The following is a 61,105-nucleotide window of genomic DNA, read 5'->3' as shown; positions in this document are numbered from 1 at the left end:
ATTCTGATTTGGTTGAGGAGCTGAATTCTGATATTCGTTCATTTTATCGATAATATTAATAATATTTGTTCATTTGATTGATAATATTAAGTTCGTTTAATAATTTTTGATTATTAACATCAACCCAACATGCAAAAAGAGTTCTCACAGCCAATCACCAGGACATCAAATCACGATAAAAGGTCTCATTGAGTAAAAATAAACAATCCTACTTGCCAAAATGTGAGGCCTACAAAAAATTTTTTTTAACTCTCTCATTTGAAACAGAAAATAAAAGAAATTCTATTTTTCCCTTGATCACACTGATGAGCACTCAATTTCACAAAATTTGCTACAAAATATTGAATAGAAACGGTTTAAAAATTGTTTAATTTCCTGATGTAGAGACATGAATATAAAGAGACTGTGGACTTTCCGAAGAAGAATGATTTGCAACAACTGTTTGGTAAACTTTACCATAGTCATACATACCTGTAACAACATCATGCAAATAGGTCAAATAGGTATTTGTAAAATTTTGAAACGGCATTTGAAATTTGGGCTTCAAGAAAGAGCTAAAAAATATTTGAAAAGTGAAATAATATTTAATATTTCTTATTACATGCACTTGCTTTTTTTTCTCTCCAGAACTCGTTTTGTAGCTTGTATAACTGATGGTTTAATTTTAATTTAGATCAGTAACTTTGGTAGTGGAAATAAATAAATTTTACTTAAATTTTTTCTTCTTCATTTGACTAGGGTTTTTTCTGGCAAATAAGCTAAATCACTAGAAATTGCTAGTCAGTTGAAAGCCAGCGAGCTCCATGCAATTTATCTTTATTGTAAGACATTTTTCATACCCATAATTTAGAGTTAAAAATTCCAAGTGTAGAATATAAATTAATAAAAAATTACATAAAAAAATATAAATATTTTTTCTTAATCAAAAAATAAAATAAAGAAGAGAATATTACTTTATTCATTCCAATGAGAGTAGATGGTAGAGAATCCATGTCAAGAACATCATCAATACCCAGATTTTCCACATTGGTTGTTTCAACATCAGCAGGGGACCACCGAGGAACAGAGTGTGGAAAGACCTTTTGAATTATTACAAATTATTAAAATTCCAATCTAACATACAATTTCTTTTTTATAAAAAAAACACATTAAATAATAGGTCAGTAGAAATCAAAATTGGTCAATTAACTAAAATAGACCCTCACCAATTTCATGATCTGCTAGTTTTTTAAATTAGTTAGAAGAATATGCTGATTGATAGAGTTAACTTCACAAGCTTCTCTAACTTTATTTTCAGCTACTTGTTAAAGATACATTGTGCTTCATACAATCAAAAGTATAAATAGAAATGAAATGCTTGAAGTTAACATTTTAATTCATAGTGATTGGCACTTAGTTCCTGAAAACTAAGAAAATGATCAGAACAAAAATTATTCAGAGGAAAACCTTTTTTTCTCACTGCATGCATATATATTTGTATACAATTATGTGTGTGTGCGTATATATAAATATATATATATATTATAGCAAGCTTGCAGTCTTCCGAATTCATTTGTTGTTTGTTTCGTTGAACGAACGTCTTATTTCGGAAACACTACAAGTATAATAAAATTGGATGGTGATTATTTTCAAGCTTCGGCTTAAAAATCATTTGGAAGTAGTAACCCGGAAGTCTTACGATGAATTTTAACCTCTAGCGCCATCTGGGCTAACCATTCATTGTAGCGTTGCTATTGCGAATAATATACAAATACTTTTTTAACTAGTTGAAATTGTACTGAAATTTTTTTTATCATTTTGTTAATCTTTTTAACTAATCAAACGTTTTACCCTTAAGAGTCTACTGTTAATTAATTTATAACAATACTATTATACATCATATAATTAAAAATACATATTAAGTACTAAAAGTTCAGTTCAGTGGACTTATGACTAAATCCTGTTTCTTAATACTTTTTCAAAAATATCTAATTATGATCGGATTATTATTATTATTTTTTTAATGGTGGGCACTTGGGGGTTATCCCATTGGCCGCAGAAATGCCAGAACTGCTACTCTCTTCTCGTTACCCAGTGGGCAGCTGTGGCGAAGCCACGGTGGTGGAGCAGCGTCGCCCACGTCACACAATCACAAACCCGTTTTTAGGGCGGGTCACATTCACACACAAAGGAGAAAGGACATAGAACATAGAGAGAAAGAGACATCCATGCCCTGAGCAGGATTCGAACCCGCGACCAGCGGCTCCGCAGTCAGGCACGCTAACCACTCGGCCACCAGGTCGGCAGAATCGAATTATTATTTAATTACTTTAAATTCGGATTCAATGGCCCATTTATATATAATAATTAATGAAGTGCTTTTTATCCTATGACCATTATTCTCTGCTTTTTTCCCTCTCCTCTGCTCATGTGTATGGTAATGTAATAAGAAATTTTTTGTTTTCTTCTATTTTTGGTTACGCACTTAAATTTTCAAAAAAATCTTTCAAACTTTCCCCGTCGCTTACTCTACGAACTATGTTTATGCAGTTTTGAGTTCCATATAGCTTAAAACTTAAATGTAAAATACAAGGCAGTCACTGGATCGAAATATAGAGCGTAGTAATACTAATAATTTTTTTTAAAAATTATAAAAACACAACTCTGCACTCAGCATTTATCAAAAGGTAATTTAATATATAGGGGAGAGTTGGATAAAACGGGATAGTCGGACAAAACGGGATACGTCGCCTAGGGACCAGACTATTGCAGCTATCTAGCGGACGACGACAGAAACTTGTTATTTGACTGTGATTATATCATTTTCAGTGCGTGCCATCTCGAGATCACTAGTTAATAGAAAGTAGTAGGTCTCAGAACTTTTTTACTCCATTTTCTACATTTACTTGCTTTGTTTTTCACATTGTACTGCCTATATATATGGGATTACAATTCCGGTGAGTATTACATTTGATAAAGCATTTATTAACTAGTATTCTCATGTCTAGTCAATCTAATTTTTCTTTCACGTTTAGGCAGCAGCCATGTTTGTTTTGAAAAGTGTCTGAGTTTGACAAAACGGGACACTTTTGAGTAAAACGGGATAGAATTTTTTTATGTCCTGTTTTATGCACCTATTTATTTGTTGGCCTAATACTTCTTCTATATTATTATTACTATATGGAAAGAAAGGTAAAAAAGGCTCGTACAAATACATTAACCCCTGAATTGGCAGCAGTGTAAAAGTTGGACAGATATGAGACAGTATTTAATGCTGAATAAGAAAAAACGTGTGAGCATGTATTGGCTCTAGAAGAGAGATTATTTGGTATAACCCTAACGGACATACGAATGCTAGCATTTGAGTTAGCTGAGAGAAACAATATTAAGCATACTTTTAACACAGAAATAAAATGGCTGGAAAGTGTTTGTTGTAATCATTTCTTGGCACACATAAAGAACTTAGCCTCCGAAATCTAGAACCTACGAGTATGGCCCGAGCAAAAGGGCTTAATCGCACTGCAGTTAAGCAGTTTTTTGAACTTTTGAATTCTCTGTTAAGTAAACGTAAGATTACTCCAAATCATATTTATAATGTTGATGAAACAGGAATTCTAACAGTGCCAAGCAGGCCTTCAAAAGTGTTGGAGTCTACGAGGCAAAAAGCAAGTGGGTAGCTTGTCTTCAGCCGAGTGAGGAGTTGTGGTTACTGTTGAAACATGCATCAATGCAGCTGGGGTATTCGTCCCTCCTATGTTTGTATTTCCTCGAGTGCAGGAAAACCAAAGACTCATGGATGATGCTTTCCCAGGATAGCTTGAAGTGTATCACAAGACCGACTGGATCACTAAAAAGACCTTTATTGTTTGGTTTTAAAAGTCCGTAGACAACCCTAGGCATAAGAAGTCAGTGGTGTTGCTACTTGATGGAACAACAGTCACACCACTGAGCACGTATTATGAACAAGAAGTTCGAAAGTGGCTGATCAACCATACAGGTAGGTGCGTTACAATTTACGAGGTTACAAAACTGCTCAACGCAACCTACTCACGTCAGCCGTCGCAGAACTGGTATAAATCCTTAGAATCCTGACGTCTTCCCAGATCACCTGTTTGCATTGTCTGTCACCATTGATCGAACAGCAGGAACCACCTGGCGTTTTTCACCAGACTGATGTGTGCAGTTTTAGGATTATTACTCTCTTGTTATCGACCTAAGCTACCCTTTTCCATCCTTCCAAAGTGTGTTCTACCTTACCTCAAGTAAAAGGACCGCTTCCAGAAAAAATGGCTGATAAGAGAAAGAAGAAAACTGTAATAATAACACCATCTCCATATAAAAGTGAATTATAAATAGAAGAAAAATAAAGGATGATTAAACTACAAGAATTTACCAAGAGAATCGAAGAAAGGACTGCTAAGAAATCCCTCTTAAGGGCACCAGGCATATCTCGACAGTGAAAATTATGGAATAAGCGTTCATGTTTTAAAACTCATAAAATCTTTAAAAACATATGTAGCATCGTAATTTTTGTGTACTTAATTATAAAGCAACAGTCTATATGAAAATGTTAGAAGCAAAAAAATCCCATAAATACAGTTTTTAGAAATTTAGCTTTATAGTTTTCTGTCAGTTAATTATGTTTTTTAGTTAGTTTTACACAAAAAATTAAACATTGTAAACCCCATCCCGTTTTGTCCAACCCAGGTTTGCTAAAACGGGACATGTAAGAGTTTGGAAAATGAATTTTTTTACTATTTCACATTCATTAAATTTAGTTTAAAATATGTTTTTTGTGTACTTCAATAAGTGATATAGCTGTAAAAAAAATAATGTGTGGTTCTCTTTAACAGATTTTCCGTAGTAAATAAAAACAATAATGGTATCCCGTTTCGTCCAACTTTCCCCTACTTGTCTGCTCTAAGAGTTAAGATAAATATTTTAAGTACAGACATTTTTTCTTTTGTTTTTCAGCAGCATGCAAATCTGTTTCAACCAGTTAAGATAATAGAAGTAAATTTTTCAAACATATAAAAAAAAAAAAATAGGCGAATATACAGAATCGAGTTACCTATAGAAATTGACTAAGTGAATAGTTTCATGGTTTTAGAGAACAAAATCCATAAAAGTTCTATAAGTTATTAAGTGCTATGTTAATGTTCCTAATATTCACTCTAAATAAGGTTTTTCGAAGCTCTGTCACCAAGGAAACTGAAAAGCCACAGTTCAAATGCCTTACACTTGAAGCAAAGCGATTATTTTAAACTATAAATATCATCTTGTCGTGAAGTAGTATCTGGGCTTTAGAAGGGATAAATAACTTTAGTTATTAAACTTTTTTTAAAAATTGCATAATTGGCGACATTTTTTTCACCAAGATGAAAATTATCAAATATACCGCCTTATTCTCAGTTTTTGTAAATTGTTATAAGCACAGGTAATGCAGCATTGGAGTAAGTTTTTAAATATTCAAGAAATTAGATCACAAACGCTTTTCATTTTCACAAAACTGTGGCTTTTTTCCACATTGACGTTTTAGGCCATTTTCAGAATAAGAATAGACAGCACTGGCTTTACATTGGCTTAACTTGTCCTAACAGTCATGAGTGAGTAACTATAGAGTTATAGTAACTATATGAGTGAGTGATTACTTTCCTACCCAAGTAGCACAATTCACAAAAACTTAGCTTTGAACATTGTACAATATCATAGCGAAACACTGTACTATATAAAAATGGACCCCTTCTATAACGTATACTCAATATCGTGAAACAATATTGTTCGATATTGTAAAAACGTTGGGCAACGTCGATCGATATCTCTCAGCATTTCGAATATCTCTAAATTTATATTTTGGAATTATAACAATTTGACGTCATTTTTTGTCTTTTAAATGATTAATTTTGATTTAAGAAGACAATAAAGTTTAAAATGAAAAGTTTTACAAACAGACTTTTAATGTGAAATCGTACACACTATGTCGATTTTCACCAATATTGACAATGTCGGTCGATATAGACTAAAGCTGTTACAATATCCCTGTGCTACTTGGGTAGTGCGTAATCCTGCCATAATTTGTTGGCTTTTTAATAGTTTGAAGAAAAAAAAAGTTCAGTATATCAGGGGTGATTGTGGGCCCAAATAAAAAATCCTGAAAATTTCTTGAATAAAATCATTCAAAAAATTAATATCTTAGGATTTCCGGAAACTTTCGAATCGCGGTTAGCGAAAAATCAGGATTTTTTCCGGAGCACAATCTCACCCCTGTATATATAACTTAATGGTTTGCTCCTGAACTCACTTTTAAATACCCAATGTAGGTGAAAATGAATTTGCCAGGAAAACTTTTTCTGGCAGTATAGCGTCCTCTTACGAGATAAAGTCCTTGATAATGCACAAGTAAAAAGTTATTAAAAATTTATTAAGTCATTAATAAATTTTTTAATAATAACTTAATTAAAAAATAAAGTTATTAGTTAATAAATAATGAAGTTAAATTATGTATACATATATGTATATAGAAAAAGAAAGAAGAAAAAATGAAATTTTAAAATATTTTATTTGCACTTGTGTAAAGTCTTGTAAACAACTAACAGATACCAGTGTTTTTAAACTGATGTCACAAGCATACCAATACAAATGTAATATACATGACAAAAAACAATAAAATATTGCCAGTATTTACGTAAAAAAGACATATAAGATCCCATTTTTATTTCACTCAAATATTGATAATTTTATGACAACATTTTCAGTCTCTAACATTAAGAGACTATGAGCACAAGTGCTGCTAGGAGTTTGACATACAAATTCGTTTTCAATTAATTGCAATCCCAAAAGAAAAACACAATTCTATATTCTCATTCTGAGGTAGTATATAAAAGGAATATTTTTAACAGCTTAACTTATAATTAGGTTTCTTTTGCTCCCTGAAGGAGGGTTGATAAGGAGGTAAAAAAAATAAATAAATATAAATATTCATATATAATGGTCTAAACACATACTAAATTTGTATGTTTCATACATGTAAACCAAATATGCAATCATCTGTACTAAATTTTTTTTTTCAGAAAACACAAAAGTCGATAATAAATTAATTTCAAATAATAATAAATAAATGTAATGATTTTAGTCCCTCCGGTCAATAATATATTTTTTTCGTCACTTTTTTCCTTGAAGCTCGAATATTATCGCAAATTTCAAAAGCACAGAATATCCAAAGATCATTTTTAATTTTATATACATACGAATTTAAGGTTTTTAGAAAGCAAGTAATTTGTGAGAAAACTGGAGCAATCTTAATTACCTGAAGAAATTTACTAAAATGCTCTTTTTCAACATGTAGATAAGCACCATTAAAAATATAGTTTATGATAAAAGTATGATTTATTTAGGAACTTTCATTTATCCCTGACTTCCCAACATCATTAATTTTAAAATTAATTACAATATTAATGATAAAATTATTATTAATCGAAAGTTCTATTGTAACTCTTCATATAACATTGCTTTAAAATTTTTTTTTTTCAATTTAGAATACTTCGTAGAATTTCGTACTAATCATGTTCATAAGTATTAATTAACATGACAATACGTCTTGTAAGGGAAAAAAATAATAAACTGTAACAGCAGATAATAGTACACTATTAATAATATAAATAACAGTAACATTTAGAAGAAAAAAAATTAAATAAAATCATGGCTAAAATATTTTGAATGTGCAAATTATATAAATGCTTCTCTTATTTAAAAAAAAAAAAAAAAAACTTCATTCTAAAGTTTTTAGATGACTAATGGAATCAATGAAATTTTGCAACCATTTTAACTATCAACTAGGCTCAAACAATAGAATAAGACTAGATAAAAAAAAGAAAATTTGTGTGAATCATACAATTAGAAAATCAGTCTTTAATAGAATAGATTAGTCTCAATTTTAAAAGGTTTACATTGAGCTTATGTTATTTCATAGGAACACATTAAATTAACATCTTTTCTTATCGATATATTTAAAAAAAATTTTTACATTTTGTAGCCATTCAGAATTGGTAACAAAAATAAACATTTAGATTGAGTATTTACACAAAAAAACTTGAGTTAAAACTTAAAATTAATTAAGAAACAAGGGATATGCAAATGCAAATATTTCTATACCATTATTAAAATTCCAAGTTTCAAAATATTTTTTCAGAAACAATTCCATACAACAAATAATTTTGGACCATTAAAATTTATTTTAACTTAAAATTATTAAAAGAGATAAAACAAACAACTGTACCACAATAAATGCAAATTTTTAAAATATAGAAAGGAAAATTAACATAAAATTGCTGTATAATATGAACTTTATTTATAAGTGGTATGGCTATTGCTTTTGTGCCAAGGTGAAAAATGCATTTAAAATGTAAGAATGTGGATAACAATAAAATTGTTAGCTACATTTATAATTGTTAAAGAAAACGAGTGGTATGGCGAAGGTTTTTGTACTATTATGAAAATGCAAAGATTTAAAATGTAAAAATGTGAATTATAATAAAATTTCTACTTAAATTTAAAATTATTTAAGAAAACATGTTGGAAAGCAAATGTTTTTGTACCATTATGAATATGTAGAGTTTTAAAATGTAAAAATGTGAATTGACATTTAAAATTACTCAAGAAAACAAGTGGATATGGCGAGAGTTTTTTGTACCATTATTATGAAAATGCAATGTTTGAAATGTAAAAATGTCAAAATTATGATATGCAATAGCACAACAGGTGCATACTTCAATGACTAACTACAACAGATGGTATAAAAATTTAAATGCAATAGGCACATATTAACAATGTTCAAAGTTTTTAATAAAAATGCTAGTTATAAAAGGTGCTAACAAATAACTTGTACATTGACTATAAAAATATATATAAAAAAAAAACAGATTGGTATAATAAAACTGCATTGTTAACAAATGCATTTTTCTTATTATATACAAATATTTCTTTGCAGTTTTTAAAATTGCTTTTTAATTTTTACGTAGTTATAAAAAATAAACAGTGAAATCATCACAAATTTTCCTGTACGCACAAACAACTTTTAAGCTTCCCTGTTTGGTCCACGTAAAATGGAATACAAATCACTCCAGTTTGAATGGAATGAAGAAAACTACTGTTTAAAACAACTATACAATCATCTCTGGTCATTGCAAAGCATATTTCCAAAGTACATGTTCAATTTTCTAACTATGTTTCAACTAATTTAACAGTGGAAAAATCTTAATTTCTTTAACCCTAGGTAACAATATATTTATAAAGTCACTTATTTTCAACATACAGTACAGAACCCGTTATCCGGAAAACCAAAAAACCGGAACAAAATTCGATAAATTTTTCCGCCATTTAAAAAAAAAAAAAAAAATTTCCTCATAAGATTTTAGGATTTTTTTCTTTCTTTTTTGAAAGATGTTTACCGACCATCACTTTAGAAATAATCATTACTGTATTACTTCATCGTTTTTTCTTTTTTTAAAGATTATTTCCTATTTTTTTTCTAGTTGAGTTTAACAATAAAAAAAATGGCTTTTTGTAGCGATTCAGAAAACCGGAAAAATCAGTTATCCGGAATAGCGATGGTCCCGATCGCTCCGGATAATCGGTTCCCTACTGTATTACCATAGAACTTCCAAAATTGTAAATGTTACATTTAATAAAAATGTGTTTCAATTAAGCTATTGCAATTTCTTTGACATAAATGTTATTATTTTTATATGTTATTATTTGATATATGTTATGAAGTTATGAGATATATGTTATTATTTCTATTTTATAATGTATGGTTCGAATGACTAGCTCATTAGTTTAATTATTTAGGATTTAATTGTTTCATTTACAAACAGAAATAAATGCAGAAAAGACAAAAAAGAAATTATTTTTTTAAGGTATTTGAAGAAATAATTAAACTTTTTCATTAAAAATAAAACCATAATATTAACAAAACGTGTTATGTTAGTCAAATCATTTTAGTAATGGAGAATGCAGATGCAATGACCAGAATAAATCACTGTACTTCATACATAACAACCAAAATTGTCTTTCGCCGGAGTACTTCAAAGCAAAAGCTTACATTTAAAGATTTGGAACATTCAATATTGACTCAATCTTCCCAATCAGTCAGTTTTATGACTAGCTATAAGTGACAAGTCCTTTCATTAGTTCAATTCTTCAGAATTATTCTCGTTTTCCACTCTCCTTAAACAAACAAAAAATGGGATTGGAACAACCATTTATTTCTTCCATTAATACAGAAATTGACTAAAGAAAAGAGTTTTTTCTAGAAAGGCACATTTTCATCCCCATCAACAATTTCACTTTTAAGAGGATTCTTTTGCTGTTCTGCCAATTTATGACTGCCAGGGAGAGATGAGGTAAGAGGGTGTGTGGCGGCTGCTATATGACTGACTATACATTCTTCGATTTGCTCCCAGCACGACCTCAGGCAATCCTAAAAAAATATAAAGGCACATTAGGATCTAAATATTTTCAAAAACAATAGCACGTATGTTTTAAAAAATTGATTTGGAAGAAGATAGAAATGTATGATTTGCTGCCTTCTGCTGAGGGAACCAAACATTTTTTCATCAAAATTCAAAAATTGTTACTGTATTCACCAGATCATGCTGATGATTGGGAAAACTAAAAAACACCATTTACTGAAGCATGATGCCAGACCATTCCAACTCAAATATTTACAACAGCATAAGGGGTAGAACTTAAGAAAAATTTAAATAATATTGCTGGTTCCTACACTTTTCCACTGGTTTGTTTATATGTCTAAGACTTTATTTCGAAAAAGTTTATAAGCAAAGATTCAATTTAAATGTAAAATTACAATACAGAGAATGTGTTTGTTCAAAATTATGATGAAATTCGCTTTGTGAACAACACAGACTACCATCCTTTTCAAACTGAATGCAGGCCTGGGGAACTGCTGATAATACATTTTATTGTGGTCGATCTGAGTCAAAATGAATGGTGGTCTGTGTGCTCAGGACCACCATTCTAGTGGTCCTGAGTGCAAAATTCTAGTGGTCCTGAGAGCACAGACCATCATTCATTTTGAGGGTTGTCTGTCACGTTTGTACTCAAAACTGCACTATACTCTTGCTGCATATAGTAGTTATTTTGAAAAACAATATTTTGTTGCTTTATTCAGTAATCAATGTCATTTGTACACGAACGTTATAACTTATTTTGAAAATTGGGGATAACTAAACCTAGTTTCCTAAGCAAAACGCAGCAAGTTTTATTTCCTCTTGTTTTATTTAATTGTTTTTTTTCCCTCTCTTTAAATGATCGTTAATATTTAGAACAACATGTTATTATGAGACTGGAAGGTTCATACGTACCACATCAATGCCTGTTATTTCATTGAGGCTTGACAACAGTTCTGTCGCTGAAGACCATTTTTGTTCTATTCGAGATGAAAGACCTTGGATAGCAGCTCCTAAACTAGCGGCAGCAATCATAGAGGGAGGATACATTGCAAATTTAACATCTAAAAAGAAAATTAGTTTTATAAGTATGATTTGAAATCAAATAATGATTTGAAATGTTAACACTTTTTTAAACAGTCAATGTTTTGATCATTAAAAAATATTACTTACGTAGTTGATCGTCACTGTACTATGAGTAAATTTAACTTAGAGATTTGATAACATTCTGACAATTAGGATAATTATTATATGGGATCTCATTAAGGACGATTTTTCATTTTTATTAGAATTACTGAAGAACGATTTAACAGAACATTTCAAAACTTAAATCATCACAAAAGCTTCAGAATGTAAAAATCTATTTTTTGGGGGAGGGAAGTAGAGAATTTATATTAATATGGGTTAAAAATTTTACACCCCCCTTCCCGTAAAAAATCAGATAAATATATATTAAAAAAAAGTAGAAACTAACTGGAATTATAATCATCCCGTACAAAAAATAGTAATTATTATTATTATTTTAACACCAACGTTGTCTTCCAAATTAAAGCGCAAACGAAGCCGAGATATTTCAATGAAAACGAACCCACTATACAACAACCATAACAATTGTGAACAACAATCAAAACATCACATGTTGTTTCCCACACTAATAAAAATCTTTTGTTTCCCGAAGAGCGGAGGTTCGACAATAAAACATCGCCAAAATCGGAGAAGACGTGAGAGAAATTCCTGCCATCTCACAAGCCCTCTTTCTTTTAATCGCCACGGCAATTAACTCAGCGATGCGTAGTCAAAAAATGATTCCGTGCATGACCAGAAATGTCGGCCGTAATTATTTATTCCGGCTTTTGTTGCAATTCACGGACTTTGGATGGGAAAAAACTCCGCTAATTCCTAAGGAAAATCTCTAGGACTCAGTTCAGCAGGACGGACAGAAGTAATCAGCGATTTTATGGATGCTTGATTTTGCGATCTCAGTAGATAGATGTATGTCCCTAGGAGTATACTTTAAATGCTCAGTTTAACTCCAGGCGAAATCTTTTGTATTCCGAGCATTTGTCTCTTTAACCCTTTGACACTGAGGAGTAGCAGACAATGGATGTGATAAATGTTATTGTTTAGGACAATTGACGAAATGATAAAAACCCAATTGCTACAAATTGTACAAAGTAAATTATTTTATTGTTCTGTACCGATTATGTGCGTTTTTTTAATTGTTTTGAATTTGAAGAATTGAAGTAAATTACAGAGTTAGTATCGATCAGTATTCACGGAGTGTAAGGATTAATTTAGCTATACGGAACCCAGCAATTATTACGAAACAAACACTTATTTTAAAAACGGTAATAACGGACTTACACCCCATTTCCCCGTTATCTTTAACAGTCGTAATGCTTCACAGCTTTTAAGATAATTAAAAAAATAAGGCCAGTTTAGTTACAGCTGGAAGTATGATTAGCTTCCAAAAAGCAATAGGTAGAAGCTTTTAGAACAGCGATTGTTGAGCTTAGTCATAGTCGAAAAGCTTGACTCAAACCTACTGCGTTGTTACACATGTTACGTCACATTATCTAACGATCTGGTTTTAAAATTACATAATAATCAGCTTCACGCAACGAACATTAAGTTATTTTTTTAAATGCAGCGTTTTCCAAAAGAAAAAAAAAATGTTCAGTACAATGTCAATTTTCGTATATCTATTTGAAAAGTTCACTTAACATAGTGTGTACTACTTTATGATCCAAGAATCAAGGACACAAAAAGCTCGTGTAAATCGAGTAGAACTTCTGACTTCATTAACGATGCCAATTAAGCGATTTAACCATTAAATAACCCATAACCGTGAAGATAATTTACAATCGCATTGACAGGTATATATGAACAAGTCCGACAAAGAGAAACTGAAAGATTAAAAGGTAAAACTTGGCGAAGTGCCCGGCTTGTTGAAGTGCCAAGGTCGTCCATTTCCCAGGACCCTAAAAGAGATCAGCAGGCCCACACACCTTACCTGTCAGGTATGCTTCGCGAGAAAAGGAAGAAAATAAGAATAAAAAAGGAGGGGACAGATAAAAAATAGTTTTTTTATTTCACGTAAGCGGGCGTTTTGAAATCGAGACATGAAGTACAAAATAAATAGATAAAGCGGAAACAAAGACATTATATAAATAAATTTCAAAAGGATGTGGGTGGACTACAAGGCAATAATTTAAGAATAATACATTCTACAAAATATCTTTGAAAACAAGTTTAAATAGAGTTTAATTTGCAATTTAAAAAAAAATCTTTGATCTTCCTCCGCTAAACTGCAGCTTTCGTATGCTCAGCAGAGTGCAGAGGTTATCGAAAGGTAAAAGAACAATTTTTGGATTAAATCCTTATTGTCTGTTAAGGCATACATTTTTAGTAAATGTATAATAAGCGGATATAAAACTTATATTAATAACTGTTCATAAAATAGTATCATATAAGAGGTAAAAGGATAATTTAAAAATTGTTGAGGATCAAATTCAGTTATCAAGTATTATCTATTTTGATTAACTTTTACTGCGTTAAGTGAGTACTAAGTAAGATTTTGGAAACACTTAAATTTTTGCGTTTAAGAAAATGTTATGATCATCTTAAGAATAAGAGTACTAATTTATTCTACTATTTTAGATAGCTTTCTAAGAAAAGAAAGAAAAAAAAAAAAGGTTTGGTAACATCTTTCTTAATGTTATAGAAATTCTGCATTCTCAATTACATGAAGAAGTCAATTAACAAGTTCCTATTGCTAAAAGTCAATTACCATATTCGTAGCTGTTTAGAAGAACATCAATTTATTCGGTTAAATTTTTAAATAAGGCAGTTTTCTATTGTCAAAAGTTAGGTCAGCAGCTTTCTTACGCTCATCGACATTCTAAGCATAATGTTCTCAATTTAATTAATAAAAATATTTTTAATTTAATCGAAAGATTCTGATCAATAAACATCAATTGCTCTTTTCTTATCACTAAACGTTAATTATTATCTTCGTAGCTTTTTCAATCGTTAGTTCTATTTTGCTTACTTTCATAGTTAAAAATTTTTTTTTTATAAACTTCTAAGGTTTATATTAAAAGTATGCTTTTACTTTTATAAATTCCTCATATATAATCAATCTCCATTTAAAAGAGAGAAAGGGCAGTAAAAGTAGGGAAAAAAAAAACGTTATAAAAACTAACTATTGAACTATGAAAAAAGATAGAAAAAGAAAGAAAGAAAATAACTTCACACACATGAATTATGAAACGAAAAATACTATAAAATTAAAATGAACTATGAAAAAAGATATAAAAAAGGAAGAAAGAAAATAATTTCACACACGCGTAAAAGATGAAACGAAAAATAATTATATTTAATTATATCGGCATACTACTGATCAATTCGAATGATTCTCAGAGCGAATTAAATGTAGAAACATCCGCCGACAATAATCAAACGTCCCTGAAAGAGCACAGGGGAGGAGCTTTTTAAACACAGACTAACAAAAAGTGCATTAAGAAATACCTCCTTGGAGAATATATTTAAGTACGGATGCAAAAAAATTGAATGGAAGAAAAAAGAAGAAAAACTTTTTGTTTTATTTTACTTTTGGCGTAGGCGTCCCTGTAATATCGAGTTTCCCGCCCGCCGGTAGGAATGCGGGATCCCATGTGATGAGAGGGTTATGAACTCTCATTGGCTAGAGGACAGACGGGATATCCTCTGCGTCCTACCGACCTACTGAGATGCAGTTACTATGGTAACGGAGCATCTTTCTCCCCTCTTTCAAGGCAAAGTTTTGAATAATCTATCTTCACGTTTTTTAAGTGATGTAGGGATAGATTTAGTAAATGTGATGATCTGAGACATTTTTAATTAATGTATTTAAATTAGTTTTTATACGCAAAAAGGATTTTTCGGGATTGAGCTTTTAGTAAAATTAGATAATTTTGTTTCAATATTAAGAATGTAACAAGCTCATGTTTTCTTAGATTTTACAACGTGTGACTCTGACTGACATTGCTTTTTTTAAAAGGGGAAAAAATTGAAAAACTTTTAAAATTCGAGGTAGCTGGGTTTTTCTTTTTTGATTATTATTTTTGATTTGTAGAGAACAGCAACTTTTTATTTCTGAAATTCAAGCATTTATTAAGTACTTTATGATTATTTCAAGCATGTATGGCAAGTTTAAGAACCGTAAACTGATTCAGGAATGAAGCGTAAAATTTTTTCTTATTTGATGCGCATTTTATTTTATTTTACTTTACAACCGGTGTTGAACAACCGACCCAATTTTGAATTTATGACTATCAAATCAATGTTAACTCCGTAGGCCAGTAATTTTGAACCTAACCCAGAAGAGGGAACCCATGGATCAAGCATTGGGACAAATTAGCCATCGTGGAAGACTTTTATATGGTACTAACAAGCATTAACTTTACACGGAGAGAAAAACCACGAAAATTCCCATGGTTAGCCCGACGGCAAGGCGATTCTAGCCCATGATCCGTCTACCACTGAGGATAATTTACGTATGCACGTATGAGGATAATTTACGTAAGTGTTAGTTGGAAGCAGAATTAACCAGCCAATCTATAACTGGGATTCTAACCGAGTTACCTCATTGGAAGGCGAGCGCTTTATCCCCTGACCCCCCGTGGTTCAGCCAGCGTGTATTGATATCAAGTACAGAAGCAACTTACTTTTAAAATACTTTTCAACTTTTTTTTTAAATTAAAAAAATAGACATTTAACTAAGCTTTTTTATTACGCCCTACGTTATCTCTAATTTAAATAAAAACAAATCAATAAAACGGGTGCAGCAGTTTTAAAAAAGTGTATCTTTCTTGTCTTATCTCTTAACTTCTTTTTTTTTCACAGGAAAATCGAAGTAAGTGGGCGTGCAATGAATGATATTATAACGTGACATCTTAATACAAGTGGTAACGTCAACGCATATGCATTAATTTTTCAACCATCATTCTGCTCGCTTTTATCCATAAGGCCGGAAACTCATAGCTCAGACAAGAGCGTCTAGAGGCGGGGATTCAACCCTGTCTGCGACACTGACAGCGATACCAGGGCTGGGCAACCCGCCGCACAGGTGGCCTGGAGAATGAAAATGTGGACAAAATATTTCATTCATTCGAAGCGAAGGTCATCCGCATAGCTGAGACAGTTTAATAGTTCAAAATAGGTAGTTACGTACTTAATTACGTGAGCGGTAGTAGATTTAGTTTTATTTATGATACGTTCATTCTATTCGCTTTTAAGTGCATAATTGATCCTTTCATGGCAATTTCAATATTAATTCAGAAAAGTGTTGCTACGGAAATAACTCAAATAGTCTATGCATAATATATACAAATCATTTTAATATTACTTACCCAAACGATCTACGCATTTAGGTTTTCAAGTTAAAAATGCAAGTCAAGTACAAATGCTATTATATCCGTCGTTGAACAGCTGACCCTATTTTGGGTTAAACAACTACTAATGTTCAACTCGGTAGCCTTGTAATTTTGAACCCAATCCAGAAGACAAGGAAACTCCTGGATCAGTAAGTACCCCCAGAGGTTCTGATTTGTTATGGGAACATGGAGGACTAAGCGACTCGACAAATTTAACGTGCATCAGTCACCATTTACTACACGTGGAGTCTTCGGCCGGCGGGGAACGAACCCACGAATTCTTGGACATGGGTCCAGCGCCCTACCAACCAGACTATCCCGGCCTAAGTATGAATGATATGTAAGGTTAGGTTTAACATGAACCTATTGACAACGGTGTTATATATTGAGTAATATCTGACCAACTTCTCCCAGTAATTGATTTCGCTTTTTTTTAAATTATTAAATATTACAATGCACTTTTTAATTATCTTAAATATAATTGAGAATTAAAAATGCAATAATGTGCTCTTGGATGTGATAACTGTTTGAAGGAATGCAGACGATAATTGTTTGATTAAGAAATATTAAGATTTAACGTAGTACATTATTATTATTTAGGATTTGCGGTACATTACGTACCTTCAAGCATTTCGCAATTTTAAATAGAAAAAAAAATAGTTGTAGTAAAAAATAATTAATTACTGAATAGAGGGTGTCCCACAATGGTTATTTAATAACTCACATAGCTTTCTTAGCGTGATACTTCTAATAATAATCCTTATCATTTCATCTCATTCTAGTTTAGTTCCGGTCATTATTTACCATTCAGTGGTCGCGGTCCAGTGAATATTTCTCAGCTTCCCTACACACGATAGTAAGTTTTCACTTTTATGAATGAAAACAAAAATTATGAGAGTAAGAAAAGAAAAAGTAGGGGCTATTAATTGCATAGAGCAGAAGATCCCAAATGGTGTTTCGCGAACAAGTTGATAGGGTTTCGAAAGTTTTTTTTTTTTTAATTTATCAAAGATGATTTTTGAGATATCATAGAGTACGTACGTGTGATTATGGGTCTCTGGAGTTGGAAAGGCTCCTCTCATATATGAGACCGAGGATCGTAGAAGAAGAATCGTCTGATGTGATCACGGCCTGTAGAGGGAAAAATGAATATGAATTCATTTTTTTCCCCTTTACGCTTTGTCAAAAGTTCTTCTAATCATTAGCTAAAATTAATTATTAACTTTATAATCTGCTTTAAAAACTACTACAAAAATAAGAAGATATCTTTATTTTATCAAAAATACGTAGTTAGCTTTTATTTACAACGCAGAATCTCAACACCATGAATCTCTACACCACACCAAATAAAAACACGAAGATATCTCTATTTTATCAAAAATTCCAAAAATATCTATTACAGGGTGCGTAGCCAAATCTTTGAATCAAAAAACTTTCAAGCACTTTACAAAAATTTTCAAGCACTCAAAAAATTCATATTGAATCAATGATATTATTGAAAAACAAAAACTTTTTATGAACAGTTTTAGCATTAAAAAAAAAAAACTCAAAAAGAAACGGACGTAAATCGAAACAATCAGTAGGTACTTTCCCACATCACCGAGTGAATTCAACTTGACTCTGAACTCAGAACAAAAGTACCCTTACCCCCTACATCAAAAAAGTGTTAGAAGTAAAATAAAATAAACAAGAATAAAATTATAAATTAAAAAGAAAAACATTTAATAAGGATCTGACTCGATCCGATTTGGAGCACTCGGGTTTCAGTTTCGAGTGTGCACGCATGCGCAAGTCATAACGTGGGTACGACATGAAGTCCGTGTGAATGATTACGTAGAAAACACCCCATTTTTCGTGAAATGCAGGGGATCCGCCAGATATCACTGAAGGAAAAAAAAATTATACGTGAAAAAAGGCACTTTTTAAAAACGCCAGCTGAAAAAAAGCACCTTTAAAAGCTTTTAAAAATGAAATCTCCCAAAAAGCACCTTTAAGTACTTTTTACAAACGCTACGCACCCTGTATTAAGCTTTTATTTCAACGCAGAATCTCCACACCATGAATCTCTATCTCTACACCACACCAAATGAAAACACGAAGATTTCTCTATTCTATCAAAAATTCCAAAAATACCTAGTAAGCTTTTATTTTCAACGCAAAATCTCTACTCCATGAATCTACACCACACCAAATAAAAACTCGAAGATATCTCTATTTTATCAAAAATACCTGGTAAGCTTTTATTTTCAACGCCGAATATTTATGAATTTCTACACCGCACCAAACAAAAACACATCTCCTATTACATATTTGGTCCCTCTACCTTCCACCCTAAAGAATTCCGAGTCCCCATTTTCAGTGCCCAAAAACTGCTCCCACTGAGAAAGCGATGGCGGCAAAAACGAGCTGTTGTCCTTGAGAAGTGCTCAAAATGCCTGAGAAGTGTACCTGAAGGTCAGCTAGACACACAGGAAAAGGGGTAATTGTTAAAGAGAGGATAGGCAGTTTTTTCATACATGTTTTCCACACAAGTTCCCATCATTCTTTGGTGCTTTAATGAAAGAGGTAACACATACATATTTGACCTTTACATTAGTAACAGGGGAGTGTAAAAACAATGGCCGACATTTTGCGTAAAAGAATTCATTTGGAGATTGATTGACTTCAACACGAAATGTAAGACATTTAAGATATACTTCTCGACAATAATTGCTGGCGGTTTTATTATTTTTTTTAAAGCAGTACATTCTGGAACGACGACCAAATATCTGCTTATTCCAGAAGCTTTATAGTATGTTATGGCCAGCCTACTGTCCAGTGGTTAGTTGCAGCATTTTTAACAGTGGCCACTTTTTCAAAGAAGTGACCATTTTAAACGACAGACCAAAAAAAAACTATTGAAATTTTCCAGGTTTTCGTAAAAAAGAAGGAAAAAAAAAACTTTTCCTAACTGTTCCCTGCTTTTAAAAGTCAAAATAAAATTCCCTGATGATTCCAGGTTTTCCCTGTACCTGTGGGAACCCTGAAATTTAGTTGTTAAAAACTTCTCCAAGTCGTAGAATATTAATACACAATAATACTTAATGTTACTTTAACTTACAATATAAACATAATTAAAACCGTTTTTAACTGAAACATCCCAAAGGACTAAACAAGGTTTATGTAACATCATTTGAGTAAATAAAATTATCAGGAGCTAGACGATTGCCAATTAGCGGATCACAATTATCCTTATCAGGACTCACAACATGCGCATAACCAGAAAAACTGCTAAAATGTATCAATTTGTAGGCATTCCAAAGTAACTCTTTACTGATACTCTTCAAACAGAGAACCTCTTGAACACACTGATAAGACTGTAAGTCGGGGATATAAATTTGCCAGATCTTGGATGTAAAAAGATAAATTCGAGGCATATGAAAAGGTTCTTTCGCCGCTTAATCAATATCGAACACTAATGAAATGATCGAGGTTCATTCTTTTTATCTAATTTACGACTTTAAAATGCCCACCCAGGATGGGGTCAGATGAAAAAGAGACACAAAGCGAACGCCAGAACTAATTTATTCGGTGCGTTCACACCACCAGCATTAAAAAACAAGCAGAGGAAGTCATAAATTGAACGTGACATAAGAATGCTGCGCTTTAAGAAAAAAAAACCTACTGCTTGTAAAATAAAAAATTCATTTTCTTGCAAAATGGAATAATATTGAATTTTAAGATTAAATCTGAGCTAAATGTAGAAGATACAGTACAGAACCCGTTATCCGGAAATCAGAAAACCGGAACAAAATTCGATACATTTTCTCGCCATTTTTTTAAAAAAAATTTTTTTCCTCGTGAGATTTTACGATTTTTCTTTCTTTTTTTAAAGATGTTTACCTTACCATCATTTTGGAAATAATCATTAATGTATTACTTCATCGTTTTTTCTTATTTTTAAGATTATTTCCAAATGTATTTTTTTTTAGTTAGGTTTAACAATAAAAAAACGGCTTTTTGTAGCGATTCAGAAAACCGAAAAAATCAGTTATCCGGAATAGCGATGGTCCCGACCGTTCCGGATAATCGGTTCCCTACTGATTTCATATCCAATTCAATTCAAGCGTCAAAAGACAACTCAGTTTCAAAACGTAAGGATTAGCATACATTTTCATTCGATAACTTTGCCTTGATATAATATACAAACATAACTATATTATCAGGTTAACCTCTGAGTGTTCAGAATCCAACATTTTATTTATTTATTTATTTTTAAATCTAGTAATATATTCACAAAAATCATTTTTGATTCTTAATTTTTTATTTACTTAATCCTTTTGCTCTTACTTTGACGACCTAGTGCATTAGTACATAAGTATCATTGCAAAATAAAAGTTTTCTAGGTACAACATAGTGAACAGGGAAATTTTTTTAAACTGCAAAGAAATTTTTCATAGTCAAAATCTACACCAGAAATAGAATAAATAGTATTTAGAGAAATAAAATTACTTCAGTTGGTTGAATTAAAAACTAACTTTTCAAAATAATTTTTAAAACCTAAAATATTCTTGTAAAAAGTTTTTGTTAAAAAGAGAAAAAAGAATCGAGAAAGTTAAAACAATTCAAAAACCTCATTTAAAAACTAATATTCTCCAATGTAATTTTTTAGCAACAGATTTTAAAGCATTTTAGAATTTTTAACGGAAAATATTCTTTATTAAGAGAACTTTCTATAAAGTTTCGGAAAAATTAAGACTATTTTTTTTTCAGGAAATGAGAATAAGTGCCAAATATAAAAAACATAAACCACATCACGTAAACTAATATCCTCTTCTGTGAAAATGAATCCTATAATAATTTTCTCTTCCGTGACAAACAATGAAAAAAAATTATATTTTTTTAAACCTAAAATATTCTTTATTTATTGAAATTTCGATAAAATTTGGGGGAAAATTAAAACATTTTCAGAAGCTTGAAAAAGTGCCGAACAAAATAAAAACACTTCACCAGTATACTCCGGTGTGACGAACAGCATTGTTCTCGAAATCGATTTTAAGACACTATAATTAACAAGGCATCATTGCATGATGCGAAAACAATAAAAATGGAGAAGAGGAAAGAGGGGCAGAGCATCCTGTAAAATTCACGTGACAAAGAGAGAATGTGATACAATGTATCAAAACAGTGAGAGAGAGAGAGTGCATGCGTGGGTTTTCTCGTCGCTGTGAGGCGTTGAACTTCATGGAATCGAAGGAGGGATCATCGTGCAATCTATGTTTGCAAAGCTGGACACAGACTCAGACTTTCCCAGTAAAGAAAGCTCTTTGGGATTTTTATTAGGGCACATGGGGGAGGCGAAAAACTGATCAATGAATATTATGTGAGCGTGACATCCGATGGTGAAGAGTCTCAGCTGTTTTTTTTTAATTTTTAAACCCGAGTTTTTGTATTTGTTTTCTTTTCCCAACTGATCATTGACCGAAATGTTTGATTTGACGGTGTGAATGTGTTGATGTTAGAACGGTTCTGAAAAACAAACGAGATTGATTTAATCCAATCAATTTCGACGAAACTATTATGGCTAGCAACCCACACCATTTCGGAAACTGAAGCGCATTTATTCCTTTTAAATTAGAAAGTTTTATTCATCTATTTTTATAAAAAATGAAAGATAAATTGTTTTATATTTTTATTTTATGTTTAAATCGTAAAAACCCTCCATAGAAGCTGTATGCCCATGTAGAATCATTTCTGATGTAAAAAAAATGAAAGAAACCATTAAAGTAATTTTAACTTTCAACACGAATTTAAAAATAATTATATAATACGTAGGATATATATATTATTTGGTAAAAAACAAAAAATATTATTTTAAAAACCAATCTCTTTATTGTGGTGTGTGAAAAATTTTGTAAGATATAGAATAAGATATTCCAAGACATTACTCTCTTATTTAAATACAAACCTGGAATAGAAAAGGGGGGATTACATTGCGGATCAAAATCTATGAATGAAATCAGTAGTGAATGAAAAAAAAATTCTCCCCCCCCCCTCCTAGCTCTCCCCTCGTGCGGGAGCAGCAGGTGGCACAGCTGAATCAGACATGGGTTTCGACCCTGAAAAAGTAAAATAGGGTGGTAGGGGACGATAGGTGACACCGTGAGAGTCGAAAAGAATTCATACGCAACTCATGTTTTCTAAGAATGCCACCCACCTTTTATTGCCACACAAGACAGTGTTTTATTCCATTTAAATTGAGTCTTCATTCATTCTCTTTTAACTAGTTCGATATAGTACCAAAAAATAAAAATAAAGTTTATACTGCGCATGCAAATTAATAAAAAGAGGAAAACTTTTTTAAATTTTATAAAATTCATGTAACTACTATATTATTTTGTACGAAGTTTCTCGTTAGTCCGGCAGATGGCAGCACCACATGTTAATTTCTCAGACGACTTCGTTTAGACCATTCTGAACTGAGAAATTAAGAGATAAAACGTTATACAGGCCAAGGTCAGAACGTGAGAGACAAAATTAAACTCGGGCTAACATCAATAAGATATGCTCATCCGGTTAAAAACAGATAAATGTCTATATTATAATTAACATTTGAGAACATTTTGATGTAGCTGTAAACAAGCTCGATCTTCCTAAGTTAATAATACTAAACTATCTCGATTAACTATTAATTTTTAAAATTGCTAAGATGTTTATCTAAACAACTTCTTCCGACTTACTTAACAAAACGAAATCAAATTAAGATATATATCAATACGGTTACTTTTCGAAAAGAAAAAAAAAAAAAAAAATAATGAAACTGATTTTTTTTTTTTTTAAATTTGAAGATAAGAAAGCAAATAAAATCGCTTGCAATTAAAAAAGGAAAAAACCCTTCTAAATAGATTAATGCCCTGAATAAAAAATAAAACAGTTGCTCTGAAAAACCATATGGCCTGCATAAATATAAGGAGAAAAAAAAAAAGAAATTTGCATTTAAAGTTTACGTTTCTGGTAACACCAGGCGCTATTTATCTGTCAACGGGTCGCATGCCAGAATTCGTTTGGCGATTTAAAGAAGGAAAGGAAGCATTTATTAAATGAAATAGAATGCAAAAGAAGCAGCCAACACGACGCCAGACGCATGGCATTTGTAAACAGATGGATATTATGGTTTCTGTCCAGGAAGTGAATTACTCGGAATTTCGAAAGAGTTACAGTTGCACTTTGCACAGCCGCCTTTGGGGTCACTATGCACTACACAGCAACTTCAGCTGTTTTGATACACGATGACTGTACATAGAAGGGAGTGGGATCCATCGTCGAGTACAATATAATCTTTATTTATGTATTAGTGGAAAAACTAGATGATATAACCCCCCCCCCTATTACATTGTAATACCGACCGTTAAATGACCGAATACCTGAGATGAAGTCACGGTTCCGGAAGTGGGATCATTATGCCGGATCTTTATTACTTAGAAATGAAAATTAAAAAACGGTTCCATTAGTTTGATTTAATGTGACAAAATAGTTGGTGAACGGAAATTTCTTATTTCCTACGTTAAATACGGAACGGAAAAAGGCCAATAAATAAACGATTTATTCGATAAAAGGTAGATAAGACATTTAGTATCGTCAGAAACATTCATGTATAATGAACATCATAATGAAACATCATAATAATGAAAAAAAAAAAGGATGAAACATTGACGACATTAATAAAAACTCTATTAATAATTAAGAAAAAAACTACGATTATACATACACATATTACAAAATGCTTTTAAGTTGATCTCTTATAAAATAGTAAACGTCTCATATGAAAAAAACCATTAGGCATAAAAAAAATTTATTTTCTTTTAAGATAATTTACAGAGACCGGTATTTACGGTCTAAGATGGACAACAAGGTATAATAAGCTGGTTTCTTTTAAAATAATTTAAAACTACAAGACTTTCAAATGGGTACTATGTGTCATATTAGATGTTATTTCTCTTAAGAGAATTAACCAGTTAAATGGTCTGCGACTTATGACCTTAATTATCAAAAGTAGGCATAGTATTTTTTTTTTCATTTACATAATCTGTATATTCATTTAACTTCATTTGAAAATTGCAGCACCTGTTATCGTTGAACTTAATTATTTAAAAACCGACAAACGAACAATGTTTTCATTGAAACTTGTCGCACAAATCATTTGAAATACAAACGCAAAAAAAATGGCGGCAATGTTCAAACGATTTTTTTTTTGTAGTTATCCAATGTTGAAATTCAATATTCAAAGGATTTGGTGGAAAAAGTATCTAGAACTAATATGTTTTCTGCAGCGAAAGGAAGAAAAACATATTATCATATAGACACACACAGCTTTGTAGCGAGCAGTATAAACAATGAATTCTTAACATCAAATGAAGCCGAACGACGCTGGTGCGATGAAATTTCAAACAAGATTTTTTTTAAGCACCAACTTTTTCACTCGAAATGATATTGCCTATGGAATGTAAGAAAGCCATAAAACATATTAGAAATTTCAATTTCGTACTCGTTTAAAAAAATTCTAACTTGAATTGGAATAAATAGGAATCAAATGCGCTTGTATTAAACCTTGACCCTAATTGCAGTAATTAACGCATAAATGATAAGAGTATATTTTAAGCTATTGCACTTAATTTTTCAACTACGTAATTGGAAAAATCATTACATAATACGCAAATAAATTATGCAATAATGCATTTTTTACTTTAATGGATTGTATTAGCATTAATACGCAATTTAATCTATTAAAAGCACTATTTATAAAACTGTGATAAGTGCAATTTAAAATAAAAAAAAAATGCATTTCAGTGTATGTTAGGTATATTTTCCAGGCGATGAAAAAAACGACCGATGAAATAATAATGCATAATAAAAAGCTTTTAATCACAAGAAAACGTTACAGCATTATTACACATATTTGCCAACTGACTTCTGAAACAACTGAGAACAGCACCTTAAACATTATTATGTTTGTAAACTTATCATTTGCTTGCGGAAGTAAATCACTTCCGGTGGAAATTTTTGCGCTTACTTCTACAGACAGCAGGGCAGTGACTTCTAAAGTAAATTTATATTTACCTATATTAGTCCGCAGGGGGCATTGTGTTAACAATGTGCGCTTATTACAAAGAAAGAAACAAATATTAAGGAAGTATGTGATTGGGAATGTAAGTGTAGGCGCAAAGTGTGTGGGCGGAACTTGGGAGCCAGACAGCCGGCGGCGTATTGGTGAGGGGAAGGGGACATTGAACTAAACAAGTGTGTATTTCTTTAACCCCAACCCCCCTTCTCTTCCAATATTGTCATTCTGGCATGATCTGGAATTGTCTGCAAACGTAAGGAGGTATTTCCCAAATGAAAACACTGCATAGAACTCTAGAAAACGGAAAATAAAATCGATTTGGTTTAATGAAGAGCTTAGAGGGTACAGATAATCACTTTTTGAAAAGTGTTAAAGACTTACAGATACTGTAAATTAAGACAACAAACACAGAAAGAACAAAAAATTAATATATTTTTTTTAAATGCACAGTTAATTTTCTCATTTAGTAAAAGGATTTGAGATTTCCATCAGAGGAGCTCTTACTATAAGGTTTCTTTAATATTTTTTTAAGTTTCTGGAATAGATTTACGAAGTACATCAAGTTAATTTTTAATAATTTCATAATTTCTTTTTTTTTTTTTTAAGGTTCACAGAATTGTAGCGGTTATTTAAAAATACAAGAGAATATATCGTGTTAAGTATTAAAATGTTCGTAATCCGAAAAGGATATTGGTAAAAACAAGTTACATGCGCCAAAAGAGTTAAAATTGAGAGTTGAGAAAATTTTATAATAGCATAAATTTTATTTTTTCATTCACTAACAGGAAAAATCTCTTTCAAACTTTTACTATTGTTTTACACACAACGACTACATTGTACTAAATTTTGGGGTGCACTGAACTATAATATCAGTCAAATGTATCATTCACTCACCACGACAAGGTGGTAACATCAGACGGAGGGTGAAACCCTGATAGGGTACCAGTTTTAACCACGATTAATTAATGTTAACCCTTGTCAAATTTGATTTCGCAATAATAAGGATCAACTCTGATCAAAAAATTATTGCAGCAAATTTTAGTCGGTACTATGATTCAAGGTACTGATGCTTTGGTACACTGCTGAGCTAATTTTCTCTGAGCGTAGCATACCATATCAATCATCGCAGTGCTGTATTAAAGAATTACTGTTTCCCTTTTCATTCAACGAATTTTTTAGTCAGTATTTTATGTAAAATCTCAACAAAAAAAAAAATGAATATTCACCTGAAATCATGCACCAGCAACTAAATTTTTTCAACTCTATTTCTCTAAAAATTCTTTCATTCATAAATCTCAAAGCACTTGAAAGAAAAGAAGAAAAAAAAATGACTCCCTTATCGGTTAGAAAGATGTCACTGCCATCAGACTTGAAGAGGTGATAGAAGAATATAAAAAAAAAAAAAAAAAAATTCNAAAAAAAAAAAAAAAAAAAAAAAACTTCTCCGTAGGAGCGGCATACCTTATTGTTTATCGTTCAACAAAGATCTCTATCACATCTTGGTATTTAAGAAGAACCTGTAGAAGTTCAGTCAACAAGCAGGCATTTATATTTTCTCTTGAAGAACTGTTTCCCCTTAAAACAACACTTTTTTTAAGACCACCTTGTAGGGTATCTATTGCGGATAATATTTCAAGAGGTAAAAAAAGATGGATGCGTGAATCTTTTTTCGCAGATTTACGCTTCAAAAGGTAAATGAAAGTGGACGTTTCAGATAGAGCCGCACTGATAACTAGATGAATAATCAGTGAGATTTATTTGATGAGATGAGCAGAAGAAAAAAAAAGGGGGAAAACTTCTGAGCTCCTTAAGACTTGAAAAGGTAATTATAATTGGGAAATGTTGCACATAATAAACATGACTTTAGTAATCTTTGTGAACTCCAGATAGTTTTAAGTGAATATAATTTGGGGATATTTCCGTATCGTCATTTGTTGCGCGCCTACTCAATCGTCAAAAAAATTTTAAACTAGCAATTAAAAAAAAAAAAAAAAATTCAGAGATTTACCCGAGGGTGGGTACGAGTTGTTAAAACCTTCGAGTTAGTGGTATTTTAGAGATTCTTAAATATTGTCATGCCCAGCAGTCTTATGGAACCCTCGCCCCCGTTTTGAAACCTTTCCAGCATATATTAATTAGTTCAGTTTGGTCTTCTGACACTTGTTGAGTTGATATTTAGACAATATTACATTGTCTTGTTACCTTTTTGGCGATATCTCACAGCTTTAAAAACCTTCGTTTGCCTCGTTCGAATGTTTCTATCAGAAAGGCGTTATCCCAAGTTTAACAATTATACAATCTAGTGTACCTTGGCATTGATAAGGTTACTTGTTTATAGCACCGATGCTGCTGCGTTTGAAACAAATCGCTCTTCAGAAATAAATAAAATAAATCAGGTCTTACATACCACAGCATATGATGTAAATCATTTTATTTATGCTTTTTTATTTTTGTTGTTAGTGGTTTTAGGTTACATTCTTGACGAAAAATGCCAGCACTAAGACCTAAGCCACTATATTCATACCTTGTTGCGATTATATACTATAAATAAGAACCTACTTCACATTGTTATTATCTATCAAATTAAGAGATAAATTTTTTTTTAATGGACAATAAAAACTAATTATTTTTTCTAAGAACTTGTTTCAAGTCTATGTTTAAATTAAATATACTTAATCACACCAGATATATTTGAGAGCAAAATGATAAATATGTGGTAAACAAATTGAATGCAATTAAAACAAAACGGTACTTGACACTGAATAGATACAGAAAGAAAATGAAAAAAAAAAAATCTCAATTTAAGACAAATAAATGACACTCAACTATTTCAACAAATCATTTCAAGCTTGAAGAGCAGCACTTCATCAATATTCCAGTAAGCAGGATATAAGAAGTAAGAAGGGAAGGTATATTCCAAAGAACAATAATTAGCAGAAAACTGCTAAAAAACAGCGGCATTCACAAATCCGTCTATGAAGTGAGCACATTAATGAAAGAAACCCGAAACCACACCCATTGAAAAAATAAGTCCAGCCAATCAGAAGCCCCCCTCGTGACAAAGGTGGAGTTGTGATTTCTTAAAAATTTCTCAAAAACCACGCCCACCCTCAATCGCCAGGAATGTGATCTGCGAGATCGTGAGAAACACGGAGGGAGGGCGAGTAAAGAAGAAAAAAAATCGCTTTCCTCTTCCTCCTACTCCTGTATGAAGATAATAAAAATAGCATAGAAATAAATGAGACACAGATGAGTGGGGGTCAGTAAGATGGGGGCCGGTAGGTCTTTCCTCATCCATAGCCGGATGTAAGGACGTTAGTAATTTGGAGTGCCAGACTAGGTTGGTGGTTGGTAACTGTCTAGTTATTTTCTACCGCTCTGAGGACCTGACTTAGCACAATCAATGGATGCCGACAAATTCTGGGGACCGGTTATGCGACTACGTTATTTGTTTGAAGGGATAGTTGCAATCATCATTAACAGCGCATTTTTTAAAGGATCCACTAGAAAACAAACAAACAATTTGATGCAGAATCATCCCAAGTTCATAGCTATGGATTACCCGCGTTATTTCATTAGTATATTTAAAGTGGAAATGGATCTTCTTGGATTTATAAATTTAACATGATTTTGTCTCAATCACTAAATGCAAATAAACCAATATACAAATATTAAAGCAAGTTACAGAAACGAAAATGAGCGTAAGCCATAGCAATTGCGAAAAATTAAATTCATCCATCTAAAATTGCATTTCAGTCTTTCGTTACCTACCAACTTAGGATATACTTCCTCGGAAAGAACTAAAGTTGGCAGGTCTGCAAGTTCACACTAGTTAATAAGTATATATAATGACTTTGAAACTGAATGCAGTAGAGCAAGATATTCGAAATGAACAACTGGTTTTCAAGGTTTAGCAGTTTTTGACATCAATAATTTTTCGCTATTGATCAAAAGTAATTTTTTAAAGCACCGTTTGAAATAATTTTAACATTTAGATGTATGCTTTGTACTGAACAATTTTTGAGAAAGATAAAAACGCATTAATCTCGTGCTATTATTCGTAATGGATATTCAAATTGACAAGTATCAAACGTTTTGTTTCATATTCGTTAAATAATTAATAATCCAACTGGAGTTTTACCCTAACGTAACGTTACATCTCCCAATTCCACACTAAATCTGAATTGTAAGTGAGAATCAGTTCCCAAATATTGGTTCGGAAGCTAAATTAAAACATCATACAATTCCACACTAAATCTGAACTGTAAGTGAGAATCAGTTCCCAAATATTGGTTCGGAAGCTAAATTAAAACATCACCCAATTCCACACTAAATCTGAACTGAAAGTGAGAATCAGTTCCCAAATATTGGTTCGGAAGCTAAATTAAAACATCACCCAATTCCACACTAAATCTGAACTGTAAGTGAGAATTAGTTCCCAAACATTGGTTCGGAAGCTAAATTAAAACATCGCCCAATTCCACACTAAATCTGAACTGTAAGTGAGAATCAGTTCCCAAATATTGGTTCGGCAGCTAAATTAAAACATCTCCCAATTCCACACTAAATCTGAATTGTAAGTGAGAATCAGTTCCCAAATATTGGTTCGGCAGCTAAATTAAAGTAGTATATCTTAGTCAGAGTACTCGGCCAATCTTAGACGTTGAGCATAGTTAAGAAGGCCACTGATCTCAACATTTTTGATTAAAAAAAATATGAAAACTCGCCCAAACTATTCAAATGTATAATAAACAAATATACGTTTTGCCGCGAAATATGCAAACGTTGCTCACTTTATAATACTTAAATTGAAGTATCATGATTCTTGTATCATATTTATTCTTTGGATCATTAATAACGATTATTTTAATACCACGTTCACCGTTCCACCCACACTAGCTCATAAATCAACGATAGGATTAAACAAAAAAATATCAAACCTGAAAATTATAAATGCTTACATTGAAACTTGCACAACCTTTTAAGTTACAGCAGTTAGGATAACAAAACCAAATAATTGATGCCAAGTTTCAAACGGTTTGAGATTTTATTCATGGGTGTAACCATTGAGCAATAAGGTATCCACGGAAATAAATCATTAAATATAAATTTACACACAAAATGACAAATAAAGATTCCTATTAGTAACAGTCCCATTTTCCCGTTCACTCACCAGACGTGTCTAGTTTTCAAATAATTCTACACCATTTTATTTATTGAATTAAAACTACTTTCACGTGATTCTATTCCAAGCAGTAAAATAAAATTAAAAGTTTCGACTAAATGTATTTATTCTTTTTTTCTCCATTCATCTTTTAAAAAAGTGTATAAATATTTGTGCATTATAAATGAATATTGTACTTGTGTGTAGCAATTTTTTCTGACACTTTACTTTTTTTAAAATCGGTTTTTAGAAAAATGCATTGGAATTAATGTAACGTTATGAGCCATGGCAAATTCAAAACAAAGCTAAAATTTTTGATTTGAACACGTTATAACATGTTACGGGTTTGCTATTTTCGGCGCATACATTGAGAATTTGATATTGCCGACTTACATAATCTATAAAAAGAGATAAAATGTGAGGAGGGAGGAAGGAAGAAAAAACATATTACTCACCGGTTGTACATATTCCTATAAATGTGTGCGCATGTCGTTTTATGACTTCTTCACGTTGTACCACTCGTAGTCTCCTGAGTATGTGGCTGACGAAGTCGAAAGGTGTTATTGCGGATAAGTCCCATTTCAGGGTATTGAGTACTAGCAATTCCCAATTCTGAAAGGAAAACAAAATAACACCTTTTTAAGATGATGATGAGAATAACACCTTTACGACCATTGCATTACAACTATGTATGAACATTATGTGAATAATAACTCTTCTTATCTCTCTAATAACGATTTCATTTTACATGCTCCTCATTTTAGATGGGGAAAAATTCTCCAGATCAGACTAAAAATTGCAATTGAACATTTGAAAAAAAAAAAAAAAAGGCAATTATTTATATATTTTTTAATATTAATTTTATATTGTAATTATTAATATATAATTAATAAGCGATATATATATGGGTTATTCATAATTCCCTCCGCCTGTAAACGTCATTTATCTTTGCTACAACTGGCTTCAGTGGTACATGTTACTGCCATCTACCGGCAACTGCTTAAATTAAAACTTGAATACTTTCGGAATAATTTCATTTGTTCTTTATTGCCATATTCGTCTTCGTTTTTTTACTATAACGATTCGAAACCCCGGAGGGAATTATGAATAACCCTGTATATATATATATATATATATATATATATATATATATAACTCAAAAAATCATGTTATGAGATAAGTGGGTTTAAAGTTTTCATTGCTAAGCAAAATGCATAAGAAATGCGTTCGTTTGCTTAAACGTTGATTACCTTCAAGTTGAATTATGAGTTGTGCTAGCATTGCTGCTGAAAATAATGTGTATTTTCATACTTGCACCTGTTCTTAGTCCAAAACGCGGGTTTTTTGAGTTGTACCACTATTGCAGTCCATGAGCGATATAATTATTAATTTATTAAATTTATATTATAATTATTATATTAATTTTTTAAAAAGCAATGAAAAAAAGGAGTTCATTTTTATGAGTGGAGAAAGGAAAAATAAGGGTAAAATTAGCAATACAGAAAAAAACATTAGCATTTCCTGAAACTAATCAACAAATAATTACACGCATTCAGAAAAATATTCAATTTTATCAGTTAGTCACATGAAAGATTTCCAGTATTACTTTTTTTATGCAACTTCATCACCAACAATTGCATTTTATATTACCGAATTGACATTGATAAAAAAAAAATCTATACACCCATGCCTGAAATACCATTTATCAACATGTAAATAGACACCATGGAAAACGCAAACAAATTTTTAAGTCCCTCAATCCGACACTTGTCAATCCAAAAAACTCCTTTTTTGGATTGAAGGGGGAGAAGAAAAACATGTTAAAAAACTCCTTACAATTCGAGAATGACGTACCGAACACAAAAGCGATTGGGTTAACATCGAAAACACTAAAAACTGAACCACGCCTAAAAATTCTTCTATTTTTCAGGACAGGTAACTAGCCTGTCGGAAAAAAAAGAAGAATTATGGCGAAGCAATGGAGAAGTACGAACAAAAACATCTAGAAATCTACAGCAGAAGAGCTAGAAAATTCAATAAATAAATAATAGGAAATATTGGTGAAAGTTCTGATAAATAGGGAACGAATTAGAGAAAGACAACCTACCCCCCAAGAATTTACCAGGGGAAAAAAATGAGGGGTCGGGGATAAGATCAGTTGTCGGCAAGGCACCCAAAAAGAACGTTTCGATGAGGGTGAATTGTTGTGTACCCATCAAGGATAATTTGGGAAAGATGGTAAAGGTAGATTACTTGTTGACGACTGTAATGGGAAAGGTTTGTTTTTCCGTTTTTAATTCATAAAAACAATCCTATGTAGCTGCTTTTGAAAATTTATTTGTTTTATTCCACAATTAACAGCAAATTTAACGTCCATTACAAATTTTTCGTTTAAAGATCTGCTTTTGTCAAATAGTGGAAAATCCACTCACAATTTTGTGAAAATAAGGTCCGGCCTTGTTTTAAAGAAGAATCACAAAGACTAGTGATCTATGCATTTTTTTTTTTTTTCATAAGAGGTCCTGATTAAGAGAATTTATGAAAAACTAATTCATAATTTTCTGAAAGTAAAATTAAAATGTAATGCAATTCTTTCTGCCAGGACCCTGCCCTGTTTTTATGAATGGGTAAATAAAGGTCCTGTTTTTTGCAAAAACTATGTCTTATAAGGATTTGTTTTACAATTTATGAATGCAATTGAGTTAATTTTAAAATGACAATTGATGGTGAAAGGTCTGTTTTTAAGACAAAATATTTCACAACGGTCACAATTTTTTTTTTTTCTGCAACGGCAATCTATTTACGAAAATTTGATAATATCAACATGATTCTTTATAAGAATCGAAGTTCTGGCAGAATTTAGTCAGAACAACACGGTGCATCCAAAATCTGCCGTATCCTAAATATAAATGTAGCATAAGAATTAATTTAAATAAAGAATAAAACCGCGACAAAACACGGTTCCAACTGGGTACTCTCAATAAAATGAGACAAAAATCGATGGAACCACAATATCGCGATAATTTACTGCAATCGTAGAAAGATGTTAAATTGCAGCCACGTTTCCGTATAAATAGATTCGTGTTATCGCTAAATGAAGTTCACGAAGTACGATAATATGGTTTAACTTAGTACCGTATAAAGTTCGCAGCAAATTTAAATGGTAACATGGTTCAACGGGTTCCACAATTTCTAATAACGTACACATGTGATAATATTGCAGAATAAAAGATAAAATTAAATATAACTTAATTGCAAAATACGTCATTAAGAACAAACATTTTAAAACAATTAATAAAATAAAATAGTTTAACTAGAAATTATCACCAGTGCTAAAATATTTTTTTTTAGAAAGATATTGAAGAATTTTTTTAGGAGGGTAGCGCGCACAACTTCAAGAAGAAAGAAAGCTTATTCAGAAAATGAACCTCAGCGGCTGAGAGCGCGCAGCGGCCGCATGGTCACCGTTCTTGCGATGTGAGAATATAGTTCCCAGGGGGAAGATGAAAGAAGTAAAAAAAATAATAAAAAAGGATCCCCAACATTTTAGCTCAATTTAGCTGCTTCCTATGGGAAAAACGCCCAGTCCGAGAAAGCGAAACTTTTTTTGCTTACTTTTTTTTCCTTTTTTTCGGCAGAAAGGAGCTACAGCAGACGATTTGGTTATGCTTTCTATGGATAAGAGAGGGGAGGGGGAATTTTTGAATATTTTTTTCAATGCACTCTTTCATGACCTCGTTTATTCTAATTCTACTAGCTGTCTGGTGTCAAGCTTTTTTTTCTTCGCTCAGCACCTGCCCAAGTATTGTAGTTAGAGTTATAAGATATCCCAGGTTTATAAATGCGATTTACATTTGTCAGATGGAGCACAAAAACCGAGACTGCATCTACACACATTTAAACAGCTACCTGTTATCTGCCACATTAAAAAAGTGGTTAACTAGTTGAAAAATGAAAATGATAGAGAACGTAATTAAAATTACAAAATTGTCAACATCATCCATTCTTTTTTAAATGAATTATGAAGAAAGTAAACTGCATAAATTTTTTGTTCCAATGGTCTGCTTAAAACAAAGTTTATTTTAATTTCGAAAATCTTTATTTCCTTAATTACGAAAGCAGTTATTAGCAAATAATATTTCTATATAGTTATAATATATAACTATATAGTTATAATATATAAATATAACTATACAGTTATAATGCTTCACGTACTGTACATGCAATCAAGTTCAGTTATTACAATAAGAATTTGCATATATTTTACTAGAGGGAAAAGCAATTAAATATAAATTAAAGTATTTTAATCAAAAAATAGTTATTATTAATTAATAATAAACATTTAAATATTACTGAGCAATAATGTTAAAGCTAACACAAAAAAAAACACCGTTTTACACAAGAATTAAAATATACAAAAATAAAACAAAAGAAATAAAGATAAATTTCGCATTTTGAGTTTCAATTACTATTGCTTACACGGATATACTTAATCAAATCAATTTAAAAAATATATTGAAATGCTTAACAAAAACGAGATAGATATAAGCGGCACAACATTTGAGACACCTAAATTTGACGCAAGTCTTGACAGGTCTAAAAAAGAAATAAGACCACCTACTGATAGTTACAGCGTCAACAAAATGCTGAAGTTGTGACATCTTGAATCGGACCTTGACCTTGACGCACGAATTAAGAGGTCAGTCGTAACTTTTAACAGGTTTATCCTGCTTTAAACAGTTACTATCAATTTCTCATACAGTGTTATGATATCATAAGCTATCCAACATTTTGAGAACAAAAAACACTTTTTGTACAACTTTCCTTCTCAGAAATCGGGGATAATGATCTTTCTCAGGGTTATCCCAAGATGATCATCCAGTCTTAAAAATTTGCATTCAGGAGATGGATCCAATTACGCTAAAAGTACCGGCACCCTGAGAAGCCAGTGCTTTTAAAATCCATTTTTACCAGAAAATGTAACGGAACAAAAAAACAATCAAATAGACCGTAATTTTTACTAGTAATTATTGCCATAAAATCACTGAATCAGTCCAATTAAATAAATATTACTGTAAAAAACATTGTATGGTATTTTACGGTAAAGATGGATTTTACGGATAATGAACCCTAAGTACCGGTACTTTATACCGTAATTTCTTACAGTATAGTTACACGGTAACGTAAGTGTCTATGTAGTAAAAGTATTCAACAGTTTTATAGAAGATATCTGGTACTTAAAGGAAGCTTAAAAATGTTGCGGTGAGAAAAAGTGAAAAAATTGTTTTAAAATCGTTGATGATATATGACGAAAAATTAAGACAAGTTCGAGTAAAAGCCAAGGTAAGCCTCTCAGGGACTTACTCTTTTAAAATACATTAATTTCAATTTTTAATGCATGGATATTACTTCAGAATCAACAAGCTATTTTACTTAGCAGAAAAGTTCTTATTTGATTAAGGGACCGATTTACGGCTAGATACTACAAATCTCATCTGCACTGTAATTTCTAACAATCTTACTCATCAGCATATACGTTTCGCAACTGCCATTTCACAATTTTGTTGCATAAAAAAATAATGATGAAAAAACTTTTATATAATTCGAGAAAACCGGACCCTGTCTTTTGCATAAAGATATTCTTTTGGAACAAAGAAATAAATTAAAAATAATGGAGTTTTTTTCTTATGATATACTCTCGAAGCTGCATATTACGTCAAGTACTTAAATAGATGCGATTCCAAACATTTTCAATCGATAAGATATAGAATGTAGAAAAAATATATTTGCGGCGTTGGTAGATTTTCGCCACAGAGACGACCGATAGAGAAATTAAGTTGACGGAAATATTAATAATTTGTTTGGACCACTGTTATCATTGTGAGAAAGCTTAGAATTTCCGATTCTCTGGACTTCATCGGCAGCTGATTATGAAGGGTACTTGATCCGAAATTGCTGACTACCATTTTTGTTTCTCTTTCGGTGGGATAAGTTCTCTGAAATTGCTACTGTGTCTTACGATTTCACGGTATCAAAGGTTAATTAAGACATAGGTGTTGATTCGATTCTCTTCAGAACTTTATTGCTGGCAAGTAATTTAATCCCTGTTCTGCTCAATTGTAACAAATAAATTGCGTATATCTAACTTTCATTTTCATTAACGTTGCTGATAGCGCGACGTATTAAGTTCGGTGGATAAGTTTAAATTTTTTTTTTTTAATAGGGATAAAAAGGCCTAGTACAATTTAAAGATATATTCTAGAAGGAGAATAATTTGTTTACTAGAAAAATAATACGGCTATGTTATATGTAATGCATATTCTTTTAATAAAATCAAGTGCTTAGGGTAAGGCATCTTCATTTTTTACTGCTCATAGTACTCAAATTGGGGAGAAATTTTTTTTAAAAAAAATTCTTATCTTTAGTGTTAGTTTAAATTAGTAACAGTTTAGCAATTTTTAAAACCTAAACGTTTTATTTGTTAATGTGAAATATATTTTATTTTTTAACGTTAAATATAAGATTTTGTGAGAAAAAAAATATCATTGAATCAGGATGGAAACTTGGAAAAGTTTCTTTAAAAGGTGGAAATTTTACCACAAATAATTGTAATACATTTTAGACTTATTTAAATCGAATTTAAATAACTCATTACTGTTATTGACCATTCAAAGACTGTTTATTTTTCAGGTAGGATGTCAAAATTTTCCAGGTTTTTGTTAAAAAAAAAAAAAAAAAAAAAAAAAAAAATCAATTTTTTAGAAGACAAAATAAAATTCCCCGTCAACTCCAGATATTCTCCGCATATGAATATAGTCCAACGAAATTTTAGGTAACACGAAAATGAAATTTGCATTTACTTTACCAAGAAAAAAAAAATTAAGGGTCAAATATTTAATACGATAGAGCGATACTATTAAATTAAATACGTAAATGTACTTCTTTAAAAGCAAACGTTATACAAGTTTAAGAAGAAGAAAAAAGTCTTATAGAAGAAAGTGTATTAGGGAGATAGACTATCTTCATAATCATAGCTAGGTAATAAAAGAAGAGCCGTCAAACATTCCGTGTACATATCTGTGAAACAAACACCTGTATTTATTACAAACAACGAGGGATACAAAACGTAAACAACCTTAAGAATGCGATGATTCGGTGAGTGTCGCGGAAAATGCAAGATTAGGGCGGGTGATAAATGCACATTTTTCTGGAGACGAGAGAGAGACCGGAGTGTTTCATAAAGTTACATCCCTCTCTCTCTGACTTACGCCGAGAAATCTCATTGCGTTGACCCTAGGATATAAATATAAATAAAGAAGTCGACTGCTCTTGTAGCGGCTTTTTAACGCGACCTTGAAGTAGTATGGGGGATCGTATAGTTATTGAATTAGGGATTTATATAAAGGTTATAATTCTTTTATATTATTGTACGTTTTATTTGTCTCACATTTAATATTAAATGAAGTGACTTTTTTATGAAGATAGGCAGAATAAATATATTAAATTGAACTTTACAATAAATAAAATTAAACGCAGAAGTAAAACTAAATTACAACTTATGGAATAAAATGTTTTTCATTAAAACAGTATATTTCAATTAATCGACAGTTAAAAGTTATATTGGAAGAAACCTTAACTATTAATTTATTTTCACAGAATAGAAAAAAATATAATTTTATCGCTATGTTATAAATTTTAAAGCCACCATGGCATAATGGTAACGGCACAAAGCTGCTATTGTGCAATACCGAGGATTTATCGCCATAAGCCAATCTAAGTTCTGCTGGAAGGATACCTGCTGAGAGCAAGGTCGCAACTAGAAACTTTTTCGTCCCTCAATGAAATAGATATACCACAAAAACAAATTGAAAGAAATGTTATATTCCACAAGAACAAATTGTTAAGATAAGGCGTTCTGCATTCTAATTCCTCATAAATCTATCACTCCTTATCTCCCCTTCTGCTGACCAGACGAGTGGTCCTCTCGCCGTTCAAACCCCCTTCCTCTAGCGTCCACCATGTAAAAGGGGGCAACCGCAAACGATTTGTAGCTTACAAATTATCAATTTGTAATTGTGGGCAATTGTCAGACCATGTTGCTGATCTAAGCGAAATTGTACATCTACATGACCCCTCGTTGTGGGAGAGCGTTACTTGCAATATTTAATTTAATATTTGTTCCTAAGAACAAAGTTAAGAATTATAAAAAATAAATTTTCAAAGAAAAGTACAAAGAGTTAAATAATTTTGCGTAAACATATAAAACTAAAACTCTATATGCAATAACACCTAATAACTCTAGCTAATATAAAAGTTAAAAAATTTTTATAAATAGGTTAGGAGAAGTACTATGTTTTATTTTTTCTTCATTTCAATAGCATAAAGGCGCTATATAAAGAAATAATTTACAATAATGTAGTAGATTTTATTGTTATTCTCTAAAAAAAGGGCAAGAGAGAAAGAACTTAATAAAGACCAAGATAAGGCTCTCAGTTGATGCCCGACCCCTGTCATGAGGAGTGATACTGAAAGCAGGCAACTATGACAGACAGATTTCCCCTGACGTAACAACTAAGCGGGACCACCGAAGCAGCAAAGGCAGCCTCTTCCCACAGGAAATCACTCATCATTTTATATATTTTTCACTCTTTTTATACACATATATTTATTTAACACCTTTGTTACACTTTAATTCGTGAAAATGTATTTGTTAAGAACAGTGTCATAGAATCTTGACTCATAAAACATACCATTTTCCTACTATGAAAATTCAATAATTTGAAAATTACTTTGAAGCATCATTATACCAATGCTGCAAAAAAACTCTCGCTGTTAAACTAAGGTATAAAATTTCAAAGTTGTTCGCTTAATAAAATGAGGCAATTTATTTGTTCTTCTTTAAATTTAAAATTAGATTATTAAGTTAAAATTGACTTTCATTTAATTAAATTATCATAGCCGTAGAATCGTACAGCTGATTAAATAAAAGGCTGTCGTCTTATTAGAGTAATACATAGGCGGAACATGTCATAAATAATAAAAGCTAGTTTACAACAATAAAGTAAAAAACTGAATAAACTTCGGCAAGGGCGTTAAAATACGGAGACAAATCTTTCAACTAACACTGTAACAACTCGAATAGAGAAAATATTAAAGAGTAATAATGCACTTTTTCAAATGTCAATCAGCATTAACAACGAAAATAAGCGATCTTTGACGACTCAAAGAACAATAAAAAGACATTAAGATAATGTTCGAATGGAACATCCTCTTTGCCTTGCGCAAGAATTGCGAAAATAAAGAGGCGAGAAACATAAATATTTTACCTGGCTGATTCCTAGATCTTCACTTTCACCAAAGCCCATCAAAATCAATTAACGAATGGGTTAACGAATCTTCTTTTGTCTGGGCACAAAGCGCCATTTTGAATTAATACATTCCATAACAGGATTATGACGCAATTCAGAGAAAACTAAGACGCACTTGAGAAGAACTGAGCACCTTATATACTCAGTTCTCTCAAGTGAGAAGGACGAAGTTTCACACCAAAATGTACAAACAGATCAAGGTCGCAAACAATTATGTTTTCCTACAACAAAAAAAATTAAAAGAGAAATAATGTTATTCTATCAGGCACTGTTGCGGAACCAAGAAAAATGCTAGAACAAGTAAAAATTTTAAAAAAATAAAACGTTCTCATAATCTGGAACGGTTAAGAAAAGTATCCCCTTTTGCTTTCATTTTAGGAGCGTTCCAGAACACCAAAGCTATTTCTTGCTGGAATACATTCTTCCAAAAGATGATTACAATCTTCTAACAAATGATTAAGTTCAAGATGGGAATTGTCGAAGAAAAATCGTGCAAGCAACACGTATTGAATCGCCAAATTACGCTAGCAACAAACATATTTTCATAATTCATGTGTACTGTACTACGATTTATGTGTCAATACTACAAGGTTATACTCGCCAACTGATTATAAATTAAAAATTTTCTAGTAACTATAGTAAGAAGTAAAAACTAACAAAAAGCAATAAACCTAAAATAAAGGTAATAAAATTAACCACGAATTCGAAAAAATGGATGGAAAATAATGCAGGAAAAAGAAAATTTTAAAATTGTCTCAAATCAAAAATGACCTTGAAACTTGGAATGAAATTACAGAAAACGCAAAATTCAGTTACATTTGCTTTAAAAAAATGCAAAATATTTCACTGCAGAATAAGATAGATAGTGTACGAAAACCATAGGTGCTTCAATATATGTAAATAGCATATCACAGTATCGTTATTAGGAGGATCGGAGTTAAAATTCCGCTCTTAAGAACATTTTTGTGCCGTACTTTTAACGGTCTATAAATTGATTTAAATTCTTTCTTTTTTTTCTCTAAATAGGCCCTGTTTTCAATGTCAGAAGACAGAAACTGGCCATTAGGTCCAGTCATAAAAAAAATCGAAATTTCGTGAAGAACTCGTAAATGTTCCACCAAAGCACACATAAGAACAAGAACAGAGGTAAAATTAACAACCTCAAACTGAATTAAAAATATACAAAACGGATTAAACAGACATCAAAACTCCATATGTTCCAAAAACCACAACTAAACCAGAATAGAAACATATGCTCATAAGTGTAAAATTAAAATTACTCATCCTCATGAATTTTTCAATGATTTATGTGAATACACACTAAAATATGAATACACACTTCAAAGCTGCCGTTTGTGCCTGGAAGCGCAAAAATGACAAAAGGGGAAGTAAAAATCTATTAATTACTGTGTGTAATATAAGAGATACAAAAAAGGATAGAAACTTACGATTAGCTGTGTGATTGTAATAGAATTATCTGAATATAAACAAAGTCTTTCAGCGGTCAGAGGCCTGCTCTGACGCAATTTGGAAGCCAGGAACAAACAAACGGCTCCTAATAGTTGCAGTTGACTTTTATCTACACGCACTAATAAAAGAAACCTATCCAAACAGTTTACAGCGAGAGGGAACACTTCGTCTTGGCATCGCTCTTCTTCGCAAACCTGTAAAGTAAAAGATTCGAGAGTTAATGACAGAATCAACGTCTTATATTTTGAGACAAATAAAAAGGTCAAACCAAGCTGACCGGTTGAGAAATTAAGACAGAAAGCAATTGATCGTAAATATCGCAGATATTTTGCACCTTCCTTAAGATTTGATTCACAATATAAACTCGAATTAAAACTTAATTGAAAATTGATTGGAACCCACAACTTTTGTGTAAGTCAATTTTTAGCAGTCTTTATTTAACATTCCATGCTAACTTTTTATTAATTTTTAACATTTTATACTCATTTTTAAAATGCTTTAGAGATAATGATACAAGGGGTTTCCAGGGGTCTGTTGAAATTTTGCGAAAGGCCCGTTTTTGTAAAATTGTGAAATTGCGAATATAAAATAAACGTTAAGTCACATTCTTTCAACCAGGGTCCGCTTTTGTGAATATTGTGTGAACAATTTTTAATTTTGGGTAGGCAAATAGGGTCCGTTATTCCAAAAAAAAACTTTTTCAGGGAGTTTTTAAATTGTAAAGACATGCAAGATTATGCTCTACACTGTAAAATTATAATTAAAAAAATTAAATTTTAAAAAATAAACGGCAATTACAGCTACTATTTTAGAGATGCAACATACAAATATTTGGTATTTATCCTAAGCAGAATATTCATTTCGAACGAATAAAGGAAGGAGCTTCTGCCGAAGACAAAACTTATTTCGTTTGCATTTGTCTTTCTCCCCCCTCCATTAACAAAACAATAATGAAGACAAACAAATTTGTGAAGGGTCCGATTAAAAGATAAATTATTTTGTGAAGGGTCCGTTTCTAAGAAGTTAAAATGTTTTGTGAAGGGTCCGTTTTTATAAAAAGATATTTTGTGAAAGGTCTATTAACGGACCCAAATTTCTTCAAAGCAGACCCCTGGTTTCAATACACCAATCAATAAAAAATAAACTTTAAATTTTAAAAGTCCTGATGATGCAGCAGCTTTAAAATAATTAGTTCAATTTTCTCAGATATTAAAGTTGCGTATTTTGGTGTGTCTGAACAATTTAACATTAGCTGTTTTAGATAGTAGTTTTACCGCGCATGATTATTTCCAAAAAACAGATGTGATTAATACGTTTTAAATACATAAAAAAAAATTGCTCGGTGATAGAATCATTAAAAGTAAAGTACCGCATCTAAATGCCATGAGTATAAAAAATTACTTCTTTACTTCCTGGAAATACAGTTATCAATAGTTGGGAGGGTAAAGATGTAATGGAATGCCTTTACATGTTCACAGCATCGTCCTGCTACCAGATGATGAAAATAGAGAAAACACATTTCAAAGAGAAATTACAAGAAACTCGCCTCTATATCATTCCATATCTTGACGGAGGGAAAGGAGATAATTACCAATTTCCTGAATGGCATCCCATTTATCCATACCCTCGTTAGTAGCCCCACTGCCACTTCCCAGCTATTTACTAAAGGCATTATGCCTTCTTAGAAGGGGGACACGTCATGCTCCTGCTTTTCATTTTATTTTTAGAATTGTAACAATGGTTCATAAGCGAAGAAAATCAGACGATTTTTAAAGTGAAACGTTTTCACACATAGTATTAAGGTTTAAAACGATAATTTTTTTTACGATTTAAATATGAACTAAAACACTAAACAAGCAGACGATTAAGAATGAAAAATGTGAGTAAAAACTAAAATGGTAATTAAAAAAGCCGTTTTACTAAAAACCTGGTCACGAATTCAAATAATGTAAAAATTAAATTCAACTTCATCACTGTAAAATACATAAATCGATAAATATATTTTTATGCAAACGATTCTAAAAATGACTTCATTCTATAACCATCAATTTTAAACCCAAGTTCTAAATAAAATTATACTTGAGGAAAAATTATTAATATTGGAAATCAAATATGCAAGTAATATACTCGCAAAATAAAATTTTGATTAAAAGCGGATTTAAGCATGGTTATGATAAAAAAAAATATTTAAATATGTAGCTAGTTAACCCTAAACACATTATTCTTTGAAATAATGTTCTAAAGGCCCATTTAATACCAAATAGATAAAGCTTTCCATTGAGCCTCTGAGCTTATTTTAAGAACAAGTTAAATTTAAAAATTTCCACCTGCTTCAGAATTAGATACCTAAATCAAAAACAAGATGGAAATTAGATTGCGCAGATGCTTTAGAAAATAATTTTAACAAGCATTTCTAAGAACATTCAAGGAAAGGAAAAACTTCTCAAATGAAATGATTCTAATGAATATTAATGAGATATTATACACTGATTTATCACTTACTAAATTTATATCGAACCTACTTAAATTGTTATTGATTCCTTAATTGTTATCGTTAGAATAATATTTTTTGATTGGACAAATGAAACATAGTGAAATTAAGTTTTAATAATGAAACAACAAAATATCGTTGTTATGCATGATTACTTGATTCGAAATTTAAATACATGTTTCATTTATGAGTGAACAGAATGATTTTGTGTTGAAAAATAGCAATTTAAATTAAGGTCGAATAATGCCAAGCGAGATTCAGTAATTTAAGCAATGAATTCAAAATGTAGGAATTAAATTTAACTATTTTAACTAACTGTCGTTCTTAAACTTAATATTTCCTCCAAACAAACAATGGGAAAAATTGGACTACAATCTGATACAATATTCTAATTTTTGTTATCAATAATTCAAAATGTTGAGAAACTCTGAACCGTGTCTTATACAAAAGACGGAAGTCACTTTTCGCGCTGGTAGAATATTTAAAGGATGCCGTGAGAACAATTCAGCAGCTTAACAAAAACGAAAAGTAGACAAAATTATGAGAAAACATCTCTAAATTGCATCTTTCCGCGAAGATTTGGGATCTACAGCAGACGACCGACAAAAGTCACGGTTAACTGGCCTGGCACACTGCCCGTGTTCTTAACCGTGCCATTTATTCTATTATAGAAAACAAGATGAGAATAGACGATCGTTTAAGAGAACACTTTCTGAATTCATTGTCAAGGGTTGGCTTGCAGCGTGTGAAAAATAATATAAATCGAAAATTTATACTAAGTAGTTATAGGTTTTCAAAACTACACAATAGAAGTGTGACAATAAATAATGTCTGCAAGTTCTTGACAATTTGCAGGCGTCAAAATATTTTACAAAATATGATTGAAAATATTTCAATGCTGAGAATTATCATTGAAAGAGGACTTTTACCCCAAAATACGTAAAGGGCATTTACTTGTTTATTTTTAAATTCCTTTACGCTAACTCCTTAACCTTTTAAACTTCAGGCGGATATTCCATAAAAAGAGAAAGAAAAAAAAATCTTGGCAATAGAATAGTCTATTATTTCCACTTGAAAATATTTACTCAATAATCAGTGCTCATAATTATAAATTATATTGATGGGCTGCAATGCAAACTGACAAAGGATAACTGTCTCTTAATATTGACGCATGCAACAATTATTTAATTCAATAACTTATTTATAATGATATAAAATAAGATATTAGAACTTTATTAATTTAAAACACAAGTCAAGAAGCTGATTGATTGTTGAAGGATTTTTTTTATTTAAATTGATATTACTTAAAGGGAATACGATATAAGCACAAATCTTAAGGGGAAAAAGTCATCTGACTTGGTACCTACACTAACATAAATATCCGAACTATGTTTAACAGTCACTAATTGCGGTAATTCGCTATAACAAATAGGCATCTCAAAATAATAGATAAAAATGGATGATTAAAAAAAAAGGTGCATAATATATTTTTTCCGATAAGTAAATCAACTGCACATACTTATAAAACTGTGGTAAAAATAAAAAGAACACCCGTAACTAGCAATAAAATTTGTAAAAAAAGCCATATTAAATATGCAAACGATAATTAAAAGTATTGTTCTTTAGTGTCCGCCATATTGCTGTAGAATAAATATTCATAAATTAAGTTTAATTTTGGAATGCATATTGCTCCTTGCTAAATTACATTAAAAAAAAATATTATTATTTTCCGAGAAAAGAGAGTTTTAATTGTAACAAAAACATGAAGGACAAATTTGAGCACAATGAAGTTTCACAGAACAATCAATTTCTCCTATTAGTTATTCATATATTATTAGTTATTCATGTACAATTAGTAAAACAATACATAATAATTGATTTAAATAATTTCAATATTTGATTAGAAGTTAATAATAATTAATTTAACTATTATGAGCATGCATATAAACTATTCTTATTAAAATTTATGTGCAATATCGATGCAATCCTTTATTTGAGGATATAACATTTGTCCAACTTCAGGCATTTAAACTTCTGGAACAATACTTAAAAAAAAATTTTTATCAATCTTTCTTTTAATAATATAAATTAAAAAAAAAAAAAAGAGAATGGAATTATACTGGAATAGGAAAATAATGGAATTATATGAGGACATAACGATTCTTTCCTTTGTCTTATTTCATGCAAATTTATTAATTTCTCAATAATACACAAAGAATCAAGAACAAGAAATGAAAGAATCTTTTAGAAAAATAAATAAAATACTATGAAATAATCTTACCTCTTGCATCCATTCAGCAACAACAGTTCTCATATATGGTTTTAAATCAGTCTGTAAATTTTTAAAATAATTACAAGAAAGTACATATCGGTCTTCTATAACTAATAAATTTTCGAAAACCCTAGAATCTTCATTTAAAACTGGGTCTTCGTAAGCTCTGGTTATATTTTCTGTTTCACAGCAAAAAAGATCCATAATTGAATATAAAATAAAAGTATGTAATAATTCGTATATATCTTGGACAGATGGAATAACTTATTCCCACTAATAGCACATTTTCATTTATTATTTTTTAAAACGAACGTAACAAACATAATTCAATAAGTGTTATGGTGTTTATATGTTTCATCAATGGATATTCTATGTTTCGGAATTGTAGAAGTTAATGATAAAAACATTCAATTTGGAACAAATATATTTGACAAGTTAGGTGCAAGCAGAGGATACAGAACTTATTCAGCAACTGTTCATGCTTGAAAGAAAACGGCAGCAACAGCGCTAGAGGCACATGCGAGAGAATAGTTACAGGGTTGCATTTTTCTACAAAGAGTAAAAAGGCGCCAAATTGGGCGACGAAAAAAAAACACGAGCTGGTTGATCCTTCTTTTATTTCAATGATGTTGATGCAAATGAAAGAAAAGCCATAGCAACCAAAATTTAATATTCCTTAGAAATGTTCACTTTCGATTTCGCTGTAGCATGAATGGAAAATATGTTATTCTGTTGTGTTATGTTGTAATAAATTAAAATAAGAGAACAAAACCACAATTCCAAATACATGGTTTTAATTATTAAAAATAATATAACAAAATTAAAAAAAGTACTTTTAGAACTATTATCATTATTTTCATAGTTCTTTTTTTAAGTAAATAAAATCATTTGTTTTCTTCAATATATTAATTATACAATTATTCTAAAATGTTAATTACTTTGGTTTTAATATTCTATTTCGAATTTAGCTCTCAATTTTCCTTAATTTTTTCATATTAGACTATTATACTTGTCTTCTTAAAATAAATTAGAAATATAAACTTTAATCCATAATAATTCATTTTATTTCATTAATGAATCATAACTATGAGTATTTGTTTATGATAAATGCGGGGAATTATGAGAAGTTGTTTATGATTACATAAATTTTTAGAAAACAAATTCTTTCAATAAAATGTAGAGAAAATGTGTAATTGATTAATAAAAATGTAATTTATCCAATTTTCAGAAATATTTCATAGGAATAAATCATAATTACTGTATTTCTATATTCCTTTGTTTGAAAACTCGCCAAAATTAGCTTATTTTCTTATTATGGGCGATAACTTGCCAAATATGATGTCGTAACCACAAAATGCATATATCCCGTATTTCTCAGCGTGTCTTCATTTTGATTGGGCATCGCAGATGAGCAACCTGTTTCGCCGTCTTGTCTGCCCATTCACAAAATTTGAGGATGTTGGAGCAGCGTAAAAAGTGCCGCAATGAAAGGGAAGGAGAAAGTAAATCATGTGACTGCGGAGTAATCGCTTGAAGACAATGTGTGCAAGGTCATTGTTCGAAAAATTAAAATACCAATTAAGTAATAGCTTCATCGAATTCGTTAAGAGCTAAGCAAAAATAATATTTGTAAAAATGATTAATTCTTATCGAATTGCAATTTTTATTAAAAATTTATTTCCTGTGAAATATTGAGGCTTCTTATTCATTTTCTGATTGTAGATAAAATTTAGCCGGATTTTTTTTGAGTAATTTTTCGTAAGGAGTAAACGAAACATTTCTTTATTGTTCTTCCAAAACACTTGACGAATTGATAAATAAAATGTGTATTTAACTTATGTCTGTTTTTTTTTTTTTTTAATCCCAATGCAAAACCCATTTTGAAATAATTAAAAAACAATAATAATAAAATAAAATAAATAAAAAAATAATAAAATAAAATAATAATAAAAAAAAAATAATTCAAAATATAATTTTTGATAAAACAGAATGTTTACATGCATGTGTGTATATATGTACCTTATATAAATCCCCAATTTGGAACCGATCCGCGCGAAATTTTGAGTATGTACTTTCGAATACATGCCCTATTACCAGCTTCACGGAATCTGATTCCGATCGAAATGAAACTCTCGTGACGTCATAAATCCGTGAATGTCAGTTAAGTCGTATTACGAGCTCTTGATTCCGCTCGGAACTAAATTCCGATGCGAAATTATTACGAATCCCATTCCGGCAGGTTTAAGAGTAAGCGAAATCTAGATTCCGATAAGAGTTTGTATATTTCAGTGAACAAAATGGCGCTGTTTTCCGTCATACAGCCAGCTATTGCTGAAGAGAGTGATCGAAACACTATTAAGAGAAAGATCTATCGGCTTAAAAGATTTTGGGTATTCCAATATCCCGACAACAAAATTTAGAAATTAATTTAGATTGGAAATTAGTTTTTTTTTAAATGGTGTTACTCATAGGCGAAATTCAGTAGTGGAAATGAATAATATCGGATTGTGGAAATTAATAACAAAAGCTACATAAAAAAAATATGTACGAAAAACAATAGAATCTTAGCTAAAAAAAGGAATTACCAAAGTTAGCTATTAGAATTTCCTATATTGTTTGAAATATGCATGTGTGGAGATTTTACTATCGACTGTGTTATCCTTCAACTATCTTATGGTACTTTAAGATGGATGCAAGTTAACATGTCTTATATAGTAGTGATTTGGTATTTAATATTTATAGTGGTAATTACGCCAGATATGCCGGTAAGGCTTCCTTTATTTTAATCTGGATTGTTTTCTAGGTATTCCACAATCATTGTTTGGAGGCGAATATTAATTTTTGTACGTGAAGCCATTTGAAAATACTACGTTGTAATTTCACTCTACACTACTCTCTATACTTCAAATAAACACAAACTTGGCTTTTAGAACACAAAATTGTTGAAAATGTATGAATTTTTAAGCTTTCAGTTCTAAGTTAATGCGATTTTAACTCGCATAGAAGTAGAGAATACAAACATATCGTTGCCAGATTAATAAATTAGAATTATAATAATTTTCTAATTGGTCAAAGTTAGCCCCGCCTACAAACTTCAATTTCACCGGAATCGTGTGGAATGGCGATTTCGATTCCGGATTCCGTTATGCTCATGTTACGGCAAAGTGGGTTTTACGAAATTGGCAATCCGATGAAAGCTAGTTTCCGATCGGAATCGTTTCCGAGCGGAATAAATTTCGATGAGTTGGTAATAGGGCCCCTGGATTGTCTACTTTAAAACTCCCTCCGATGAGTTCGCGCGTTACATCAAAAATAAAGAGTTTTTCATAGAATTTGATAAATTTTTTAATAATATGAGTGATTTGTTGGCTTGCAGATCTAATTAATCAAAAAATAGTTTTTATGCATAATTAATTGGGTACTTGCACTTAAAGAAGAAGATCTCCCATACCCACACATTTGACCTGTGATGTCAACGCCAGCTGATCTTTATCAGCAAAATAGCTTATTAAAGTTGAGCTAAAACTCTCTGCACAAATTGGAATGTTATTAACGATAAGTTAATTAAATACATAGCAGTATCACACATCGAATGAGTTGAAATATAGTACTTTCTCGTCTGCTTCTTTTATTTAACTTATACTTTTAATTTGTTTAAGTATTATATTGTAACCGTGACTTTTGTTTTGTGTACCTGGCAACTTCCATGCCCACTCAAAGGCATACAGAACAAAACAAACATACAGAACAGGCTCATACAGAACAAAAACAGACTAATTATGCATCGAGGATGCCATGTACACAACACAAAAATATATCACGGTTACAGTAAAATACATAGACAAATAATAAATATAAATTAAGTAAAAGACGCAGACGAGAAAGAATTATATTTCAACGAATTCGATGGCAATGTATTTAATTAACTTCTTCGTGTTAATTAACATTTTTACTTAGTGGACAAACTTAGCACAACCTTAACACGCCATTTTGCTAATAAATGATCAGCAAGCAGTGACGTCATAGGTCACAAGTGTGGGTATCCGTGATCTTCTTCTTGAAGTGCAAGTACCCGAAAGATTAATTTTGATAACTGATAAAAATTTAAATGAAAAAAAATTTGTTAAAAGGTCAAATTAATGAAGAAAAAAATCACATTCGTGAAAAATTGTCATATTTTTATTGACCCAGTGATGCTTAATTAAGTCAATAATTGCTAACAGGATTAAACTGAAATGAAAAAATAAGTTTTTTTTTAAAAGTTCAATTAATAGAAAAAGGTACTTACTTATTCCTGAAGGAAAAGCTTGAAAAATGCCATATTATTGAAGATAATTAATTTTGAAAATAAATTCGCCTGCTGTTGTGTAAATTTTTTTAGTAGGTACTAAATATTAACATTACGGAACATATCAACATTCGTACCGTACCGAAGTACTTACCATAGGTACTATGAAAATAAGTTTTCTGACTTTCAGGAATTCGCCTCGAGCAATAGCATTACACCAAATGATACTTACTGAATGTAGTTAATCATTATTTTGATAGGATGAGCATCTAAATATATATTTTGCTTAATCTAATAACGTAACGAAATCGGGAAGGGCGACAAATAATGAATTAAAAAAAATTGGAATTGTTTTAGCTTAATCAATTGCGATGAGTGTTGATCAATATAGATTTATTGATTTACTTTACTTGCATTTACTTTTTTTCAGCCCATATGAAGATATTGAGTATTCAGATAGTACTTCTGTTAAACTATCAGCACAAAACAATTTCAATATATATATTTTTTTCATATATAAATTAGTCTAAGCGTATTATATTAACATTATAAATAAATAAAAAATTAATGTATTCCTTACTTTAGAATTTTTTCCTAGATGTTTTCCGCTCAGAACACGATTTTTTTTCTTCTTTTTACTCGCGTCATAATAACATTTTCTGTTTTGTTTAATCTTTTTTTACCCACATTAATTCAATTTATTTTACAAGACACATCAAAATTATTTATTTTCAATTTTAAAAGAACATTTTTATAATTATTCACATTCCTAGGCAATCATTAATAATATTTCATGATAACGATGGAAGAGAAGAAGCGAATAAGCCATTCGATGAAATTATGAATCCATGAATTATCCATTGATTGTCCATAAATAAATACTTTGATAATTGGTGCCAATTCGTTCCCTCATATGCGTGTGTATCATAAAAATTCTTAAAAAAATGAGATTTTTCCGACTTTTTGTTCTTTTTTTAAGAAAAATCCTCCATAAAACTGAATTCCATCTTTGACCTTATTTATATTTCAAGGGTAGCAGGCCTTAGCAACAAGCATACACAATATTCTAAAACAGGTTCAAAAAGACTGTTCACATTATGGGGAGTCAGAAAATAACTACCCTTGCAGAATAATCGTTTAGATGAGGGGTTGACCTTCACAGAACATATAGAATATTCACCCTAGACACCCCGTGGGTCTTGTACGAAATAATTATTTTTCAATAAGAAAGTTTTGATTTCTGACTTATGAATTCTGTTCTTTGTGTGAGCTTTTTCATTTTTATTTGTTTCTTTGAATTTTTCCTCATTTAGTAAAGTCATATGAAATACTGTAAAAACTTTTCGAGTATCTGAACACCAAATATGGTAGCAACTATTTTTCAAAGTGGTGTTCTATTGAAATAAAACCCAAGGATGATGCTGTGAAATATCTAGAATGTTCTTTTACACCACTCTTAATGTAAAGTAACTGCCACCAATATTTGCATTTCAATAAACTGATATTTATAATTACAGTAAGATATGATACACATAAGAATCAGTAAAATTATTTTTGTGAGACAATATGAAGTAAGAATCTGTAATGTAGGTTGTATACATGCACTAAAATTGAAGAATATGAATTTGAGGTTATTGACAATTTCGTTGACTTGGGTTCTGTTCTGTAATCAACAACAGGAACAATAATACAATGGATATACGAAGAAGAATTACCATAGCCAATAGATGTTTAAATGGAATTCGAAAATACATAAAATCTAATGTAATTCATAGACAAACATAATTTTTATTATCTAAATCTCTTTTAAGATCAATTTTAACATATACTTGTGAAACCTGAAACCTATCTTGTACGGATGAGTTCCTGTTGAGTACCTTTGAGAGAAAGGTCTTTTTAGCAGTATTTTTGGAGCAGTTCAGAAAATGGCGTGCGTCTTAAAAGAACAAATTTAGAGCTTTATCACTCATATAACGAACCTGACATTATTAACTTTATTAAACAACAGAGAATAAAATGGACAGGCTCTGTTATCAGAACGTATCACAAAAAGAGTTTCAATGCCAGGCCAGTTGGCACACGGAAAAAAGGCAGGCCGAATTTGAGATAGATAGATGGCCTAGAAAAAAGACCTTTTGGTCTTAAAAACTAAAAACTGGAAAACACTAGTAGGAAAAAGGTTAACTTGGAAAGAACCTCTTGAGAAGGCCAAAGCCCACCCTGGGCTGTCGAGTCATTGATGATGATGATGCATGCATTAATTCTTAAAATAAAATGAGTTTGTATCATACGTGTAGCAAATTGAATAATAAGACGAATTCGAACTAGGCTTCGAACTTAATTGAATTCGGCAAGCTTTAGTTTCTGCAGAAAAAAAAGGAACATTGAAGACAGCCGCAAGCACTTAACAACTCGTTATCGATTGTAAACAATGGCAGACGAAATCAAAACACGCTAACATTGGAGTTTTCGAAAGCAAACATATTTGACATATGATGTAAAGGCGAGTGATCATATTCATGATGTAAACTTTTTGCAGTTTAGGTGCTTAGAGCCTTCATACACCTTTTTAAATTACACATGAAACTTGCTTTTGTGTTAATTTGAAAAAAGAAAATGTTTCTTCACACAACTTTCAGAATTGCTCAACATAATTCGGCGAAATAATACTCCAGAGTAGCAAATTTATTCTCACCTCAGTTTCTAAGCTTCCACAGAACCTAACAGACCTTCATTTATTCTTCGTTCAAAAAAATTAAAGTTTCGGGAAAGAAACGTAGAATTATGGTTGAGAAAACGGAGTTATCATTCTAAATTTTGGGATGGAACAGAAAAATTCCAGCAATAAACGCCATTTCTGTAAATAAATAAATAAAATAGTTAAATGAATGAAAATAGCTAAATGAATATTCAGAGAAAATACTTTTTACGTCTGCTTTTAGTCATCATTTGTGATTGATAATTATCAAAAATAATTATTATATTGAGCCTGCCCTTCGAACTATGAAGATATTTAGTTCCTATTATAAATAGTCACTAATGTTCTACGAAAAGCCAGTGCTTCGCTGAACGTAGGTTATGAACGACTGTTTTTGCTTTGGAAAAACAAGACTAAACACCGGGGTTCTACCCTTCTTTTTAGCTGTTTACCTTCGGGTATTCAGCCGCAGAAAATTCCATCTCCAGTATTTTTCTATAATAATAATAATATTATGCTAATAATAATAATAATAATATTATAATTGAGTGCATCCAACATCTTCATTTGTGAGGGTAAGCCTTTTTGGCTAGGTACCTCTACGCATCATATTATTGTTTACACTGTTTTAGGAAAAAATAGTCTGCTCTCGGCTATCAACTGATATTGTAAAAAACATATGAAACATAATCTAATTCTTTCAGTAAGCTGATATTATGCAACGATAATCTAAAAATGAAAAGAGTGCACTAACTATTCCTGTCCTAAGGAAGCGCGTCATTTGGTTGTTTAGCATGGTAAACTGCAGACAGATAAGTAGACTGAATACCTTTATTTAGAACAGAACGAGAAAAACCGGAAGCAAACCGAGATTAGTTGCAAAACGCTGCTATATATCCATGCGTGATAAGAGGTCTATATCTCACAGTATATTTCCATGAATTTTACCTTTGCATTTAAGTTTTAATGGGTGTTTATTTATTTATTTTTATAAATTTTATGTGGGATCCAAAAATAGCTCGGCCAATTCTCAGAAATCTTTTAGGAAAGAAAAAAAAAAAAGGTTGGGATCTCTCAAAAGGAAATCGAATTGATGTAAATGTTCTTCATTAGTCTCCATCTTCCATAGTTCTTCGATAGCAACGAAATCTGTTGTTATTTTTGGAAAATTTTTGTCGTCCAATATATTTTATTTTATAACCGTCGTTGAACAACCGACCCAACTTTGAGTTTACGGCGACCAATGTTCAACTCCGCAGCCTTGAAATTTTGAATCAAGTATTGACAGAAATTTGCCTTCGTGGAGGACTTTTTCAGGGATCTAACCTGCATTTGTTTTACATAGAGGGGAAAACCACGAATTCCTCCTACTGTTAGCCTGACAGTAAGAGGACTCTAACCCATGATCCAATTATCACTGAAGATATTTTTACGTCAGCACTGTGATCGGTGCGAGCCGGGTGTGGAATTTGGATCGACCAGTGATTCGAACCAGAGTCACCTCATTGGGAGGCAAGTGCTCTATCCCCTGAGCCACAACAACTCATCCAATATATTTTATACTAATTTAATTATTTGTTAAATAGAGATAGCTCTGGTGCAAGTCGATATGGAAGAGTATTGATTAAACATCTAGCTTTTGTGCTCATTCTGTTTCTAATTACTTTTTTTTTTCTTATTCTATCACTTTCTCTCATTACTCTTTTTAGCAATGTGAGACTGGATGCTTCTGAATCATTATGACGAGTCGCTGCTTAAACTTGAATTAACAAATGTTTAAAAGAAATGAGATCTTCAGGGATTGGCCGTGGCCAGCGCAACGAAATGTAGTCTCGGTCTTGTTTCTTAAACCAATCCTTCACAATGCCAGCAGCGTGGCAAGACACATTATCCTGTTGCTGAATATACTTTGCAATACAGGGTGTGTTTGGTCAACAACGACGTTTAAATTGGATTTTATTTTCAATTGCCTCCTAGACAAAATAAAGGGTTCTAAACAATTTTGGTACAGCACGCACTGGCCCTCTAGCGGTGACACTGAGACATTGAAGTTAATTTGCATAAAAATGCTCAGTTCTGAAGTCATAATTAAGTGGACGCCCAAGTTTTCGGATAGAAAAATAAATTTGTGGGGTGTTGAAGAGAGTCTATTCTTAAATATTTATCTTCTGAGAAGATTTGGTGCACCATTTCTCCTCATGTTACCCAAATTTGGTTGCACCTTATTGTTCTTAAATAAAAAGAATGTATAATTTGACAGCTGGTTTTATCATTAACACCTTATTTTCTGAATATTGTCAGAAAATATAATTGTCATGTTATATCTGTGGCTTAATGCAAGAAAAACCAATATTCTAACAATTACGAATTATATTAACAGGATTGACAGTAGGATAAATTTTTGTTGATCGAGCATTTTTAGCCGACAATTTAAACTCTGGCCAAATATTTTCATAGGTATTTCTAGCACAGTGGTTACCAACTGGCGGCCCTCGAAGACTTTTTTTTGTGACCCGCGAACTAAAATATATTAGTTTTCATTTTTTGCGGTCAATTTTCGTAAGAAATCTATAAGGGTTTAAAATACTTTTCTCGTTAAGGAAAAAAATCTAATTTTTTCGTTTCTGTGAAATTTAACACACCAACGGTGCAAAAAAATTTTTTTCTCAGGTTTTGCATTAAGAAAATATTTAAATCACATACAAAAATAATCGTGTATGTTGCTCTTTTCATTTCGTCCTTTTTTATTTATTTTTTTTTTTTTCTTTCTTATTTTCGTATTTTGTGAATATAATTTAGCATGTGCATATCAGAAATTTTCTTGAAGAAATTCTCCCATTTAACTTTTTGAAGCCACTCATTTTGGACGAAATTATTTACATCTGTAAATTTTAAAATGCATAAAAGAGGGAATGAATATCATTTTTTATCTAAATTCCTTTAATTGAATATAGCATGAGCGGAAAAGAGAAAAAAATTAATTTCAGATGCTTGAGAATTTTTTTGTTGCTGCTATAGGTCGAAAAAAAAAATGCTAATTTATCACAGAATTAAATTTGAAAGAAAAAAAAATTCTTGTCACTAAGTTCCTGATTAAGAGAAGATTCAAAATGATACGTAACAAGCATTATTTGTAATGCTTGTCATTTTGCTTTCTATTATTAAAAAAATTTTGATAAAAATCTGACAGTAATATTTAATGTTCCTTCAAACATAAAAGAGTCCAGTATAACATTTCGATAAAGTTGCGGCCCGCCATTTGACTGGTGTTTTTAATAGCGGCCTCCGGCCTCACGTATGTTCTAGTAGGAAAAAGTAATTTTTATTTTAGCGCCCTACTCTGTTTACTGCATTACGCTTACACAAAATCCATTAGTTTTGCTTTTGAATTCAGTATTGGAAAAATGTGTTACCAATATGGAAAAGGAAACTAAATATAATTCCCTTTAATATAAAAAAAATAATTTTAAATCAACAATTCTTGACATAAAAATAATTGACCAAACAAAGTTTTTTTTATTAACTATTAAACTCCGCATTTCCTCGTCTGTTACAATGTTTCCCACCAAATCGCCGCCAGTGCAACACAAACGCTAAATCAATAAAAATAAAGCACGAGACTGAGAAAGGAGTTGTGATTAATGGCGACGCTAACCGATCATTTTTATTTTCTTTGTGCCATCAACAAATATAAGTTCAACACACCAATAAAATGAGCAACGACTTCTTCTTCTACAGAAGAACCGAAAAACAGTCATTGTCTCCTAAGAAAAGAAAAGAACTTTTGCATCAATAAATGACACGAAACTTACAACAAAGCTATGAGGAAAGCGAGAAATAAATAAGCGAGTATTTGTCACGGTAGTTAAGTGGTGTAGTTCAATGTCATCCCTTTTTTGGCGACATTTACGGCGATTATGGGGGTCGGGGACTGCTAAGCATGTAATTATTATTTATACTAGAGCACTTGAGTATGCAGAATTACTAGATAATTTGTCTAATGATAAATTTTCTAACATTTAAACGTTTATAGCATAAATATTTCTAGAACTTATGTTCTAGGCATGATAATTTTTGAAATTTGATTGAAAAATGAATCGAATCAAGAGGAAGCTGAGCAAAAAGTCTCATCTCCTCATTCAAAAACAATTTATGTTGACTTGATAGAAAAAAATTTTTTAGTGTAAAATAAAAAAAAAGAAAGAAAAAAAAAAGAAAAATTGTAGGCGTTGAGTTAGTTTTGATACGAGCAAATAGGAAGCATTTTATTATTATTATTACCGGAGTTAACGACTATCAATGTTCAATTTCGTATCCTTGTAATTTTGAACCCAATCCAGAAGACAAGGGAACTCCTGGATCAAACATTGGGAGAAATTCGCCTTCGTGGAAGCCTTTTTGATAAACCCGCATTACATCAAGAGGATTTCTATTTTTATTATTTGTTATTATTCTATCATTATTATAATTTGATATTATTCTATTAGTATTATATTATTTGTTATTATTCCATTATTATTATTATTTGTTATTATTATTATTATATTCATCTTCAGACATAATATTAGGAGAATATATTAGGAGAACATATTCTTTTTGATTAACCCGCATAACATCAAGAGGATTTCTGTTCTTATTATTTGTTATTGTTCTATCATTATTATTATTTGTTACTATTCTATTACTATTATTATTTGTTATTATTCTATTATTGTTATTATTTGTTATTATTATTATTATAATATTCATCGTAAGACATGATATTAGGAGAACATATTCTTTTGATTAACCCGCATTACATCGAGAGGATTTCTATTATTATTATTTGTTATTATTCTATTATTATTATTATTATTATTTGTTATTATTATTTGTTATTATTCTATTATTTTATTACTATTATTATTTGTTATTATTCTATTATTATTACTTGTTATTATTATTATTGTATTCATCGTAAGACATAATATTAGGAGAACATATTCCTTTTGATTAATCCGCATTACATCGAGAGGATTTCTATTATTATTACTATTATTTGTTATTATTATTATTGTATTCATCATAAGATATGATATTCGGAGAACATTTTTTCAAACAGCGTTATCGTGATATTGTAGAATGTCAATATGTTACGCATTTATCGTTCAATTTTAGTGTTAGGGAAGTTAAATAAAAAGCAGAGGTTTTGAAGCTGCGTTTGAAATCATACATATGTAACCCCATTCACTCATCATTTAACGGACAAGGAAAAAATTTTGCTGTAATGATGCTGTAACGCGTATTTACCCGTTTTTTGTGAATGAAAGCAGATTGTTTCTAAGGGGAAAAAAAAAAACTATTGCGGTTTTTGTAGTAATTCGTTGCTATTTATCAATGGTATGATTTGTTGATGTGGGTAATTAAGGAAGATATGGAAAATAATATTCCGCCCAGTTTGTGGTTAAGAATGAACATTGTCAATAAACTGATTTATTTTTATGAATTAACCTTAACTTTCGTACACACACCCTTAGCAACCAATGAATCTATTTTTAATATCTTTGTCTTAGAGATAGATTGTGAGAGCTTTTTGTCCACGCCATTTTGATTTTTACACGACAAAAACTTTATCCTTTTTTTAATGTTTTTTCATAACAATGTTCATATCTTCTATGTTCATATATCAGAGTTACAGACTGAACTATTTCTAAAAACCATTTCAGGTAGAAGTTTACTTTAAAAAACTATTTGGTTTTCATTCATAAGTTACGCTCATTCATAAAAGTGCCACTGTGCGTAAAGACAACCACGAGACAGCACAAATCCTAAATTCGAGAGTAAATCTGATGATAAGGGAATTGTTTGAAGTTCGAAGTCCAACAATTCGAAACATGCCGATTGCCATCCCACCCTCCCTGTTCGATTGATTCTTTAACCAGCAGAGACAGCGTTATATGAGAATTGCTAACAAAATACCCACATATTTCATTCACGGAACTTTTTGAGCTGTTAATGAGAGTTGACAATTAAACGATATTATTTCCTATTACAAATAAAGTTAATAAAAAAATTTAAAAAAAAAAAACAGATTCGAAATTCCGATACGAATGTAAGTATAGAATAAATGACGTAGAATTTTTTTAAGACGAAAACAAATTTTATTTGCTTAATTTGATTTTATTAGCAATTATTTTGATAGTTACGTATGAGTTGTATCATTAGAGAGTTATATAGAATAATAGAGAAAATCAGATAAGATCGCAATTCTGCTAAAGTGAATTTTTCAAGCTGTTAATGAGAATCGACAATTAAGCGATATTATTTCCTACTGTAAATAAGGATAATTAGAAGAAAAAAAATATTCGCAATTCCGATTACGATGTAAATATAGAACAAATAATAAGTGATTCTTTTTTTAATTTGTTGTTCTTAAGACGAAAACAAATTTTATTTGCTTAATTTTATTTTATTAGCAATTATTTAGTTAGTTATTTTCGCAATTCTGCTAAAATATAAAAATAACTGCAAACAGGTTTTTTTTTTCCTGCATCACATAAAAGAATTTGTTTCACTTGAAAAAATTAACTTGTTTACTTAATTTTATTTATGCAACTAATTAAATAAATCCAAATCAAATATCAAATCAAGTAGTTGTTAAATAAAGCTTAGTATTATGTAGTTTTTCTCTACTATGTTCCGAGAAAATTCGATATCAGTTGTTTTACATAGTTAATAGGGTCTTTATTAATTTTATTTGATGTCTAAATTGAACTTTTCAAGCTGTTAATGAGAATCGACAATTAAGCGATATTATTTCCCACTGTAAATAAGGATAATTAAAAAAAAAAAAGATTCGAAATTCCGATTACGGTGTAAGTTTAGAATAAATAATAAAGAATTTTTTTAAAAATTTGTTGCTCGTAAGACGTAGACAAATTTTATTTGCTTAATTTTATTTTATTAGCAATTATTTAGTTAGTTATTTTCGCAATTCTGCTAAAATATAAAAATAACTGCAAACAGGTTTTTTTTTTCCTGCATCACATAAAAGAATTTGTTTCACTTGAAAAAATTAACTTGTTTACTTAATTTTATTTATGCAACTAATTAAATAAATCCAAATCAAATATCAAATCAAGTAGTTGTTAAATAAAGCTTAGTATTATGTAGTTTTTCTCTACTATGTTCCGAGAAAATTCGATATGAGTTGTTTTGCATAGTTTATAGTGTCTTTATTAATTTTATTTAATAACAGAAAAAACCAGATTTGTAATTCTAATGAAACTATAATTATAACAATAATTGACAACAATAGTGGTTAGCATGTAAGAAACTTTTTTTCGAGTATATAACAAAGGCACATTTTATTTCTTAAATTAAATTTTTTAAAATCATCATAAATTATATATAT

General features: G+C 30.9%; 1 protein-coding gene across 1 annotated transcript; it reads right to left on the bottom strand.

The window, feature by feature from the left end:
* Positions 1 to 6,519: 6,519 nt before the first annotated feature.
* On the bottom strand, positions 6,520 to 47,239 carry LOC107457517 (G1/S-specific cyclin-D2). The gene is made up of 5 exons (XM_016075681.3): positions 46,736 to 47,239; positions 41,942 to 42,157; positions 31,581 to 31,737; positions 11,361 to 11,509; positions 6,520 to 10,456 (listed from the first exon to the last, which is right to left on the bottom strand). Exons 1-5 carry the CDS (start codon positions 46,928 to 46,930, stop codon positions 10,286 to 10,288), a joined length of 888 nt encoding a protein of 295 aa, XP_015931167.1. The 5' UTR covers positions 46,931 to 47,239; the 3' UTR covers positions 6,520 to 10,285.
* Between the last annotated feature and the right edge of the window lie 13,866 nt (positions 47,240 to 61,105).

The sequence above is a fragment of the Parasteatoda tepidariorum genome, chromosome 10 (assembly GCF_043381705.1).
Source record: "Parasteatoda tepidariorum isolate YZ-2023 chromosome 10, CAS_Ptep_4.0, whole genome shotgun sequence".
NCBI lineage: Eukaryota > Metazoa > Arthropoda > Arachnida > Araneae > Theridiidae > Parasteatoda > Parasteatoda tepidariorum.
Note: the sequence above shows the minus strand (reverse complement) of the source record. Positions and strands in the feature narration are given on the sequence as shown.

What these genes read in the sequence shown, in the direction of transcription:
- LOC107457517 (XM_016075681.3), bottom strand. Translation starts at nt 46,930, where the DNA reads ATGGATCTTTTTTGCTGTGAAACAGAAAATATAACCAGAGCTTACGAA. An exon ending in TTGCTGAATGGATGCAAGAG is followed by an intron (nt 42,158 to 46,735) that starts GTAAGATTATTT and finishes TTTACTTTACAG; the next exon opens with GTTTGCGAAGAAGAGCGATG. An exon ending in AAATAACAGGCATTGATGTG is followed by an intron (nt 10,457 to 11,360) that starts GTACGTATGAAC and finishes ATATTTTTTTAG; the next exon opens with GATTGCCTGAGGTCGTGCTG.